The 72,089-nt window shown below is 44.6% G+C and overlaps 1 protein-coding gene across 1 annotated transcript; it reads right to left on the reverse strand.

The window, feature by feature from the left end:
* Window positions 1-11,603: 11,603 nt before the first annotated feature.
* Window positions 11,604-42,167, reverse strand: UBE2D4 (ubiquitin conjugating enzyme E2 D4). The gene is made up of 7 exons (XM_077469691.1): window positions 42,016-42,167; window positions 28,480-28,543; window positions 25,627-25,658; window positions 20,466-20,543; window positions 20,215-20,320; window positions 17,262-17,355; window positions 11,604-12,750 (listed from the first exon to the last, which is right to left on the reverse strand). Exons 1-7 carry the CDS (start codon window positions 42,037-42,039, stop codon window positions 12,705-12,707), a joined length of 444 nt encoding a protein of 147 aa, XP_077325817.1. The 5' UTR covers window positions 42,040-42,167; the 3' UTR covers window positions 11,604-12,704.
* Window positions 42,168-72,089: the final 29,922 nt, after the last annotated feature.

Raw genomic sequence — 72,089 nt, forward strand, 5'->3', positions numbered from 1 at the left:
TACCCTTTGAAACCCCTAAACACAGTAGTACAAGGGAGTGGCTAATAAGTTCACATGCATTTACAAGCATTACATCACTTCTTTGCATTCCAAAATCGAATGTTAAAAAAGTGAAAACAGTCATGGCTACTGAATGAAGTATTTTTTTTTTTTTTTTTAAGATGTTAGGTCAGTAATGCCATCAAATCGAATGCTCGGACAAAACAATTTTTCAGAAAAACAGTCATACAATATTCCAATTGCGTATGGTTAGGTTGGGACTTAATCTGCTGTATATACTTTTGCATCTGCACATACCGGAAATTTGAAAATGTCAGTTCCAGAAAAAAAAAAACCTGGTATGCTGGAACAAGAAGCCAAAGACATGAGAACATGTTTAGAAATGGTCAGAATGCCACTTAGCTAAAAAGACTTGGCTCCAAGTGGCTTTGGACCCAGAATTATGCAGACAATAAATAGGTCAATGAACCACAGCTCAAAGTACCTCTAGCAACCCTAGGGTTCCACGGAAACCCTGGTTCAGAAAATCTGGTCTAGAAGATGTAGGGTCTGACCAATGCACCTCTGAAAATTAACCATTATGCCGTCTGGTGTCTAACTAGCTGCTACATAGGCCTGAACATCATCTTGACAATTATATACAGTAAATTGCAATCTATTTGGCCTCAAAGCGGTAGAACTACATGGAAGTAGTCAGCAGCAGGAGGCCAAAATGATCACCCAGAAAGGTCTTTGCTGCCACAAGTCACTAATGTCAATCTGAACAGTGAAGGATATCGCTCACTACAGTTACAGTGTATATACTTTATTTATATACAGTGTACAGAGTACACATAGGCTTGACCTGCTTCATAACATACAAAAATCAATCCCACGTGAGTTTATAAACCATTTTTCTTTTTTATGCATGTATCAGCACCAACCTAAAAATTCACAATTTGGCAAAAAAAAAAGAAGAAAAAAAGGGAAGTGAACCATTAGCCAAATTCCTGCCCAAGCCCCTGTAACCTGGGGATGGAGAAAGGGACAATAAATAGCATATCACACACTACACACAGAGTCAATCCATTGCTAATAAAGACAACATATAGAAAAGATGGAGAGGTACATGCATGATAAGGACAGGATGTGGATATGCCATCTCTTTTGGAACAAAGATCATAAGAATAAGAAATGGCATCTCTGAACGACAATGCATTTAATTCTGCAGAGGTTTATTTGTGTTGTCGATAATGGTACCCATAGTCCATGATTTATTGTTTTAATCTGATTACTAAGGAACAATCTCCCTTTGAAATATTTGATGTCCATTAAACCCAACTCCAGGTTTAATGGACATCAGGTTCTCATTATTCAGGATATTTCTCATTTTGTCCTATTTGACAAGTATCAGTATGAGGAAAATCATCCAATCTTCTACTTTATAGGTGTCAGACCAAAAAATGAGAGCACCCTCCAATGGGGACACACACCAGGATGGTAGGTCAGGATTTTGCCTTCTGTGTCCCCATGAGAGAGATTTCCCTTATTAGCCTGTCTAGCTGGCAAGTGTCAGAAAGAAAAGAGAAAAAAAAAATTCTGCTTTATGGGGATACAGACTGCATTTAAAATCAGAAAAATTACATTACATCTGGGACACAACATGGAAACCTGATAGAGTGGCAAAAGGTAAGAATTTTTATCAGCTGGAGTTGTACTTTAAAGCATCAGAACAATCTACACAGTGGGATCATTAGGCCCTCTCGCACTAGAATGATCATGGATGTCTGTGCCTGATCTCCAGGGAATAGAACTGATGGAAACCAGTGTTGCATTCTCTCAGCAGTGAAATCACCTAGGTCATACCATGTGCATCATCAATGGTGTGTTCAGCTCCAGCATTAGTATCATTCGGTCATGACACTTCAATTGGCAGACATGCATCTTTCCTATGCCACGAGCTAGGTTAACCAACATCCAGTTCTGCAGAAGAAGCCTGTGAAAAAAGGCCATAGAAAGTTTCTACATTCACGATTGGGGGACATTTGCAAAGCAGTCCTATTCTAAGAAGTGGAGTTGTACCTAAAAGGCCAAGCTTCACCAAATGAATCGCCTACCCCAGAGCTGCTCTCAAGCTGCACCACAACAGCTCCTGGGTAGGGTTCCAGGCAGGGTTGCAACTTCCAATTGGCATAAGCTCCCCTAGATAAGAAAAAGTTTCTCACGTTGATGAAAGCAGTAAACAAGCCATTAGGGACATTGCACGAAAAGCAAAACCGTATCGAAAGCAATGCAACATCACCTTTCTCTGGGCAAAATGTATCAGTCTACAAAAGACGAATTGGTTGCTGTTTGCGACTAAAGAACGATGCTCTTTGCTATGAAACAAGACAATTTTATGCAAGACTTTCAGTCATAATTTCTTCAGTTCTCCAAGTTGAATACGTGAAATCATTTTTAGAATTGCTTGACATGCTCTAAATCAGTGGTCATCAACCCTGTCTTCAGGGCCCACTAACAGGCCAGGTTTTATGTATTACCTCGGGGAGATGCAGACTAGAATACTGCAATCACTGAGCAGCAAATGAGATCACCTGTGATGTATTTCAGTTATCTTGCAAACCTGGCCTGTTAGTGGGCCCTGAGGACAGGGTTGATGACCACTGCTCTAAATCATCATCAACTCAGTCCTCCAAAAGAGCAGCTTCAGCTGCAAGTGGCCAAGGAATATTCTATCATCATCTGTACTGTCACAGGGTAACAGTATGTGACAGATCAGAACACTGTGTTGCTAGGTCATGCAGACCACTGTAGCTACATGAGATTAAAAGACAAAAGATATATCTATAGAAAAGGCTAGTGGTCATGTATATTTGAAGCTTAAAGCAGGTACCACATCCCAGTTTAGAAATTTGAATGAAGAAGGGGGAGATAGATGAAGGGGACTGGAGGGTAACCAACCCCCGGGACTTTATTAACGGTACCAAATATATATATAGACAAGAATAAAATCAATAGAATTTTATTTAATGTACAAAAGACATTTCTCACATAGGACCAACAGTTATGTCCATATATAAAAGAATAACAAATACAAAAGCTAATACAAAAGCTCGTATAACTACACAGATTACCACATTTCTTTCTTTTTGTAAATAATTAAGCCTGCATTGTTTCTACATGTTTCGCTCTCTTGAGCTTCCTCAGGACAATTGCAGCATATGACAGTACGTGGAAAACTGAAAATATACAAAACATAAGACATAAAAAATTCAATGCATATGTAAAAACCCAGGGGGACATCTAAAGTGTCTTCCCATTGGTCTAACACAATCAGTTGAATAGATCTGGTAGTAAATATACTACCAGATCTATTCAACTGATTGTGTTAGACCAATGGGAAGACACTTTAGATGTCCCCCTGGGTTTTTACATATGCATTGAATTTTTTATGTCTTATGTTTTGTATATTTTCAGTTTTCCACATACTGTCATATGCTGCAATTGTCCTGAGGAAGCTCAAGAGAGCGAAACATGTAGAAACAATGCAGGCTTAATTATTTACAAAAAGAAAGAAATGTGGTAATCTGTGTAGTTATACGAGCTTTTGTATTAGCTTTTGTATTTGTTATTCTTTTATATATGGACATAACTGTTGGTCCCATGTGAGAAATGTCTTTTGTACATTAAATAAAATTCTATTGCTTTTATTCTTATCTATATATATTTGGTACCGTTAATAAAGTCCCGGGGGTTGGTTACCCTCCAGTCCCCTTCATCTATCTCCCCCTTCTTCAATCAAAATACATGAGATTAAAAGTCAAGTGTAACTGTCAATTGTGCACAATACAAGCACCCTGAACCAATACAGAAAAAATTAATAGGGCTCTCGATATCAAATACCTGGTAAAAATGGTATCAGTTCATACTTTACATGCATTCTGTATTTTATCTCTTAGTGTTAGCATCGTAATGTTCCAAATCCATAAGAATCATCAAATGGTGTGAAATTAGTTTTACTCATGGAACAAGCATTTAGCTGTTAAAGGTTTCCATTTCTAATGCTTCACTATTATCTCTAGGTGAAATGGTTTCATCCTGATCTCCTTGTAGAGGAAAAAAAATAAAAAATAAATAAATAAAAAATGCACTGTTACAACCAGCCAGAACCTAGGATTTTTTTGAAGAACAAAAACCAGTGCCATACTTCACCTTCAAAATGCTGCCAAAAAGGAGATAGAAAATGTATGGGATAAATTTTATGAAAACATTTCTAGTGAATTGAAACAAAAATTGATTTTTAAAAATTTGCCAAAAAATAAAAGCACAGGAATGAAACTATATGAATTATGCATTTGGGAATTGACACGAATGTCCATTGTCCAATATATTAGCCAAGCCCAACAAATAGTCTCTCCAGGTATCAAGTGCTCTTGCCAAACAGGACAGCCAAAGAGTATGGAATAGGTAGCAATATTAAAAGTTTTTGCAAAAGGTACACGATACTGTGGCCTATATCAAGGTTTCTCAACTCCAGTCCTCAAGTACCCCCAACAGGTCATGTTTTCAGGCTATTTTGCAGTTTCACTGCCTTAGTAATTGCCACAACCGTTTCATCCGCAGGAAATCCTGAAAACATGACCTGTTGGGGGTACTTGAGGATTGGAGTTGAGAAACATTGGCCTACATGACTACCCAACTCCAATTCACATTGATAAATTTCCGCATGCAATCTGAACCACATAAAAGATTAAGCTCAGATGTTTTTGTTGTACATTCTATGTGAGTGCATGAATATCAAGCGATCTTCATTTAAAACAAACATTCCCCATGTAAGATCACCATGGACTAGACAGTGCTTACTTTGTGGCCACCTAAAGAGAAGTAGTGAGTATTTATTTGTACAGTAGCAATATATCTGACCAGTAGGCCCCATCACACGAGCAATTCTGATGAGGGTAACACACAGTAAGCAGTACATTCAGAGAGACTTACACTTACCCCAACAGAATCACTCCGAAACACTGCCAAATCTCACTGGCCTGGCTAATGAGGGAGCAACATCCTGCTGGTGATGATGCAACAGTTGGCTAGTCCATATAGGGGAGTGACTCAATAGCAAAAGCCAAGTGATTTGTTAGCCATCTTATTACTGGATAAGGATTTCTCACTTTTCTTTGATTTACGGCAGAATAATTCTTATCTGACTAAAAAAGGATAGACTGACTAGGTAAGGCAAATAGTACATTTTAGGAGGCCAGAAATCGCAACTCCTGTATTCAGGTGTAATTTAAGTGATTTTGAAAGGCCGATATCAGCCAAAGTAGCTCAGATGTAAGAAGGTACTGGATGCATTACCCCTCTTTTTTTTATGTCATGATTCCCCAATAGTCACCATTAATAAGGGCCAATCCCATCCACTTTCCATACAAAAAAAAAAGCCCTAATAAATGTTGAAGTGTCAAGAGGTCAGGTCAGGACCTAAATGGTCCATGAACAAAGAAGCCTTACGCCCAAAAAAACCAAACAGTTTCAAGAACACCCATTGCGAGAATATGAAGGCAGTCAGATTTCAGCATTATTTTGCTGTATGCTTAGTTCCAGGGGAGCAATAGTAGCCAGTTTCTCCATCAGTTCTGCAAAAATGCTAGAGGGCAATCAAATGCAAACGCTAGTGAAAAATCACTTTTGGAGAAAAAAAAAAAAAAAATTCCTTAACAAATCAAAAAGAAACTAAAATAATCCTAAATACTAAGAAATACTAAGATAACTCAAAAGTTAATATTCCATATTTAACAGTTAGCACCAGGCAGCGATCCCCATCAACATGCATCTGCCTGTCCAGGGTGCCACATACAGCAGATATCTTCTAGTTGTAAACTAAGGACATCAGTGAGGTCAACTGCAGTCACAGCCAACTAGGACTGTTGGTTTTTCATGAAGGTATCCCAAGATGCTACATGCCACAGTTTAGGCATTCATCACAAAGTGACTGCAGCCCCCTCATGGAGACCACACTTCCACCATGGGGCCAAAGATGGACATCTTGTACTATTAAAAACCTCCTCCAAATTTACATACGCTTCTGGATAGAACACTCATCATGCTTGTAGAGTGGCTATTTTCCACGCACAGTGGTAGTGCAGGGACTACTTTGAAGTCGCACAGATATGAACAGTACTCATTGGAAATTATGGGGTACCAATTGTCATGCGACTTGGCAGTGCCAAGTCGCATGACAAGTCCCACTAGTGAAAACGTGGCCTTAAAGTGGAACTTCCCTTTTGGGTAGAGTTCCACGTTGAGAGAAAAAGTGTGTTACTGACAAGTAAAAAAAGGAATGACAAAATAAAAATGCAGCCACCACACGGGGATTGGTAAGCTGCAATGCTTGTTTTGGGGTTTAATGCAGCTTTAAAATACATTTTTAGATCCTGAGGAACCCCAGCTAAAACCAGTCATTGATTGTCAGTAGGAAAAATGCCCCACTTACAGTGGTGGTATATCAACTACAGTTCAAAGAACCCCCTAGCAACCTCTGAAGGAACCAGTTCTACAGACCTCTGGTAACATATGGCTGGCCTAGACACTGCATTTTTCTGTCTTTTCCGGCCACTGAGCACAAAGGGTACCATTCGTTAGAGACAAAGTAAATAACATTCTGAAGGCAAATTTTGGATGACCGAAAGAAGAACTGGCCCCCAGCAGAGGTTTCACCTGAAGCTTTGCCTCTGTATAAAGGGAACCAAAGCAAAACTTACCTGACCTCTTGCCATTTGCCCACCCCTGTACTACCGATCACTCTTTACTACATGAAGCTACACAGACTAATTTGGAGGATGAGAAACATTTAATGCAGATTCCATAAAACAGAAAACTATGCGTGTTTAAATATAAACAGAATGATGAATAAATAAGTTACGAAAAGCGATCCTCAAATTCTAGGCAAGTTTTGGTTTTGCCGACTGTAATCCAAAACACATTCTTAATAAATCCTATGCCATGGTGGTGAGTGACATCAACGTCTGGGGTACATATAGACCAAGCAAATGCAATCAGCAAATTAACAATATCATGCTTGCAAACTGCAGAGGCAGCCTTTGTAGGGTGAACAGATAATCCCAGGAATGCAGCCAAGGACATCTTTAGGAACTTGTGACATCACTGAGGCACTTCAGCATTATATAGATCAGGCCTGATGAAAGGGTTCATCCAGCCAAAAACCGATCATTCAGGTTTAGAAAATGCTGGAGAACTAAACCAACAGAAAGGATATTTAGGACTGCAGCGTTTAGATCACTATACAGTTACACAAATTCCCAAAGTAGCACACCTGCTGAGGGAGACCATTAGATTCTTAGTATATAGTTTACATAATGGAGGATGCATAAGGAGGAGGACACCCAACGATGGTTATGGGAACATCCCTGATTTCAAAGTTGGATAGCAACAAAGCCAGAATATATGGCAGAGAAATCTCCCCATGACATAAGACTGGCTCCACCAAATTCTGATATAGAACATTTGAGTGGTATGACCCTTTAAAGGAAACCTGTAATATGACGGGGGGGGGGGGGGGGGGGGGGGGGGGTCACTGCTGACTTTTGAAAATAATAGTTGTCTGGCATGCTTACATTGTGGCTTCAATAATCGGAGTCAGCGGCAGGTACATAGATCAGTATTTCTGACCTCACCTGCTACATAATTGTTCTGGATCAGACTCAAAGTATTAGTATTCAGTCAAGTACTCGTACGACACAGTACAAAAATGCGGTGCGATTCCTGTCTGAATCGCATGCAGTTTTCAGCACCGCTCCTGTGTGAACCCAGGCTGAAGTCACTATGACAGGCCTGGGTTCACACAGGAGCGGTGTGGAGAAACCGAATGCGATTCGGACAGAAATCATGCCACAATCCTGTTCAAATCATATGCGATTCTTTGCAGTGCAATTTCAGCCCATTTATTTTTTTATGGGCTCAAATTGCACCGCAAAACGGATCAGTTTCAGGTATTGGAGAATTTGTACGTCCACAAATACTCATGCAAATGCTCAGTATCAGCACTGATGCCGTTAACGGTACTACCTAATTTACAGTGATAGCAGCCCCTTATAGGTTTTCTTTAAAGAGGTTCTCCTAGATCAATTTAAAAGCGCAACTTCAGATTTGAGGCAATTCTGATAAGGCTATAACATTGTTTCCTTTAAAGTGGTTGTAAACCCTTACAAACCACTTTGACCTACAGGTAAGCCTAGATTAAGACTTACCTGTAGGTCCAAGAAATATCTCCTAAACCTACACGGTTTAGGAGACATTTGCCAAAAGACAGGCACACGCAGTCTCCGGGGCGCATGCACGGGAGTGAAGTCATCGCGGCTTCGTCGAATGATAGCGTCAGGGCAGCGAGACCCACCCAGAAGATGGATGCTCCAGATTTCAGGGGACAGCGGTGACATCGCTGGCTCCTGTGTCAGGCAAGTGACACATAATGGGCTACTATGCGATGCATAGTAGTCCATTATGCTTTACCTTTGCAGGGAATCAAAGAGGAAGTAAACCCATCAGGGTTTACTTCCTCTTTAAGAGACCCTGTCACCACCCCATGTGCATTAAAGCCAGCCATAGACTGTTCGAATCCTAGCTGGTACAGGAAGGACCTGCCAAGAGTCAAACCAGAGTTGAACGTCTGCTAAGAGTCGAACCATGGCTGATCAAAATCGGTCAACTTGGGTGGAACAAGCCTGTTGGATTTTGCATGCGATTATTGCCAGCAGCTATAGCCACTACCAATAATCGCTGTGTTCTCCCGGCTGGGATGGCTCCCCAGGCTGGGAGAAGACAATAACTCCATGGAGGGATTTCTCCATCAACATTGACTGTGTTGATGGGGGAATCAATCAATTTTCTTTCCTGCAAACCCATGAAAGAAAACCAATCTATTCATGTTTTATTAGTTATGGTTTTTAACTGATGGTGCTTTACAAAGCAGTTCTTATCTTCTCCTTGAACACAGACTTTCAGAGGCTCTGTGTGCTAGTCTGGTTTTTGCAGCTACCCCTTCCAGGGACCTGACAACAGCTGGTAAAACTTTGCTTGACCCCATAGGCAGTCTTTACCAATTAAGCGAGGTTATCCTGGTCACTTCCAGAAGAAGGGGGTGACTTCAGGTTGTGGGAGCTGTGGCATCAGGCTGGAACACAGTGCCTCCAAAACTTCCAGAAGAAAGTTAGTGTCTCTATTTGCAGGACATAACCAGTCCAACTGGAGAAAAAGAAATGCAGCCATAACTATAGAAATGTGAGCAGGTTTACAGAATATCTTGAATGTGATATGCATAGGATAGGCACACGGCTTCTTTAAAAACAAAGAAAACTTGAAATTTTCAGGTTCTACACAATGAGCACTTCACGAACCTGTACAAGATGGCCAATTCATACATTTTACAAAGTTGCTGCTTTGTATCATTTGTCCAGTAATTACATTAGGTCCAAAAACACTTTCAATGTGCCTTCTCCCTCCCAGTGTTGCCTACCTTCAGTTGGTGGAAGACTTAAAAGTGAGATCCCCAAAAACGTGTTTATCATCAGCAGGCAGAGGAGATAAGATCTAGAACCAGTGGTCCTACACTGTACATGATTATAGGGCATTTCCAGGTTCTTTAAGGAGTCTTCCAGCAAGGGTTCAACACTATTTACCCTGGAAAACTGATTTACTATTAATAAATACTACCAGGAGCCACCATCTCCTAAAGAATAGGCTGCATCCTCTCGATTATTGGCTCACTCTACAAAACAGCCGCTTCCACAGAAGGTAAGAGACATGCTCTTGTAATAGATATTGTTTTATGAATACTGTCCGCTTTTAAATTACACCGATACAGACCTTAAGGTCGGTCACTGTCTGCTGGTAATAACTCAGTGCAGCACATTCACCAACATTGTATACAGGTACTCGGCAGCATTACACAGTGCATGTCTAAAGCGGATACAAAGCAAACCTCATACAAAGTAAAAGGAGTAGGTTGAGATTCTCTGACTGTACAGTGCATCAGGTTTCTTCTACAGGGACTTGGCAAAATAATGGAAACACCATCTGAAGAAAAAAAAAAATAAAAAAAAAAAAAAAAAAAAAAAAAGGAAGTTTGCTACAACCAAGTCACAACTAAAAAAATAGCTGCAATCGGAATTCACATTAAAAACCGACTCATTACCAATTAGGCATCCATTATAAAAAGAGGTGTGGCAGTTAGCTATTTGATTTTTCACAGCAATATATAGAAAAGGCCAAATTGGCAGTGCCCAAAATACATGAGCAACCATAAAAAAATAAAAAATAAAAAAAAATAAAAAAAAAGAGAAGAAGGTGTGTCAAGAGGAACCGCCACAGAAATGACATTATATACAAAACATGTGAAAACTGCATTGGCAAAAAAGAACCAAGGGTGACAAATGAATGCTCATAGAAAAGAATAGACCGGCAACCAATGGGATAACTGCCAAGTGCTACAAAACTACATCCTCCATTGAATAAGCAGCTATGTCTACACAAGCCTTGTACACGAAGAGTCAGTTGTGACATGAATCCTTTTTAAATTTCAGGTAAATCCATTATTTTGCCCACCCCGATCGTTGTGTATATTATGATACAATTTATTTATGCATGTAGGACTGACCGCAGAAACTGCTTCTCCTGCCCAGTGTTTTGCTCTTGGGCGTGTTGCATTGCAGAGCCGCTCCACCTTTCTGTAAAGTGGAAGGGATTCTCTTGTCCCAGAATTCAGAGCGTGAGGTAGGCTGGGAGCAAGGTAAATTCACAGTGCTGAAAAACATTCCCCTGCCTGTCGCACAATGAATGCTCCAAATAGGACCTTGTATTCTTGAAGGGAGTGCCTGTCCAAGTGGCAATTGGTGGCTTGATTCATCCACACCTTTCTTATATTAAAGCCTCCAGTGGCAAGACCTTCACACTGGAGTTCTCAGCACCAACAACCATTATTAGGCCAAGGTTGGGTCACATTGTTCCTATAGAACTCTCCATAAGTAAACAGATCTCCCCCATGTTATGACCATGTCAGATGGGAGGAGCTGAGAACTCGTGTACAGACAACACACTGGCAGGGAACTCAATATTTAAAGTATGGTGGATAATTCAAATCACCAGTGCTTCGTCCCAATATATCAGCTTCGGGTAGATTTACCAGTAGTCACTTACACAAGTGGAAGCAGTCATTTTGTATGAACCAATGATCAAAGAGAACGTAGATTATTCATTTCAGTGACATCAGTTAAAGTGATCCCGCTGCTATGAAATTACAAACAAACCAATGTCACCATCAATTTGTCAACAGGCGCCCCTGCCTTAGCGATGTCACAAGCTCCCTGTGACAGCGTTTCCCCAGTCAGCTGCAGATCACCTTCAGCAATTTTGTGTCTTGCCACAGATGCAAGTGATCCCTTGACAAGATTCCATGGTGATCACCTTGTCTCCTCATTTTGCAAAGGGCTTGTTCAGATACTTACTGGATGTTTCCTAGTTACCAGAATGCTGAATCACAATAACAGGAGTGAAGTTTGCATTGCACCCGTTTCAAGAGTCAACCTTTAGCTGGAAGCAACACAAATCTGTAGCAGTAAGGGGTAACCTTTATTTTGGTGAATAGTGGTCCAGCTTGCAGAAGGTTTGCCTCCACAACTATGGCCTGTGGGCTTCTGCTCCAACAGAGAGAGGGGGGAGTGCAATGGTTGATGCTAGACCTAGGGCTTAAGGTGGAGTGAGGAGCTGTTTGGCATCCGAGAATTGTGTAGCTAAATATATCCTTTAAAGTACACAATGATACGAGTTAGTTTGATGGTAAAATGAACACAAATGGGTGTTAATGACACATTCTTATACAAGTAAACAGAAGGGAGGGGGGTCTACCCAGTTCTAGGAGATGCTAGGAAGATACAAAGTACCACCCATCATTGATGATACACACCCCCAAGGTACCATTAACTGTTATTGATGTGATAAGCACGCAGCTGTCACATGCATTAAAAATAGATTGGGTTCCAGCTTCCCCCATTCATCAAACATTCTGGGAGTACAGCCGTTGTAAAAACAGTACCGCAACCCTGTGCGTAAAGAATTGCACACTGTTCCATAGATATATCTCTGCTCGTCTTCTCCATGCAGGTAATAGATAAAGGATGAGAGTGTCTATTTCAGGACGAGTCAAAGGCCTGAAGACAAAAGCAGCTCCTGATCTCCCTCCTCGTTCCACAAAGGCTTCTCTTGTTCCAGCAACAGCAGCTGTCGGCCATGCTTTTCTGGTCTGGGCAATAGGGAGGATCCCATGATCTATGTCCTGAGTTATTTTAAGAAGGGGGTAAGGTGATATGAGCATCTTGAAAGCAGATCCCAGGGCAGGGAAGTCTCAGTGCAAGGGGAGAGGGGCTCATCCCATGGGATTTTTCGGAGTACGAATAGAACAAGCTGAAGGGCTTTATAACAGCAGCAGATTTCAGAGCAAGAATGGGCAAATCTCTTCCTCAGCCAGGCTGCAGGGAATTGGATGTGAAGGGGAAAGGGGAAGGGGGTATCCTTGGAGTCGCTTGGTTATTTTTTGGTTGGTCGGTGTTGTATAAAAACATTGCGGGCATGTTGGCACAAGAAGATAAACAAGAGAAGTGGGAGGGTCTCTTCCCTCACCAGTCTGTCAGTCTGGCTGTGCTATTTAGAGTGTGTTACATTGCATATTTCTGTGTCCATTCTCGTGCTAGTCTGTTATACCTAGAAAGAAAGAAGAGGCAAGTTTTTATGTGAGAAGGTCATAAATCAGAAATACATCAAAACATCACAGAAGGCCTAGTCTAATACAAACCACATACATTACAATCGGATTGTACAAATCTGTGTAGTCTCCTTTAGAACCCCTTCAGGCAAAACTCTGTGCTAAAATATTTAAATTCAAATATTTTCCTCTATAGCCACAAAAGAATAGAAACTGTGTGAATCAAATGCCTTTCCAAGTCCAGATATCACCCTTACCCATCAGGCTCTACCCACTACAGGCTGCCTGCAGAAAACTACAGGAGGGGAGGAGACAAGACCAGTAACTCTACACAAGAAGAGAGAGCAGCAGTGACCGGTCTTTATTACAGAAATCTCCTGCCTGGATTACTGCACAGATCTAGAAGAAATACACAAAACAAGCCAAGATTCAAGAAACACACACAGGACTATTGTATTTACACAATTTTTGCCCATCTCTGTGCATTGCGCTAATGAACAATGCAATGCCACTCTTTTAGAGAGACACCCCAACATACAAACTACAAAGCTGCATAATGAAAGCAAAGCACAAGTCCATTTTAGTGTGTGTTAAGGCTGCCCTAACGCAGAGCATCTTAACACACCGTGTTAACTAATGTATGGTGTGATAGGCCCTAAAGTGTTAAAGGCTCAAAAAAAAAAAAATAAATAAATAAAAGCCGTGCTCTTGCCTCACTGACAGAGGCAGGAGCCAATGGCTCCCACTGTTGTCTCGGCTGATGAGGAATGATGGGAGAAGCGCAGCTATTGTGCACATCAGTAGATGGAGCAGGAGCTCAGGTAAGTATTAGGGTGGCTGGGTGGCCTCTGCACAGTTTTTTTTTTTTTTTTTGTTTTTTTTTTACTTCATGCATAGACTGCATGAAGGTGAAAAACCTTGAGCCTTTAAAACCACTTTAAGAAATCCTGTAATCTGTTGTGTTACAGGATATCATGTGTAGTGTGTCTAAAATTAATGCGACAAATACCTTATTTACAGTGCTGCTGGGCGCTCACGTGACCCGCCTGAGCTCTCCGCCACTCCAAGCACTGCATAGGGAGGGGCCGAGATCCCCTGCCAAAGTCAGCTGGGAGGAGAGCAGCAGAAGGGTAATGCGAGTGCCCAGCGGCACTGTAAATAAGGCATTTGTCGCATTCATTTTACACAATGACACATGCTACACATGATATCCTGTAACACAGTGGATTACAGGATATCTTAAAGTGGTTGTAAAGGCAGGAGGTTTTTCATCTTCATGCATTCTATGCATTAAGATAAAAGGCTGTGTACAGCAGCCACCCTAATACTTACCCGCGGTCCCCCTCTGTACAGCGATATCCATGGGCAACTCAGCTGTCCGAGATTCGCTTACCTAGTTGGATAAAACAGCAGCGCCACTGACTCCCGCTGCTGTCAAATACAGCTAGCCAATCGGAGGGGAAGCAGAGTCGGGGCTCCAGTCTGAATGGACACAGGGAGCTGCGACTTTGCTTGGGTGCCCACATAGCAAGCTGCCTGCTGTGGGGGCACAGAACAGGATCACAGAAGAGAGACCCGAGAAGAGGACGATCCGTGCTGCTCTGTGAAAATCCACTGCAACAAAGCAGGCAAGTATAACATGTTTATTACTTAATCAGTCTCACTGACCTGCAGCACGGCGATCTCCCGTTCTGAGCCCTGGTATAGCCACCTCATGGCTCAGGGGCTTAGAAGTCCCCAGAGCCCAATCTCCTAAATTTACCCCAAAAGAATTCAATATAACCAACCAGCTCAGGCTCTCACATAACATAGCTTTTAGTAAATTATGCAATCTAAATGTAATATGTGGGGCCAGCTTTATTTTAAACAGTCATTATAAAGACAGTCCTATAAAAATGAAAATATCCAATATTTACATAGTACATGTTACGTTATCACATCTAAATGAGCTTGCTTGGATAATAATTATACAGATCTAAACATTGTCAATTGAGCCCATTGTGTGCTTTGCACAAAGTGACAGATTGTGGAAAATGACGATCTGGCAGTGAGCAAAGGGTAGAAAGCACACTGCTGAAAAGAATGATTTTGATGACAAAAAAAGTTGTTTGTTATTGTTCAGTGAAGGGAGCCTGATAAGAATATACATAGACAGAATACTGGTAAGCGGAGCTCTAGGTAAAAGGCTATATAGACACAGTAAAAATATATGTGGCTCTTGTTACTGGCCATAGGCCTTCAGTCACTCTTGATTCTGTTCAGCCAGATCTGAAATTTACAAACATCTTGCACACTGTACAGTCTTTCCCATTTCCTGGTTTAGCTTTCTAGCTTCTAATGCAACCCCCTCTGCTTCCAACCTACACACTGAACAATGAACCATCAACACACTTCCACATCTTTGTCCAGTAAGCAGGCAGATGACACTGAAATCTGGATGTCCAGAGGGGACCAAAAAAACTAAAGATGAAATCAGAATATTAAGGTGGCATCGACCGGTTTTGCAGTGTGGCAGGGGTGTAAAAAGCTCATATTTAGCTGAAAATGACAAATCCTTTGTTGGGTAAAATAGCGCATAAATGTACAACCAAGTTCAGGCATTTGCCTTGAATTAAACTTTAAAGAGGAAGTAAACTTCCCTCTAATGTTTGTACCTACAGGTAAGCCTATAAAGGCGGCTTACCTATAGGTACTGTAAATATCTCCTAAACTTGCACCATATAGGAGATATACATACTAACACATTAGGCCTTTACTTTGCAGGTAAGGAAAACTAAAAAAATAAAAGGAGAGAGCCTTTACCTCCTCTTGAATGCAGAAAATGGTAGGTGGGATATGAATGCTTCTCTAAACAGAACCAAGATAGGTGCAATTTTACATATTAACAAAATGTTTTACACATTTTAGGCTAGCCTTAAATTTTTATTTTTTTTACCTTCCTGCATTCTAAACAGTAAGCTACAACACCTTCTGCATGCAGCTTCTCCCCCAGCCCCCCTAAATACATTCCCGAGTCCCATCTCAATCCAACAATGTGCATGAGAGCTGAGACTCTCTCGGGTCTCTTGCCCCTTATTGGCTCAGATACAGCAGGAGTCATTCGCTCCCACCGCTTTCAATCAGAGCCAGTAAAAAGGGACGGGGGCCCAATGGAAAGTGACTTGCTATGGGAGGGGCACTCAACAGGGAGGTGGAGCCAGCAGGGGACTCGAGAAGGAGGAGGATCGGGGCTGCTTTGTGCAAATTCACACAGAGCAGGTAAGCAGAACATTTATTTATTTTAAATAAGGAAGGAACCTTTAGGCTCGGTTTACACAGGGGCGACCCGCCAGGCGACTTAGCCGCCTGACAAGTCGCGTCCTGCTCTATGCAATGGAACCGTTCTAATCGGAGCGACTCAAGTCGCTCTGACTTAGAAAAAGGTTCCTGTACGACTTTTGGGGCGACTTGCATTTACTTCTATACAGAAGGCATTTCACAAGCCGCCGCTAAAGTCAGATCCCGGTCGCCTGAGGCAGTCGCGCTGCCTCAGTGTGAACGGGCTCTTAAGGATTGGTACTAAGCTACTTGGACAATACCAACTCTTCCCTTTCAGTGTCACACATTTAGATAGAGAATAATTATATATATATATATATATATATATAATTGTACCTTTTTAAAAGAAAAGATCAAGTTGGCACTGCCTGTAAGTGCCACACAGCAAAGTTGGTTGTAATATCAGATGCCAGGACTCCAATATTAACAGGTGCAATGGTAAAACCTGACTCCAAAGGTCCACATATGTGCAGTCTTATGATTTTTGTAGGAACAATCAGATGCTTAAGAGTTCAACAGGTGTGTGTTTACATCAAAAAGGTTTTGCATTCCTATTTAAGTCTGTGGACATGCAAAACACACTTGATCCAGGACAGAATGTTAGGAGGTCAAATGCACCCAAATTCTGAATGATCGCGGAAGCATCTCAATTGATGTTAAACTAATGTCATCAACACAAGCCCAAAGCTCATTGACACAGGCCCAAAGTATCTATAGAAGTAATGGATTTTATTTTGAATAGAGTAGAAACGGCAAAAAAAAAAAAAAAAAATAGGTTGTTTTCTCTCTGTCTGAATACCATTGAAGTCATCTCTATTTTCTGTGTCAAAAATGCAACAGGAGGTCTTCTCTAAAGTGAAAAGAAATCCAACCATCATAGGGAAAAAAAGTGAATCACCTCTGAGGGTACACAAACGGGAACCTAATAGAGATTCTAACCAATCTCTACACCATGAAAAAAATAAAAGTTTTGGTTTTAGATTAAGTTGACAAGACCCCCTTCACATGTCTTACACCAACCCGATATTTACAGTATGGGAGACCATTTACACATTTCTGACAATCTGTTCAAAACCTCTCATTTCCATGTACAGTACTCAAAATCATTCATATGCAATAGTATGACTTATTGGTAGGTGTAATCATGTTTTCTGCAAATGGATATGGAGAAATCTAGTTAAATGCTACGTACTTCTCCCGGTCTGCCTTATACGTGTGGGCGATCTCTGGCACCAGAGGGTCATCGGGATTGGGGTCACAGAGAAGGGAGCAGATAGAGAGCAGAACTGAGGGAAGAAAACACAAGTCAGCACTTAAAGTAACACAAGATTTTAAGCTATGCAAGTATAACGCTGGTGGAAAAAACAAAACAAAATAGGAATTGGAACTTTGATATAATCAGTGCACATTGCTGCCCTCGTGTGCATATGCATACATGACCAATTATGCATAAAAAATAAAAAAAGTTTTGGAAATGGTTTACAATGAAACATCCTGGCAAAAATATAGTGCTTCCACTGCAAACCTTCTCACAAAAACATCTGGTTGCCTGGCTGATTCAATTTTAACCACATCGGGACCGCCACACGCCGATATACATCCTAACTTTGAAGAGAAATATCGTTATGGCAGCAGCTAGCTGCCATAACCCCGGTATCCTCTTCGACGGCCGGTGGTCCGGTTTCCAATCATAGTGGTCTCTGTGGCACAAGATCACTTTCATCAGCGGTGGGAGAGCGTCCCCCCCTCTCCTCCCTCTGTCGCTTACCGGCAGCGGCGGAGGCAATCAGATTCTCTTCCTTGCCTCACACCCGTCCCCATACCTTTGCGGGGGTGGAAGTGGCATCAAATATTTTTTTTTTAAATGCGCCCTGCCGATCTTGCATGCAGAAGCGTGCACATGACAACGGTGTTCAAACCACAAATGTGAGGTATCGCCGCGATTGGTAGAGCAAGAGCAATAATTATAGCCCTAAACCTCCTCTGTCACTCAAAACATTCAACCTGTAGAATTTTTTTTAAACTTCGCCTATGACGATTTTTAAGGGTAAAAGTTTGCCGACATTCTACGAGTGGGGGCAATTTTGAAGCGTGACATGGGTATTTACTCGGCGTAACATTATCTTTCGAATATAAAAAAAAATTGGTCTACTATTGTCTTATTTTTTTAAAATCAAAAAAGTATATTTCCCCAAAAAAAGTGGGCTTGTAAGACCGCTGTGCAAATACGGTGTGACAGAAATTATTGCAGCGACCGCCATTTTGTTCTCTAGGGTGTTCGAAAAAATGTTTAAAAAAAAATTATTTTTGGGGCGGGGGGTTGTTTTGTCCCAAGTTATTTTATAGCAAAAAAAAAAAAATAGAAGACTTTTAAACAACAAATCTCAAAAAGAGGCTCAGTCCTTAAGTGGAGATTTTTTTAAGTACCGAAGTTTGGCGCCATTCCACTAAAGTGCGCAATTTTAAAGCCTGACATGTTAGGTATCTATTTACTCGGCGTAACATCTTTTATATATTGGACCAAAAACTGGGTTATAAATTTGTGTTTTTTGCAATTGATTAAAGTGTACTTTTTCTAACAAAATTATATCCACCATAGAGTTTTAAATGCAAATCACTCTTCTTCCAGACATGAGCATTGTGGAAGTGGACTGACCTTACCCCAATACTAGACCAGCATTACATTTCAATCAATTAACAATTTTACATTTATTAAGAGCCAGGAGTCCCTTTTCTCCATATTAGTTGCATATACCTTTTCCTCATGAATGAATAAAAAAATAAAGGTTATGCAATTTTAAGAGGAAATTACAATTCAACCACCATAGGAGTAATTGTAACGACAATATCTGTTCAGAAAAGACTGCAGTGTTACAGAAGGGAGGGGGAGTGAGATAGTAGGGCAGCCTGAAAGAGTAAACCCCAAAGCAGAAATTTTATATTTGGCTTACTAGTCCTTGGCTGTGGTGGATGCATTCATTTTCATTTTTCAGGCTAAAAACATTTCCTTCAACTACAGAAAATAGCTGAAATTCAGAGTCCTTCTCACTTCCTGAGAGTTTAATGTAGAAATTCACCAAAAACCAAAGTAACGCTAATATTATTTGCACCAATATTCTAAAACGAATCTAACCCCGTAAAGAAGAAATCGCTGTACTTACCTTTTCTGAAGCCGATTCAGTCTCCCACAGAGGATGCTGTGTGCAGGACAGAACAGACAATGGCTGGGAAGTGGCATCTCCCATAGAGTTACTATGGGGCTTCTGTTGTCAGCTGCCACTTCTGCTGAAAGATCAGCTGACAGAGGGGCTGCAGAAAAAGTATGAATAGCGATATCTTCTTCTTCACAAGGATAGATAGGTTTGTTTCAGTTCCACGAGTTGAATTGCTCCATTCTCCCATCACAGTCAGTGTTGATGGGGAAAGTCACTCCTGTAGCGCTACTGCGTTCAGTCTATTAGCAGGGGTCCTTCCCTACCATCAGAACACAATGATCACAGCTAGCAGCTATAGTCGCCGGCAGTGACTGCATGCAGAAAATTTGCCAGGTTGGTTGTACTGAAATCAATGGAATGATTGATTTCAGCACAATCAGCCTGCCCATACATGAATCTCGTCCATTCGCTGCAGATTTGATCCATCCATGGTCAGCTTTAGAGATTTAATCCAATATTAATGTGTACTAGTTACAGTATGCTGCTACATGCCTTTGTCATATCCATTACACCCAAGGAGCATTCAAGTGTATTTAAACCCAAAAACAAAAATTTAATGTATTGTAGCTTACCAGTCCTTAGGAGGTGGCTGCATTCGTTTTCTTGTTTCAGGCCCCCCCCCCCCTTTATGTTCACCTGATAATTCTGTGAATAACACTTTCTATCTCTGGGTGTCTACGCTCACTTCAACATTGCATCTTTAAAAAGGAAGCCATGGTTGTCTCCCAGACTGCACCTCAAACAGGTCTTCCTCTTGTCTTCTCCATTACATTGGGGGATGGGAAGACTAGTAGTTAGACGATAGCATGCTTTGTTCTGTAATTGTTGAAAATGCCTGAGGAAGTTAAAACTAATGTAGCCACCACATCTAAAGACTGGTAAGCTCTATAAGATTACATTTTTGTTCTCCTTTCACACATGCTTACTGACCCTTGGAAACCGTCAGAGCTGGGGACCATTGGCTTCGGAGGATGTCCAAACAAATGCTGCCATTACTGTTTATGTTGGGGTGATAGATTTTGGTTGTAAATGCCACCTGTAAAGAAAGATATAGTAAAAGTCAAAGCCTCCGCTACCGAGAAACCACTATGATCAATCCAAAGTGGTACGTGACCCACAATTGCTGGGCAGCAGTTTGAGGCCATCTCTTCCCTAGAAAGCAAGCTTAACCTTCTCCTTACCTTGGGGGGTTTGAATGGATAATCTGTGGGAAAGTGAATGGTGAGGAAGAAAACTCCACCTTGGAAAGGGCTGTCATTCTGAAAAATGGAGAAGCATGTCAGCAAATGGGCGAGGAGAGCACCAGACGGAAAAAAAAAAGGAAAAAAAAAAATAAATAAATAAAAAAACAGAGGCCACAGATAGGAAACAAGAGAAAAAGGAAGAAGGAATGGCTACAAGTCTGGCACATGACCTAACCATTTCCTACTCTGGCTACTGTAATAATACAAGTCAGTCACATCTCCAGTCATGACTGTATTATTCTGCAGTGGTTCTTAACCCGTGGGTTTTATTAGCGATCTTTTTCCACACAATTCCTGAGAATCATACAGGTATGGGATCCTCTATCAATTAATAGAAAGATAATCTGATCATCAAGTCCTACAGTCACAATGTGGGCCCTGCTGAACAGATTTCATTCTAAAAATTGGAATGACAAGAGTCAGGCCTCAGTCACATTGAATGCAGATTTGAAATTGTGCATCTTCATCTGAAAGCGCAAATTTTCAAAGCCGCATTTCAGTGCAGCTTTGAAGACATCGGCTTCATTCACAGATGTCTATACAAAAATTGCCCCCTAAAATCGGCAAGTAGTGCAGGAACTACTTTTTCAAATCGACGCGGCACCACAAAGTTGGCGTTGCACAGATTTGAACAGTGCCATTGCTGCCAATAGGGTGTGAATTATGTGATTTGACCTGTCAAAGCGAATGACAAGTCACTCCAATGTGAACAAGGGCTCAACCATCTTAATTTAGATTTAAAGCGTTTGTGTACCTTTTTTGTATTTTTACCTACAGGTAAAATTAATATCTCCTAAACCTGTCAGGTTTAGGAGATGGTCCCTTTGCACGCAGCCGCTGACATCAGCAGCACATGTGCTGCAAAGGCTGAAGGTCCGGCAGATGCTGCCAGAAAGAAGTCTCCAGCACTCATGCGCCAGAGCTGTGAACAATGGAAGACACGACGAGGGGAAAGGTCAGCTTCCTCGGCGTGGACCAGGAACAGCTGCCGACACCTCGTTCTAAGGTAAGTATTTCATAAAGCGCTAGAATGCGGTGCAAACTAGCTCATTATGCCTTACAGGAAAAAATAAATAAATTTGTGCGGGTATACAACTACTTTAATAATTACAGGCATACCCAGGGGCAGACAATTTGAAATTCAGGAGCCAGTCTGTTATCCAGGGTTACCCATGGTTTGTTTAGTGTGCCGCTCACGCTTGATCACTATGCGGAATAGTTTGGGTGATGCAACAACCACTGCAGGAATGCCAGCAAGGGATGGAGCTCGTCCCAGTTCTTGTAGTCACCGGAAGAGAGGAAAGATCCCTGGTACGAGACAGACAACCTCAGCCAGGGCTCCCACCAGGCCACGCCCCTGACATGTTTCACTCCTCCCCCTGGAGCTTAGTCCAGGGGCCAGCTGAATTTTTCTCATGTGCTCTATAGACAACGTACTGGAGAAACCTCAGAAGATGATGGGTGACAGCTGGAAGGAGCATTGACCACCTGGCTCCAGAGATTTGTCCAGCCCTGAGCATTACCCATTATGCAGATCAGTGAGCCAGGTTCATAAACAATGGAAATGTCTTTTCCTTTTCAAATTTGGAACTCAAAGAAGCAAACAAGCTAAAAATAAGATCCCATACCTGTATTTTAAGATTTGAAAAAAGGTCAGATTTGGAAACCGACATTTAAAGAAAACAGAATCAAGCCAAAATCCAAGCCCATCATACAGCCCTGAGGTGGACAAGGTGAAGAACCTCTGCTCTAGAGTGCAATTAGTCTGTACTAAAACCACATTATCTTCCGCGTCCCATGCCGTATCTACTTCCTAAGCCAGAGAGCTCTCAATTTCACTGTATGGCATCACTGCTGTACACAATATATAGGATTGTGCAGCAGCTCATTGTGCATACACAGCTGGCATATACAAAGTATTTTTTCCTTACTTACACATTATATTTGGCAAACCACTGACATACCAGCGAGAGCCAGCTCATGCACCTAGTTACTGCAGATCTCATCACAGCCTTAATACAGAACCCCATCATCACTGAGCATCGCTCAGCCTTTGACACTGAATATTAACTAGAATTAGCCACTAGTAGCTTTAAATGTCCCTCATGCAGGGGCACATCACTTGTGTTTATAGCATGTTGTCTGTACGGCTCTCTACCTGCTTTTTCAGAATTAAAATATTGGCTTGGTATGTATGTAATAGGAGTCTGTTATAACAAAATTGCCATCAATGGAATGGACACTACCATGACTTGAGGGCCCTTTGCTTAAATTCAGGGCAACCATTAAAATCACAGTAAAGCCAAAAGCATTGTGAAACTGGTGCTCAAGTGTGTGATATGGAATCTTCCATCAGAAGCTTCAGAGACAGGCACATCAATTTGGGAACAATCCCATTTAAAGGAGAAGTATAGTCAAAGCTTGTTTGGCTGTACCTCTCCTATAGATCACAGGAATGCAATTAGTTTTATACTCATGTGACCAGTTTTCAGAGAGTGGGCTGAAGTCCGCTCTCTGCTGACGTTACAGATGTCAGTCCAGGCACGTCGTCATCCCAACAATGGAAGTGGGGATCCGACAGGTGCCTGGACTGACACACGGCTCAGACTCTCAGCGAGCCTGAGCCAGCCGCTCCTGCCCCCTCCACAGTGAGGGTGGAGGAGCAGAGCACTGTGACAGTCTGCAGCTCTGATCATGGAGCTGTCAGAACCGAGCAATTGGCGGTGTTTGATCGCTTGGTTCACTGTGCAGAGGCGCTAGGGGGGACCAATACTGCATCCACCCAAGAATAAAACTGCAAAAATCTTGGCATACAAAACCCCATTCCAACTCTTAGGGGGTGGGCTCTGCTTGCTCAGCAACGGATCTGTCCATTGATCCCTGATGAACAAGCGGATGGCTGGTCTGTGTCCACTCTGCTTATGCAGAGCGAACACAGACCACTCTCTCCCCTATAGGCAGTCAGATGGAAACAGAGGGCATGTCTGTCTAGATCTGATCAACGGATGAGGAATGGCCCTCCATCTGTCTGTTCTTAGCAGATTGCATGTCGCTCCATAGAGGAGAATAGAGGGTCTGATCGATTCTGCCTGAAAAGCCCACAGGTGGACCCGATCAGTCTTCTTGTGTGAAAGGGACCTTACAGTCTACATTGACAGCTACATGTGGCCATTTTTATTCTCAGAAACATTCCCCCTTCCCCAAAGCAATGGCTGCCACTGCTCAGATACTGGAAATGGTGCAAGTGCTTTGATGGAGACATCATTGAAGCCGGACCTCCAGATGTGCCCAGAATTCTCTGCAGGCTGATCGAGTGGCTTAAACTAGAAAGTTATAATTTTCAGTTGGGGGGGGGGGGGCGGCGGGGGGAATAAAATAAAAAGACTGCCATTGCTCAAAAAAAACAAACAAAAAAAAACACTCCTTGTACATTTATCCCACCCCCCCCCCCCCCACTCTGAATGATCTATACCGGCGTTTCTCAATTCCAGTCCTCAAGGCGCCCTAACAGGTCACGTTTTAACGATTTCCCTCAGATGAAACGGATGTGGTAATTACTAAGGCAGTAAAACTGATCAAATCACCTGTGCAAAATAATGGAGAGCCTGAAAACATAACCTGTTGGGGTGCCTTGAGGACTGGAGATGAAAAACACTGATCTCGTTCACACAGGGTGTACTACAGCGTATGCAAATGCTTACCTGCACAAGGATGTACAGGTGTCCCGTGCATCCACGTGCAGGCAGTCCCACTGAAGTCAATTGGGACACAACAGCTGCAGACACAGCTACTGTTCCTAATCTTACATTGAAGCGGGTGCACAACCCAGACACAAGCAGTGTGAGTTTGGAGACACCAAAACGGATGATGAATTGGGAGGGGCAGCTGTGTCCGTGCAGCCATAACTGACATTAATGGCAATGCCTGCACCGATCCATGCATTCCCGTTCAGGGTAACACATATGGGCATAAACACGCTGAAATAAACCCCATGTGAATGAGGACTGAACTTCTTAGTTTCCAAAAGTATTGTAGCAAAATATTGTAGCTGTCCTGAAAGACAACTGGGGGAAAAAAAAAAAAAAGATCACATTAGGGGGGTCTACTTGCCAAAAAAAAAAAAAAGGGGCAGTTTTGGGGTTTTCATACTGTCCTGACATTTATATTTGTAATGATGATTTAGAACACAAACGTAGGGCACACCAAGTGTAATTTTTAAACATTTTGGCCTTTTCACCTTTATATAAACCTATATTTGTGGAGGTTAATACTGCCTGAAAAAAAATTATATAAAAATTTGAGCACAGTGCTGCATAAATGAGTAATGGTCAAACTATCAGAGCAAGGAAAAGTGAAAAGTGACCTGGTAATGATAAAGTATTACAGGCTGGCTCTGACGACAGCTCAGAAATTAGCATTTTCAGAAGGGGGGCAGCAACAGCATTCTCTGTATTTTGTTCAGTACTGCAGGTTTCTTTGCATAGAAAGCCCTTAGCTTTGTACTCTAGTGGTCAGTACACTCCCTTCATTTAGAGAGCAGGCGGTGGAGGGGTCTCGCCAATGAGAGAGAAGGGCATTTCCACTTCCTAGCTTAAATTAGAACACTATTCGACCTCACCAGATATTTGCCTCCTCCACACTTGTCACGGGACTGTCAGTGTTTTCTATTTGTGTCTAGTCCCATACCCTAATGAGTTTCCAAACAAAATCCATCTCCCCTACAGTTGTTACCTCATCCCTTTAAACCCGAACACCTTTGAATTACACAGATTCTGTGGCTGATTAAGGTGATAAACTCACTTGGTTGCTTATCTGTAATTAACCTCAGAACCTGTGTAATTCAAAGGTGTTCGGGTTTAAAAGGGATGAGGTGACAACTCTACTCCCCGCACAGCCTGCCCATCTAGACAAGGGTTAACCGGGGTCCATACTTTTCTGGGAGACTAGAACATAATGCCTTACACTGCTCACTGGATTGCACTAAACTTCAGCTGCCAGGGTTTCCAGAAGTGCTGAACACCCCATTAAAGGATGTGACAAATATGAATCCACACACAAACAGAGGAGTGGTGCACACAGTGCAGTACAAGATACTTACGGGGCCCATGATAGTCGCCTGCCAGTGAAACACTGAAATACAGAGAGACACAACTTGGGGGATATTTCATGGACGAGAGGATGCCCTACTGCTAGTGAGAATTTATTTATATTAGTGAGTGATGTGTCCTTTACTTGTCCGTATTATGTAAACTGTGTTTTAATGGGAAAACATATTTCAAAAACAGACACTTGCGCCATTTACAATTGCTGAATAAGGTTTTCAATCTCCATTTTAAATTTTTTTTTATATTTCTGTATACAGGGATGGACAAAATAAAGGAAACACTTCAATGAAAAAGGAGTTAAACCTAACAGTAATTGATCACCATCACAGCTGCAAAGGTTAGTCATACAAGGTTGACTGCCAGTTAGCAGTATATGTCAGCTATAAAAAAGGTGTGAAAAGTAGCACTTGAAATTTGAGTTATCAGAGTCACATGATGTCAGCAACAACTTCAAAGAAGCCAGATAGCCGATTCCCGAATCGCATGTGCATCTGTCACTGTGAGACTATTCAGCGAGTTAAAGGGAACGGTAGAGAAATATAACATGTACAATAAAAATTACACTTTGCTGAGATATATTACCAAAGAGTTAATCACTCTGGGGATGCTGCAACTTTCCTCATTAGAACATCAAGTGCATCAGCTGAAGGAAAAAAAAAATCCATCTATTCTGTAATGCCAAAAGTATTGGGACCCCTTGCCTTTACACGCACATGAACTTTAATGACATCCCAGTCTGTAGGGTTCAATATTGAGTTGGTCCACCCTTTGCAGCTATAACAGCCTCAACTCTTCTGGGAAGGCTGTCCACAAGGTTTAGGAGTGTGTCTAGGAATGTTTGTCCATTCTTCCAGAAGAGTGAGATCAAACACTGATGTGAACCAGAAGGCCTGGCTTGCAGTCTCTACTTCAATTCATCCCAAAGATGTTCTATCAGGTTGAGGCCAGGACTCAGCAGGCCAGTCAAGTTCCTCCACCCCAAACTTGTTCATCCATATCTTTAAGGGGCCTTGCTTTGTGCACTGGTCCAAATCATTTGGTGGTGGGGGGCTAGGGGAATTATGGTGTGAGGTTGTGCTTGGCCCCTTTGTTCCAGTGAAGGAAACTCTTAAGGCGTCAGAATACCAAGACATTTTGGACAATTTCATGCTTCCAACTTTATGGGAACAGTTTGGGGATGGCCCCTTTACCAACATGACTGCGCACCAGTGCACAAAGCAAGGTCCATAAAGACATGGATGAGCGAGTTTGGGGTGGAGAAACTTGACTGGCCTGCACAGAGTCTTGACCTCAACCTGATAGAACAACTTTGGGATGAAATAGAGCAGAGACTGCGAGAGCCAGGCCTTCTTATCCACATCAGTGCCTGATTTCACAAACACTTCTGAAAGAATGGTCAACCATTCCCACAGACATACCCCTAAGCCTTGTGGACAGCCGTCCCAGAAGAGTAGAAGCTGCAAAGGGTGGGCCAACTCAATACTGAATCCTATGGACTTAGACTGGGATGCCATTAAAGTCCTCGTGTGTGTAAAAGCAGATAACCTAATACTTTTGGAGATAGAGTGTGTGTGTGTGTGTGTGTGTGTGTGTGTGTGTGTGTGTGTGTGTGTGTGTGTGTGTACACTGCAACTTTCCTCATTAGAACACTAAGTACATCAGCTAGGAAAATATAAAAAAAAAAAAAAAAAATCTGCCACACAGTGCGTTTGTGTATATCTATCCGCAGGGAGCCTAGGTCCTTCTTCACTAGGCAGAAAAAAAACTGAGCTGCAGGAGTCAGGCTGAGGGGTTATTACCAGAGGCACAGCCCCCTGGGCGGAACTGTAAAGTTCTGTTTTTCACATGTATCACACGTTCTGCCTAGTCCTCTCCTGAAGGTGGCGTAATAACCTACGGTCAAGATTACTGGAGCTGTGTCAGTCAATGAACGAAAGATGAAAAAAAAAAAAAAAAAAAACAGTCATACAGTGTGTGTGTGTGTGTGTGTGTGTGTGTATATATATATATATATATATACACACACACACACACACACACACACACAGTATGACAGATTTAATTTTTTCCCCAGTTGACGCACTTAGTGTTCCAATGAGGAATGCTGCAGCATCCCCAGAGTGATTAACTCTTTTTGATGTATGAAGTATCTCAGCAAAATTTAATTTTTGTTGCAGAGGATGCCTGAAATCTGACTCTTTGTGCAGACTTCCATACAATGTGTACAGAAGGCCTCCAGTTTGTCACATTGCATAAAAGTTTACAAAAAATTAGAGCTGCACATTGAAAATCATTTTTAATAACGATCAATTAAAGTATGACTTGTGTAGCAATTGTATATGCTTTTTTTTTACCATTTTCCTTTTATTTTTTCCAACTAAAGTGGAGTTACCCTTTAATAAGGAATGCTGGAGACAAGCTAAGCAGATTTCCACCTCCTTTATCTCTCAGACGACTGGAGACGCTTCTTTTGAAGAACAGAGCGGAATCCCACAACACACCATTCACTACTTGTCTGACAGCATTCCAAGAAGGTCTGAAGCTGCTCTGGAGGACAAATCAGAGCAAAATTCTTTACTAGGACATTCATTTTAATAGATTGTTAGAAGATTCCATTATTCTGTCCACCTCCTGTAACTGTGAAATCTATCATTTGTATTGCAGGGACAATGAGGAGTGATATGTGTAGGAGAAATGCATGGTCTAGTCTCAGGTACACAAGTGGCAATAGTATAATAGTGATGATTTAAACATCTTAAAATTACTGATGTCTGGTGTGTTTATTTGTGAAAAGACCAAATTTGCCTACTAAATGTACAATGTAATGTACAGGATGCAATACATACAGTCCTCTCCCACAGGACCAGCAGAACACTGTGCTGGGGGGTCCCTCTGCAAATCCATAAGTTCCTGCAGATGAAAGAAGACAGAGTTTAGAAAAAAAAAAAACATATTGCACAATAAACATCAAATAAAGTGTTTGTGTATATTATCTAATCTTTTTATTTTTAATGGCATGACATGCATCAGAGGCTTTAAAAAGCAAATATCGCTAGGACTGCCACAAACATCTACACACCAAAAAGCTGCCAAGGTGTAGAAACCCAGGGCTGACCAGAACGAGATGACCATGGTCTGCACAACCTTAAAGAGGGATTCCACCAAAAAAAAAAAATATTATTAAAAGCCAGCAGCTATAAATACTACAGCTGCTGACTTTTAATAAATGGACACTCACCTGTCCCGGGTTCCAGCGATGACGGCAGCCGAGGCCGATTGATCGGCCCTCGGCTGCTGCAGTCACCATTCTAGGTGAGGGAATCAGGAAGTGAAGTGAATCGGCTTCACTTCCCGGTTCCCTACTGCGCATGCGCGAGCTGCGCCGCACAATAGGAAATCTCTGCGCTGTCACTGGGACAAGTGTGTGTCCCAGCAGACAGCGTGGCGGGGCAGGAAATGGCGTAGACTCCCACGGGAGTCTATGCCCGGAAGTGGGTGAAAATACCTGTCTTTGACAGGTATCTCCACCCCCCTCCCCCCTGTAAGGTGCCAATTGTGACACCAGAGGAGGGGAGGGTTCCGATCAGCGGAAGTTCCACTTTAGGGTGGAACCCCGCTTTAAGTGGTTGCACTTTTTTCAGTCTATTCCATTGACAAATTGTTACTATGTTTATACTTGAGTTCAACTGATAATGTTTTGATTCTTGGCAGACTGCCCAGTTTTTCTCTTCCTTTCTTTTGATGGCTGTGGCTTCAGAAGAGCAGAGAATTCTTTGCATAGAAAGAATTGTGAAACACTTTAGTCAAGATCATAACGATTCTTGACGATTAATTGTGCAGCTCTACTCTACACCATGAAAAAATATAATGTTAATATATATTTATTTATATATTTTGTATTCAACTTTTTAATTGATATAAATTTAACTGAATTTATTGTCGGCCTTTATTGGAAAAACTCAAGAAAAACGTATCACTTTAAATTCTATGTATGTGCACACTGGTCCGTTGGGTATTCATTTTGGTCAGTAAAAACGCACCTCCCAGTTCAAATGTATTGAAAATGCAGCAAGAATGCATCAACGCACCCATGTTCTGTTTTTGATGCGTTTTTGAGTCACATGACCTATGAAAAACACAATATAAGCAGTAAAATAATGGCAAAACCGCAGTGAATTCACTGTAAAATTGTGGTGTGTTTTCAGTGCCATTATCTGCACCTTTTTTCACTTATTGGCCAATTTGCCAATAATACAATTTTTGGCCGAAATTTCGGTGCATCGCTAATTAAAACCTGAAAGCACAGAAGATAGAACTGTGCAGATATGGAAGGCTTGGCCATTGTACAGTAGTCATGTACCATTTAATAGCTAAAAAAGAATTGACAGTAAAGATTTGAGTTTGTAAGGTATAGTGGGTGAAAATACCTGTCTTTGACAGGTATCTCCACCCCCCTCCCCCCTGAAAGGTGTCAATTGTGACACCGGAGGGGGGGAGGGATCCGATCAGCGGAGGTTCCACTTTAGGGTGGAATCCCGCTTTAACTTCCCTAAAGTTCACCTTTAACCACTTGAAGACCAGGCCTTTTCTGGCACTTTACAAGTTTCAGGTTAGGTTCACACAGTGCAGATGCGGCTTACAGCAGGGGTCCAGTGCGTCCCTGTTCTCCCTTTTGGGGACCAATCAGGTCTGAATTTTTGCCTGAAATCGGACCCGAAAAGGAGCCAAAAGATGCAAAGGACCTCTGCAATCCGCTCCATGGCTGCCATGGAGATGTGTGAACCGCCTCCACTGAGAGTTGGACATAATCTCCTGTAATGTAAATTAGATGTGGTGAAACACACATCCAATTCGCACTAGTGCTAACCCAGACTAAATCTGTTTGGGGGTTATAAGTAATTTCCGAGCAAAAAAACAAACATTATCTACGTTTCTTTTAGCAGAGACCCTAGGCAATATAATGGCAATTGCTGTAATTTTTATGTCGTATGGTATTTACGCAGAGGTTTCTCAAAACACAATTTTTTGGGGAGAAATACATTTTAATGAAGAAAAATAAAAAACACAATACATACCCAATTATTATTATTTTTTTATATATGAAAGATGTTATACCGAGTGAAAGGAATACATAAAAGGTCATGCTTTAAATCTGCGCACGCTCGTGGAATGCTGACAAAGTATGGTACGCTAGAATTATTGCTCTCGCTCTAACTTTCACAACGATACCGCACATTTGTGGTGTGAACTCCGTTAACATATGCATGCGCGATTTACGTAGGCGTTCGTGGGCATATTCAATTTTTTTTCTTTATTTTATTTTTCACTTTTACACTGTCCCGTTCATTATTTAATCACTTTTGTAAACATCCCTCATAATAGAAATAAGGATGTCAGGTTTATGAAGAGATTTATGAAGAGATTTGGGGTAAAAATACCCCAAATCTCTTCACCTTTAAAAGCAAAAAGATCAAAAAAAACAAAAATATACTTTACTTCCATAAATGTAGATGTTTATGTCATACCTACACTGATTGCCGGTGCAGTACCGTCTGATCGTTTCTCAGTATAGACAGCGGAAACTGTAAGCCCGAGAGACAATGGCGAGCGGGGGGGGGGGGGGGTCGGGGGTTCTAAGAGCGTTCCACTGGCTCACAAGCTGCTCGCAACGCTTTCAAGAGAAAGGCAGATGCCGGTTTAAAAAAAAAACAATATTGGGGTTATGGCCGATATCGCTGAAGGATTGTCAATGGCTTACAAGTGCAATGATCACTGTACTTGTTTTCCATTGAAAACTACAAGTCTGTCAGCCATTGTGGTAGATGGCCATTCATACACAGATCTCTGGGAATGAATGATGAGGCTTTGTGGGTGAAACCCCGCACAGCCATTTCAAACTCAAAAGTGACAGCTCCTGCAAGGTGGAAGAACCCCAGCTTGCTGTTGGGGGAATAAAGCACATTGCAGGGATGGGGGAGGGTGGGTGGTTTCCATGATACAAAAAGATGGAGGTAGCCTTTTAATAAAAAAAAAAAAAATAAAAAAAAAAAAAATTTAAGAAAAAAAAATAAAACATGTCTCACTCAATAAATTTCACTTATTCACTGAGGGGACAAATTACATAAAAAGGACCTGCTCCTGGTCTATGCCAAGTGGCATAATCAGTTTCCCCCCTGCTGTCTGATCGCTATGCTAGAACAGACATCTGAGCAACAGCCCTGGTCTCTGGCAGTAGGGACTGCCAGATTACACAGAGCCATTACCATTTAGGAACGGACAGGGCTAAATGTTCATTCAAAATAGTGAAAGATCACACAGCTTAGAGAAGGGGGTGGGGGCTCTGTGCCAGCTTAACCCCCAGGGAACACCCATAATTTGGGCTTCAGAATGGGGTGGAGCTACAGACAGTATAAAGAGGTGTGTTTAGGGAACAATGGGGCCACTAATTGTAATAGGAACAAATGTTATATGGACTTTAAGCCTAGTACACACTGGCCGAATGTCAGAGACCTCGAACTAGTTGAAGGAAAAAAAAAAAAAAAAAAAAAAAAAAAGACAGACATTCGGCCCACGTGTATTTCGGTTTGCCCAACAGAAGCTGGCCAAACCAGCAGCCGACCAACCCCCCGATCAGATCAGCTAAAGGCAGAGAGCGCTGATTGGAGTGTTCTGGCAGGGTGCCGTCCCCCTGTCAGAACACAATAGCTCAGCGGCGGAGATCGCTGTACTTACTTCACACAGTGAACCAGGTTCAAATCTCCTGGGGAATTAAATACAACACTTACACAATAGGGCCACAATCGTTCTATACAACCTAGAAAAAGGTATAGAAATAGCAACAAAAAAAAAATCTATACCTTACAAACTCAAATCTTTACTGTCAATTCTTTTTTAGCTATTAAATGGTACATGACTACTGTACAATGGCCAAGCCTTCCATATCTGCACAGTTCTATCTTCTGTGCTTTCAGGTTTTAATTAGCGATGCACCGAAATTTCGGCCAAAAATTGTATTATTGGCAAATTGGCCAATAAGTGAAAAAAGGTGCAGATAATGGCACTGAAAACACACCACAATTTTACAGTGAATTCACTGCGGTTTTGCCATTATTTTACTGCTTATATTGTGTTTTTCATAGGTCATGTGACTCAAAAACGCATCAAAAACAGAACATGGGTGCGTTGATGCATTCTTGCTGCATTTTCAATACATTTGAACTGGGAGGTGCGTTTTTACTGACCAAAATGAATACCCAACGGACCAGTGTGCACATACATAGAATTTAAAGTGATACGTTTTTCTTGAGTTTTTCCAATAAAGGCCGACAATAAATTCAGTTAAATTTATATCAATTAAAAAGTTGAATACAAAATATATAAATAAATATATATTAACATTATATTTTTTCATGGTGTAGAGTAGAGCTGCACAATTAATCGTCAAGAATCGTTATGATCTTGACTAAAGTGTTTCACAATTCTTTCTATGCAAAGAATTCTCTGCTCTTCTGAAGCCACAGCCATCAAAAGAAAGGAAGAGAAAAACTGGGCAGTCTGCCAAGAATCAAAACATTATCAGTTGAACTCAAGTATAAACATAGTAACAATTTGTCAATGGAATAGACTGAAAAAAGTGCAACCACTTAAAGCGGGGTTCCACCCTAAAGTGGAACTTCCGCTGATCGGAACCCTCCCCTCCTCTGGTGTCACAATTGGCACCTTACAGGGGGGAGGGGGGTGGAGATACCTGTCAAAGACAGGTATTTTCACCCACTTCGGGCATAGACTCCCATGGGAGTCTATGTCATTTCCTGTCCTGCTGCGCTGTCTGCTGGGACACACACGGGTCCCAGTGACAGCGCGGACAATTCCTATTGCGCTGCGCGACTCGCGCATGCGCAGTAGGGAACCGGGAAGTGAAGCCGATTCGCTTCACTTCCTGATTCCCTCACCTAGAATGGTGGCGACAGCAGCCGAGCGATCGATCGGCCTCGCTGGAACCCGGGACAGGTGAGTGTCCATTTATTAAAAGTCAGCAGCTGTAGTATTTATAGCTGCTGGCTTTTACTATTTTTTTTTTTTTTAGGTGGAATCCCTCTTTAACTACTAAACCCTTTTCTGACATTTGTTGGTTTCAAGTTAAAATATTTTTTTTGCTAGAAAATGACTTAGAACCCCCAAACCTATATATAACACATATATCCCGGATTTTTTTGACAACAAACATGCAAATTAGCTATTTTGGAGCAACATCCGACCGTGTGCACGATTCATTGGACAAACTTTTTCGGTTTTCATTGGACTTTTGTTGGTTGTGCAAACGAGCAAACTTTCTGGCAACAAAAGTCCGATGGAGCAAAGTCTGATCGTGTGTACAGAAAACCATAGGACTTTTGTACAAAGTACAAACACGCATGCTCAGAACCAATGCAAAAGATCAGACAATAATACAGAAGTTGACCAAAAGGTGGCGGTAAAATGCAGAAAAACCATGTGATTTGGTGAAAGTTGGCTGAAAAAGTCCTGCCGTGTGTATGCAATACAAGTTCTCGGCCGACGCCCTTTGTACAAAAATCCACAGGAAAGTTTGTACAAAGTCCAATCGTGTGTATGAGGCTTTAGTTTGGAAATCAATAGTAATGCGTTTAAAAAATGCCTCTAAACCAATACTTAGGACTCATGCACACACAGGGCATCTGAAAAAGCCCCTCTGAAAGCCAGAACTACTGGCAGGAAAAAGCAACATAAAAATTCACTATAAGCCACATATGCATTCTACTGGCCAGAATATTCATTTATTCTGCCCAATTGAATGCATTTACGTGCATAGCATAGAAGCACATTTAGATGCCTTTGTGCTTCTTTCAATAACGTGCCTTTGGTGGGGTTTTTTCTGTCTGTAAACACTTTCCTTCTAATATTCCTGTGAATCATGGACATATAGGCTTACATAGTGGTGCTCTTAGACTGGCAAAAGAAAAAATTGCCTTGCAGAAGTGTTTGTTTTTTAAGCTCCGTATGCATGAGGCCTTACACCAAATAGGTTATTCAACATGTTCCTGAAAAACAAGCGTTTCATTTAATGAACTCGTACAAGTACAGGCACTTCCCTTCCCAGACAACAATGACTCATTTCAGCAGAAGTGTTGTCACCCTTGCACACTCCCGATGAGCACAACGTGCTTCAACATTCTGCTGGGGTCACCACTTTAAAAATGGATATTTGGCCACTCCTGGAGTGCACACGTGTCTGCAGGAAAATCTTACAAATAGCCTACAGAATGTGCACAGCAAAGGGATAGAAAGCATGAACAATGCCCGAGGACTACAGTGGCAAGATTTCAATACTTCAATTCCCATCTTCCTCTGCAATTGCAGGATAGATCTTGCTACGCCTTCTCTTTTAGATGTTGCCACATAAAAGGGATGAAACACCCAACGTAGAAGGACTGACACTCAGGGCCGGTGCTACCACTAGGCAAACTAGCCAGCCGCCTAGGGTGAACTGCTGCCTAGGGTGCCCGGCCACTGGTGTTCCTACTCTCTTCTCTCTGTAGCAAGCAACGAAGTCTCAGCAGGCAGCAGCCGCTCTGTACACAAGTCAGAGGCGCAGCGGCGGAGGACTGCGTCTGTGTCTCGACTTCCGAATGAATGGAAGCAAACATTCGTTGATGGGCACGGGTAGGCTGTATTTGATAAGTGCATCATTAAAAATATGGGGTATACAAGGGCTGGGCAAAGGGGTGGAGCCAAATGGGGGTGGGATGAGGTTTGCATAGGGCAGTGATGAAGAACCTTGGCACCCCAGATGTTTTGGAACTACATTTCCCATGAGGCTCATGCACTCTGCAGTGTAGGCGAGCATCATGGGAAATGTAGTTCCAAAACCTCTGGGGTGCCAAGGTTCGCCATCACTGGCCTAGGGTGTCAAAAATCCTTGCACCAGCCCTGCTGACACTTAAAGATGGGCATGAACCAAGCCAGGGAATTTCTTTACTTAAAGAGTTTGTTACCCCAGCATTTCACATTCCTGATAGGTGTCTGCTGTACCATGTACTTGTATGATAAAGTATTTTATTCTCTTTATATTGCTTCCTTTGTGTGAAATCCCCAGTCCCTCTGCTTTCCTATTTTTTAAAAACTGACCACACTAAGCAGGAAAACACACTGGTCAGTTTTCTAGCAATGCTGGGAACCAAGTGTGCTCTCCTCCAATGATCAGACTTGTCCTAACACGCCCCCCCCTCCCTCTTCACAGCCTGCGAAGCTCAGTGTGCTGTTGCTTCTCCTCCTACCAGTTCTTATGCAAATGAGAACAGAGGGAATGTGATCACTTATAAGGAAAAAAAAATAAAAAATATTTATGATTTCTTTATACCTATACACAAATGCTTCACCTTTCATTTACATTTTTAAGTGAATGGGTTGTTTTACAAGGAGATCATTTACAATGACTAACCTGTTCCTGGGCGAAATCACATACGTGATTTCTAGTTCCGGGCCTGGGGAACGCACACGCCCAGAGGCACGCTCCCACTGTGTTTGGACACAGCAGGAGCCAATGATCATTCCTGAGAGAGTCAGAACAGCTGCCTCTCTCGGGAATGATTGTTGGGTGCAGATCGCTGTTCTGTGAGAGGGGAAATGGGTAATCTTGTGTTTCTGCTAAGCAGGAACACAGATCTCTGTCTTCTTCCAGTCAAAGCACACCTCCACCCCCCCCCAGAAAACATTTAACCCTATGATCACCCCTGATGTTAACCCCTTCCCTGTCAGTGTCACTAGTATGCTTCTTTTCCCCAGCACTGAGCACTGTACTGGTGTCACTGGTCTCCAAAAAGTGTCACTGTCAGATTTGTCCGCCCCAATGGCACAGACCTGGGGGGTGGGGGGGATTGGTGATCACTGCCATTACTAATATATAAAAAAAAAAATAAATAAATAAATAAATAAAAAAATTATATATATATATCATAGTTTGTAGACGCTATAAGTTTTGCGCAAACCAATCAATATATGCTTATTTGAAAAAACATTTTTTACCAAAAATATTTCACAGAATACAGATTGGTCTAAATTGATGAATAAATTTGATTTTCTACAATTTTTTATTGGATGAGTTTTATAGCATAAAGTAAAAAATTGTTTTTTTTTTCTAAATTGTCAATTTTTTTGTATATAGCGCAAAAAATTTAAATCGCAGAGGTGATCAAATACCACCAAAAGAAAACTATATGTGGGTAAAGAGGACGTAAATTTTACTTGGGTACAGCGTCGCACAACGGCGCAATTGTCAGTTGAAGTAACGCAATGCCATATTGAAAAAAAAATGGCCTGGTCGGGAAGGGAAATAAATCTTCTGGGGCTGAAGAAGTTAATGTGACAAACTTATTTTATTATTTTTTTAATAATTCTATTCAAGTATGTTTTCTTAACTCAAGAAGACCTTCTATTTTCTGCTGTTATCTGACTGCTTGTTAGAAGATGCCTACATTTGTGCCCCATGGTCGCACTTTATATAGGAACGCAGCCACCCTCTTGCTCACTCCCGGGATGGACTAGGGGTTATGGGATTTGTAGTGTGCAGGACCACAACTAACATACACCGCTTGTTCCAAACAGAAAGGGGGAAATGGAGAGGTTTGGGAACTCACTAAAGGATGTTACAGGAGGTAAAAAAAACACAGTAAACATCTATTTCATTAAAAATAGGATTATAGGGCCATTAAATAGTGGGTGTGTGCGTATGGATTTTTTTTTTCCTGGGGGGGGGGGGGGGGGGAATAATGATATTATTTTACTTCACTTTAAGATTCCAAGAAACCCCCCATTACTTGCCAGATATAATCATTGTTGGCAAGTCAGTCGCACAACAACAAAAAAAAAAAAAAAAAAAAAAAAAAGGGAGCAAACGATTGCATGTATACACAATTATGAACTGATTTTTTACAAAAATGTGCAAAAGGTCAAAGCTCATGCATCCCAGTTCCTACTCTAACATTTTGTATTGTTGTGTTGGCATTTTGCTATTTACAAGTTCAGGTTTCACTGCCACTGAACAGTATTTTCTACATGTGTTTTTTTTTTTTTTTTTACAGGATACTGTGACCTATCAACTGATTTTAATATGAACATAGAAAAATAAAAAAAAGCAGTAAGCATTGTTTCAATGGAAATGCTCGGTCTAAGCTTTCCTGAGATAAGTCTTACTATTTTTACTGTCTTTGTGCTCTGCAAAGCAAAAAAAAAAAAAGGAAAGAAAAAAAAGAAATGACTTGATTATGCTACCAATTAGGATTAAGCACTTCTGCCTTTTTGACATCAATAAGCTAAAATTAAATTAAACAACAAAAACAAAAACTGCAGCAAATTCTTGTGATGTGACTTATCTGGTGAAAATCAAACACTTGTTTACTTCTAGAGAATTACAAGAGAAACATACACCACCGCTCAAAAGCAGATCCTGAGAACTCTGAGCTGATTGCTCCAGGTGAGGGGATGCGGGTGCGAGTCACAACATGCAGATAATGACATTACTCTGGACGGACGCACTCCAAAGCTAAAACGATGTTTTTACTTAAAAAATTATCAGGAACACAGCAAATGACATCACAGCAAAAGATGCTAACAGCTGACGTGTTTCGCACTAAGACTAGTGCTTACTCATAGCTGGCAGACAACAAATAAATATATTTTGGACCAGGTGATGTCTTTTTTGTTTGATTGATTCATGGCCTGGCCCTGCCCACTGTTACATTGCAACACTTTCTATATGTATTTGTTGTCTGCCGTTATGTTAGCCAGCTATAAGTAAGCACTAGTCTTAGTGCGAAACGTGTCAACATTAGCATCTTTTGCTGCGATGTCATTTGCTGTGTTCCTGATAATTTTTTGAATAAAAACATTTTTAGCTTTGGAGTGCGTACGTCCAGAGTTCTGTCATTATCCACTTGTTTACTTCTACTGCCTCTCATGTGTTCAGTTGGTTGTGTGACTCGGGCGGGATTCTAACCATTTCTGTAGCAATAAAGGAGCGCTGATGCCAATGTGCACTGATCTCAAATAAAAAGGATTATTAATGTTTGAGTCCTGCTGATTACCAACATGCCTGAAATCTCATTAGAATCTGACAATAGACCCTCATCCACAAACGGGCTCTGACAGGTGTGAAAATCCCTGTAGCTGGTGTGCAATCTCAGTGAAGAGCAGTTGTCCATGACTCGTGAGCAAATCCCCCATGGTCCATGAGAGGCTCATGGTTCTAAGTGAGTGGGACTGTGGGTTTAGTAAGCATTCCCCTATGCCCCACGGTTCCAGTTAAGTGGGTCAACGGGTTCTAATGAACAAACTTCTTTGTTCTAGTAAGTGGCTCTTCCATGCTTATAGAGAGCAGCCCATGGCATTAGTGAGCAAGTTTCCCATGCTCCATGGTTCTAGGGAACAGGTCCACGAGTCTGATGAGCAGATCTTCCATGTCCCATGGTTCTAGTAAGTGGGTCCCAGAGGCATACCTGCATTGGATCTCTCAGGGGAAGAGGCTAGTAAAGGTGTGATTTATCAGCCCCCTCCTTGTCTGACTGAATAGAGTCAGTGATCCATACAGATCTGAAAACATAGTAAACTGGCTTTACTATGCTTCAGTTTGTGAATGAATGGGAAGCTCTGTACAGAGCTATTCCTGTCCATTCATTCTGGGCAGCTGAGAATGCAGAGATGAAGATTGAGAGCTGTGTCCTCAACATCCTGCCTCTGTCTCAAAGGTGGAACATCAGAGGTCTGTTTAGATCACCAAAGCCCCCCCCCCAAGAGGAACCAAAAAGAAAAAAAAAAAAAAAAAAAAAAAAAAAAAAAACTTAAAAAATTGTAAATGAATAAAAAATATTGTTTAAAAAAATAAAATAAAAAATACTGGTTTGGAGGGAAGGGCCCCTGGAGGTTCTAGTTACATCACTGGAAGGTCCATGGTTCTAGTGAGAGGTCTGTTTAGATCACCAAAGCACCCCCCCCCCCCCAAGAGGAACCAAAAAAAAAAAAAAAAAAAAAAAAAACGTAAAAAATTGTAAATGAATAAAAAATATTGTTTAAAAAAAAAAAAAAAAAAAAATACTGGTTTGGAGGGAAGGGCCCCTGACCTGGGAGGCACCGGGGCCCTGGAGGTTCTAGTTACATCACTGGAAGGTCCATGGTTCTAGTGAGGGGCCCATGGTTCTGAGGTGCAGATCTCGTACACACTCCATGGTACTAGTGAGGGGCCCATGGTTCTGAGGTGCAGATCTCGTACACACTCCATGGTACTAGTGAGGGGCCCATGGTTCTGAGGTGCAGATCTCGTACACACTCCATGGTACTAGTGAGGGGCCCATGGTTCTGAGGTGCAGATCTCGTACACACTCCATGGTACTAGTGAGGGGCCCATGGTTCTGAGGTGCAGATCTCGTACACACTCCATGGTACTAGTGAGGGGCCCATGGTTCTGAGGTGCAGATCTCGTACACACTCCATGGTACTAGTGAGGGGCCCATGGTTCTGAGGTGCAGATCTCGTACACACTCCATGGTACTAGTGAGGGGCCCATGGTTCTGAGGTGCAGATCTCGTACACACTCCATGGTACTAGTGAGGGGCCCATGGTTCTGAGGTGCAGATCTCGTACACACTCCATGGTTCTAGTGAGGGGCCCATGGTTCTGAGGTGCAGATCTCGTACACACTCCATGGTACTAGTGAGGGGCCCATGGTTCTGAGGTGCAGATCTCGTACACACTCCATGGTACTAGTGAGGGGCCCATGGTTCTGAGGTGCAGATCTCGTACACACTCCATGGTTCTAGTGAGGGGCCCATGGTTCTGAGGTGCAGATCTCGTACACACTCCATGGTTCTAGTGAGGGGCCCATGGTTCTGAGGTGCAGATCTCGTACACACTCCATGGTTCTAGAGAGGGGCCCATGGTTCTGAGGTGCAGATCTCGTACACACTCCATGGTTCTAGAGAGGGGCCCATGGTTCTGAGGTGCAGATCTCGTACACACTCCATGGTTCTAGAGAGGGGCCCATGGTTCTGAGGTGCAGATCTCGTACACACTCCATGGTTCTAGAGAAGGGCTCATGGTTCTGAGGTGCAGATCTCGTACACACTCCATGGTTCTAGTGAGGGGCCCATGGTTCTGAGGTGCAGATCTCATACACACTCCATGGTTCTAGTGAGGGGCCCATGGTTCTGAGGTGCAGATCTCCCACATTCCATGGTTCTAGTGAGGGACCCATGGTTCTGAGGTGCAGATCTCCCACATTCCATGGTTCTAGTGAGGGACCCATGGTTCTGAGGTGCAGATCTCCCACATTCCATGGTTCTAGTGAGGGGCCCATGGTTTCAAAGGGCAGATCTCACACACACTCCATGGTCCCAGCCCTCTAGATAATGGGTCTATGGTTCTGGGAAGCAGATTTCCCATGGCCATGGATCAAGAGAGCGCTCTGATCACATATACACAACCTGTATTAGTCAACCAGCTATACATCTATCACACAGTGTGCCCACATACAGAACAATGGCTGCCTAGTTTTAGTAAACACCATCTCAGCGCCAACACTATAAAGGATTTCACACTTTAACCCCTCCCCCACTATATTGTGAGGTTCCCCCAGAGAAGCTCTACTAGGGATCTCCCATCATAGACAATGTTTATTGCCCCTATGTGTGTGTCCCTGGTACGACGCTGCACTGGAAGCTCTGGTCTCCCAGGCTGGCCTTGCCTGCAATGTATAGATGTGTTATGGAGGAAGGGCCCTGGTGACAATGCTGGTCTATGATCATCCTCCATTGGAAGAGGTGTGGACATGTCCTGAGCAGTGATCCCCGGGCTCCCTCACCCCCTCTGTCCCCTCTTCCCATGTAAGGTCTGTCCCCAGCAGCTGGCCTAACGATCACTATTTGGCAAATGGTTCCAGAGAGAAAGGGGGGAGGTGTGAGAGCAGCTGTCACCGCCAGCGCACGCGCACTATAAAAGCGCCTCAGTCACTCTCCCAGCGCATGCGCCCTCACCGCTCCTGGGCCCGTTCTGCACCAGTGCGCATGCGCGGCTCTCGTTCTCGGGGGGGCGAGGCCTCGGTGACAGCCGGAGCGCACGCGCAGACCCATCGCCTCTCGGATCAGTATCTGGCAAGCGGCTCCGCGCCGTCCTTGGCTCCACCGGGAGCCCCCGTGTGATTCGGCCCCTCACACTCCTCACCCCACCCTCCCGGCACCCTGCCAGCGCATCGTCGTTCCTGGTCACCCTCCGCCCAATGACGGCGCTCCCCTAGGCGGAAGAAGCGGCCCGGGGATCCCTCCGTGCGGGGTGAGGACCCGGGCCCCTTACGGTCGGGCGGCTCCTGCTCGTCTCACCTTCTGAATCCTTTTCAGCGCCATGTTGTCCCAGAGCCAGCGGAGCGAGCTGTGCTGGGGGCAGCAGGAGCCCGACACTGACACGTAGCCCCGCCCTCAGCGAGCACTGCGCATGTCCACGCGGTGGCTTCTGGGAGGTGTAGTCTTTGTCGACTCTTGGGGCATGGTGGTGCGGGGCATGCTGGGAAATATGGGGGCTTCTCGCCGCTGTTACGCATGCGCGGGAATACCTCCTCACGCTGGAGAGTGTACAATGTGTGAGGTCACGTGGTGCTGACCCGGAGAAATGAAGGGAGTTCTCTGCACTATGCATGAGGCGTGGATTGGAAGACTAGGACGTTCGTGTACCTGTCTCCACCTGCTACATTGAGAACATAGAGGCCAATTCCTTCCCTCACAGAGAACAATACACTTTCCTAGAGCCTGGAAATCAACACCAATCCACAAAATAATATATATATATATATATATATATATATATATATATATACACACACACACACCAACGCTGCTTCCCCCTCTACACTTCACAAAATACAGTGTCATCAATTATATTGAAAAAAACAAATACACAAAACCAGTGAAAAAAAAGTTAAAACTTTGAAAAATTATATAAAATCAGTGGGAAAGTATATGAATGAAAGTATATGAACATCAGTGAAAAAAGTTTTTAAAAAAATCATAAAAAAAAAAAAAAATGAAACCATTGAAAAATAGTGGAAACCTTATATGAAATCAGTGGAAAAAAAAGAAAAACAAAGCCAGTAAAAATATATAAAATCAATGGAAAAATATCTGAAGATCCGTGAAAAAATGTTCAAAATCAGTGAAATAAAAAAAATATGAAAAAAAAAAAATGAAATCAGTGAAAAAAAGTGGAAAGTTTATATGAAATCAGTGAAAAAAGACAGTAAAAATATACAAATTCAGTGAAGATTTATGAAATTAGTGAAAAAGATGCAAAAGCAGTGGGAAAAATATGAAGATCATTGAAAACATTCAAAATCAGTGAAATAAAAAAATCGGTGAAAAATATGTTAACATCCGTGAAAAAAGTTTAAAATTGGGTCTCCTTGGAGAAATACATGGCAGGTAGAAATCTATCCTATGCCCTGTGGGGCTGTCTTGGGAACACAGGGGGTTGTCGGATACTACCTCCCCATTGATGACCCATGCTTTTGCAGTCTGGGATCGTATTAATCGGGTGCTGGACTTGACAACCTCTGCGTCCTCATTGGCTCCACTGGGAGGGTTCCTGTGGTTTCCTCCTGGAGAACAAATGGCCTTCTTTGAGCCTTGGGTAAACAATGGTAATGCCAGTTGTGTTGAGCTCCTGAGGAACGGTAAGCCTGACGTGGAGGGTCCCATATGGATTTCTGGAGGTATAGGCAACTCCACCACTTTTTTGAGGTTAATGGCCGATTCATACGGTATATTTCCTTCCTCACGCCCTTTGACCGCCTCATTATAGAAGAAGAACCGGTGCCGCATATGGTCTCCGAAGTTTATCAACTGCTAGGTTCTGAAGCTAACCCCACATATATAGTCTGGGAAAAGGGACTTAGGGTTTGAATTTCTTCAGCTCAGCTAACCCACCTATATCCGCTTACTCATTCAAGTTCTATTGAATCCAAAACACAGGAAACAAACGATAAGCTTTTGTCCCGCTAGTACCAGGTGCCAGCTGATCTGACACAAAATCTACCCCTGAGCAATGCTGGAGGCACTGTGGTCATCACGGTACGCTTTTACATCTGTGGTGGGAATGCCCTGTAATAAGGCCCTTTCGGGTGGACATCAAGTCTCAGATAAAGGACATCTTTGCTAGATGTCCCTCTCTCCCCGATTCACTTCCTCCTGCACATTCCTCCCATGCCAGTTAGCCAGTATAACAAAAGCGCACTGCCTCAATACTGAATGCAGCAAAGCATTTGCTCCCAATTTACTGGAAGCAAGCACAAGTTCTTGGGAGGTAGGAGTGGATCCGCAGGGTGAATGAAATAAGGGAAGCTTAGGACTGGATAGCAACTTGTAAAGGTACCCCTGATCACTTCACCAGCATTTGGTCATCTTGGATAGACCCCATTTCAGACCCAGAGCAAGTGTCCTCCAGTTTAGAACTGGCATTGCTGGAATTGGCAGAACCATCTCTTAGGCAATGTATTCAGCCTCAGCAGCAATGAGGCGGGGCCCACTTTAGGTGGGGATGCGATTCTTTCCATATCCATACAACCTTTCCTACTATATGAATACAGACTTGGTGTGGGTGAAGGTACTAACTGCGAGAATCAAGGTATGTTCCTTTATCGGGGCAAGGTGCAGACACCATGGCTCTTTCTGGAGTGGCCCTGTCACGAGTAATGAGCCGTTTCACCGCCGCAGTCATCAATTCTGATCATGTCTTCTCTGCTTTTTTACAGGTAAATGTATTCTATCCATCTGTACACTCTACTCTGCTGAACTATCTGACATTGCTGTATCATCTTTGGTAAATGTCTTCTACTGCCATATCTTTAAACTTCTATATTTAATGCTAGCTCTAGAACAAACACACTGCAATAGCAACATTACTGGTGATTGATTCTCAACCCCATTTGGCTTGAGTGATCAAGAGAGGTAATTAGCTTTATGACACAGGTTAGCTTTATGACACTAGCCTGTGTCTGTAGCTGGTCTGGTATTGGCCATCTCCGCTCCCATATTCAGGTGTCTCAAATCAGACCCTATAATGACCAATTGAGTAATGTATGCCTGCTCAGTCTCCCTATAAATTTAAAGCAGCCTATGAGGAGGCGCAGACATCATGGCTCTTTCACGAGTGATGCGCAGTTTCACCACCGCAGTTTAACAAAAGCAGCATAAATACAGCTAGATTAAGATACAACAAGAACTCTGCTCCACTCTGAAAGACGACAAGCAAACCAGTATTTGACATTTATTTTATATGAAGTCAGAATCCCACTCTCTATCCACTAACATGCTCCTTCTCTTCTATGTCTTCTTGTATTCTTGTCTTCTATCCTCAAATTATCCTTACTCTACCCCTCCTCTCTACCCTGCAACATGCACATATCGCCCTCAATCCTACCCTCTCCCTACTACTGCATCCATCATCTCCTGCATTTGCTGCACCTACATGCTGACATAAACACCAGGGCCATTAGAAACATGCGCTCATGCATATCCCACTCCCATCTTGCCTTCCTCGCCTCTTAATACTGGTCCGTCATTTTGCAACTGCAAGCCACGTGTCCAATACCCCTCCTCCTCTGGCAACCACCACAATCCACTCAGTTTAATTTCTATCCCCCTGCTTCGTCAAAGCAGCCCACCAATCTCATGCACCCTTTGGAATGCCTGCTCCATCTGTAACAAGCTAACATCTGTGCATGACCTCTTCATCTCTCATGGCCTTAACATACTTGCCATAACCAAAACCTGGCTTCAAAATTTTGACTTAGCTTCTTCTGCTGCCCTCTTCCTTGGTGGCCTCCATTGGACTCACTTCCTCAGACCCAAGGGACAGAAAGGAGTTGGACCTTTGAGACATTGCCGTGCTCTTGAACGACTGTGACGTAAAACCAAATGCATGCAAGACTTCACCCTATATAAATCTGCCTTTCTAAAATACAATTCCTGCCTCCATGCTGCCAAACAAGCCTACTTTGTCTCTCTTATTAATACCTTGTCATCCAGTCCTTGTCTGCTCTTCTCAACCTTTAACTCTCTGCTTCGTCTTCCACCCCCTCTACAAACTCACTCACTGCCCAAGAAATTGCCAATCACTTCAAAGACAAGATTGATGCAATTCGTGAGGACACCTCCACTGTGCGTACATCTTCCCCACCCAACATACCTTGCCTAACAGCACATTCAACACTCTCCTCTTTTGAATTGGCTACTATTGAAGAGGTTACAAAACTTTTCTCAGATGCCCACCTAACCAATTGTCCCTTGGATCATGTTCCCTCACAACTAAAGTCACCCTCTTCTATCCTATGCTCCCTCACTCACATCTTCAATCTCTCCCTCTTTAGTGGCACCTTCCCTTTAAAACATGCGCAGGTCACTCCCATACTTAAAAAGCCCTCACTGGACTCCACCAACCTGAACAACTTAAGACCCATCTCATTGCTCCCATTCACCTCTAAACTTCTAGAACGATTAATCTACAACCATCTTAGCTCCTACCTCAGTGAAAATACTTTACTCCACGGATACTGCCTTACTAAAACTCACTAACGATTTACTAACTGCTAAAACCAACAGCCAGTACTCCCTACTCCTACTACTTGACCTCTCTGCAGCCTTTGATACTGTTGACCACCCGCTCCTTCTCAATAAACAAAATTCCCTTGGCCTCCAAGATTCTGCTCTATGCTGGTTCTCTTCTTATCTATCACAGAGCTCCTTCAGTGTTTCCTACAACTCTGTCTCCTCCTCTCCATTGCCCCTTTCTGTGGGTGTTCCCCAAGGCTCTGTTCTTGGACCCCTTCTCTTCTCTATCTACACCGGCTCCTTTGGTCACTTGATAACCGCACATGGCTTCCAATACCACTTATACGCCAATGACACCCAAATCTATCTGTCTACTCCTCACCTCACTCCTTAAGCCTCCTCTTGACATATCAGCATGGATGTCGCACCACTTCCTTAAGCTAAATCTCTCTAAAACTGAGCTCTTAATATTCCCCCCTGCCCGTTCCCCCTCCATGACATTTCCATCAAAATCAACAATGCAACCATCAGTCCCTCCCCTCATGCCAGGGTACTAGGTGTAATCATAGACTTTTTTTTTGGTTTTTGGTTTTCCACACAGTGATGAAAAAACTGAAAGGAGCAGGATAGAAAATATTTCTTAAAACAAACATATTCCTAGCCGTGAGTGTGTTTTTTTTGTTCAGGAAAGTCTATTCACTCCAAAATCAAATGTTAAACACAAATGCTTTTCAAAGTACTTGCAAATAATGTTTGGTTAAGAATGGAGAGTGAGAGAGAGAGCTTTCTGCAGCTGCTGCCATGTGGTGCTGAACTGGTTAACAGATATGCAAGAGAAGTGAGCTACTGTACAGGAAGTGTGCAATAGACTGAGTCAGGCAGCACTGCATCGTGGGAACTGTAGTCCAGAGGAGATAGACTCTACTGTAACCAAGAGCTTTTGATCTGCACTTCCCAGAGGGAGGTTGCCAAGAGGAGGGGGAAGAGCTGCATTTTCTCAGGTTGTACGGGACACAGCTTTCTCTTGCCACGAGGAAGCCAAAAAAGTGTACATATCTTTCCAGTGTGTACCACCACAGCTGCATAATTGCAACCTGAACAGGATCCAGAGTTCAGGTGTTTCAACAGCCAGAGTCACCTGGGTGCAGAGCAGAGAGTGTACTAATCACTGCATGTGACAAGATGGTGGGCTGTAATATTGTGGTTTGAGCTAGTGCTGTGGGCATTTATCATCTGCTGCTAGAGAGACTAAGCCTTTTAGGAACTCACCATACAGTCATCTAGTAGTCATAGTGCTGCTTGCAGGCTTGACTGGGACTATTCTCATGTGCACCAATGGTACAAGTCGGCCCCGACTCTAGCCAGCTGAAGAGTTAGGTCTAAAGACTGTACCTTTGAAGAGATAGAGATCTTCAGTTATTGCTAATGCTAAGCTGTTCCTCTCAGGAAACATTGCATCATATCCTAGCCATTCTCCTAGAGTGCACTCTAGACTAGTTATAGTATTACTTTTCACATTACAGTTAATGTTTATGTGCACTGTTTATTGTTCACTTTGCTGATTCATGAGTTAATCCCAGTCTAATGGCACAGAACTCTATTCTAAGTTACCTTAGCATAGTAATTATATCATCTAGCTGACTGTGTCTGAATCTATTTTCTGTGTGTTCATTTATGCTTAAACCATAATTTATTCAAACCTGTACCAATACACTGAATTGATTTATCACTAAACTGTCTTGTGTCTATTTCCTGATACTAAGGCTACTATCACACTGGGGCGGGCGGGTGCCGGTGGTAAAGCGGCGATATATTTAGCGCCGCTTTACCATTGTTTTAGCAGTGCTATTCCGCCACTAGTGGGGGCGGTTTTAACCCCTGGTAGTGGCTGAAAAGGGGTTAATACCGCCTGCAAAGCACCACTGCATCGGCGCTTTGCCGGTGGGTTTGTAGAGCTGCTTTATTGTTTTCAATGGGAAGGGGCGCTTTAAGAGCGGTGAATACACTGCTCCTATAGAGCTGCAAAGATGCGGCTTGCAGGACCTTTTTGACCCTTGGGCTTACACACTGGGGACACAGGAGAGGCTCTTTAAAGGAGCTACACAGGCACTATTTTTAGTGCTATTTTTAGCGCTGTGGTGCCTGCAAAGCGACTCAGTGTGAAAGTAGCCTAATTCTCAGCCGAGTTAAAGGTATCTATACTTGTGTTCTTAGTGCTTGTTGTAACTTTCACTTAACCAGGTGTGTCAGAGGGGCTGAAGTTGTTCTTTGAGTCAAGGCACAGAACAGAAAACCCAAATGACCAAGTAGCTCCTTCAGGGGCAGTGCTACAATCATTTTATAAGTTACCAGATGTACACAAGGATGTTATCTGATAGATAACTAATCTCTAATATTCATGAATGTAAAAACCCTCATAGTCTAAATTCAAAATGGAGAGAGAGAGGCAGATAAGCCCTTAAGCTGAAAAAAAGGTGAGGGTGGGGTGATCAACAGCACCTGTATAAAATTCATTCTCCATTCCATGTTTTCAATGACAGCTCTGAACTCTGAGGTAAGATAATGGACGTTGCTTCCGTGTTCATTCACCAGAGGAGAGATCAACAAATGGATGTTTGCTGATATCCCTTTGTTCCATCCTCTGAAACCTGCCACACTGGTCACAGGCCCATGGGACAGTGAGGGTAGTCGGGTGAGGGGGTGGTACCTGGAAAGGCTGTGGAAGTGATCAGGAGGCTTTACAGCTTCCACCAGAAAGTTGACAGTTTGCTTAATAAAGTATTATTATTACTATTCAGGATTATAGATGTTGCTCTTGCGGCAAGGAGTATGTTTAAGAATCCACTGGTAGACAAGTGATTAAATAGCAAGTAAATTAGATGGTCCTTGTGCACATCCTCAATGTCCCAGGCAAGTATCTCTAATCATATGAACAGACATCACCCCCATGCAAGACACAAGCTTGGATGCTTGTAAGAGGCCATCACTGTAAGCCCTTTGTACACACGATCGGAGAATCCGTCGGAATGTGTCCTATCGGACCGCGTTGTCGGATAATCCGACTGTGTGTGGTATGCATCGGACTGATTCCGTCGGAATATCCGTCGGACCCAATTTTCCAACTTGTTGGAAATATTTCCCGACCAACTGGGCCGATCGGACATGTGTAGAGAATTTTGATCGGACCAAGTGCCACGCATGCTCAGATCAAATTCCTACATCAAAGCTATTGGCTACTAGCCTGAATGTAGTCCCATCATAACGAAATTACATCATCACGTTCTGAAAGATCGGATTTTTCGACAACTTTGTCCGATCGTGTGTATGCAACAGTTTCGGACAAGATCCAACGGACAAAATCCGACGGATTTGGTTGTCGAAATCTCCGACCGTGTGTACAGGGGCTAAGACGGGTAATGGAACTGTGTATGGTCTGAAGTAAGAGCGATCCTGTGTCATTTGCTGCATGGAGAAGCCCTGTTCTGAGAGGAGGGGAGAGCACAGAATACCTCCTCCAGGTTCTGTAGTGGTGCAGGGATTGGGGGGGGCGGGTTAGGCTAAGAGTGGGGACCGGGGGGGGGTGGATTGGTGCTAGTAGCAGAGATTTGGGTAGGGGGGTAAATTTGTGCTGGTGATGGTAATTTGGAGGGGGTTGTGCTAGGAGGAGAGATTTGGGGGAGAGGAATTGTGCTAGGAAGGAAAATTTGAGGGGACAGAGGATGTATGTTAGGAAGGGTGATTTTTTTGGGTGAGGGAGATTTCTACTGGGGGGGGGGGGGGTAAGGTGGATTTGAGCTTGAAGGGGGGATTTGGGGACAAAGATTGGTGCTGGGAGGGGGATTTAAAACTGGGAGGAGGGGGAATTTTTGTTTGTGTAGAATTTTGGCTTGCAGACATAACTTATGCTTAGGGGTGTGTGTGCTGATTGGTGCTGTTTCTTTTTTTAGTGGGAGGGATTTATGCCGAAACATGATGTGCACACATTGGGAGGGGGGCAGTTTGTAATTTTCACCCTGGGCACAAGAACACCTTGTCCTGACATTGCCCGTACTACATGCTGGCACTTAGCAGATTTCCTCTTCCCCACACAGCACCTAGCTGAGTTTAATTCCCTTACAAACACAGCCTCAATCTGCACAGTGTATAGCTGGCTGCTGTGTTGCAGTTCTGACTTTCCCAGAAATTCCCAGATCGAAATAGCAGTGCAGCTGCAGTAGCGAGCTACACACTGAGCAGATCAAGGCACTGTCTGTAAGGCAATCTGATCTCAGCTATGCTATGTGTGGTGGTGTGAGTACCCAGGCGGTGTGCAGTGCGGGGATGGGAAGAGGAGCTCTGCTGAATGCTTTGCCAGCAGTGCCCTGTCCTCTTTTCTACTGACCACTGCCCTGCTGACCCCTGTACACTGCACTTCTGACTCCTGTCTCTTCTCCAGCTGACCCCTGTACACTGCCCTTCTGACAACTGTCCTCTGCTATGCAGACCCCCTGTCAGGGCTGGCTTAGCCCTTCCTTCTCTGGTCTGGCTGCTCAGCTGTCGGCTAATTGCCAGCTCTCATCTCTCTCCACAGTTACTCAGCTGTTCCTGATCCTGCTCGTCTGACCTGCCTACTTAAGGTTGTCCAGCTCACTTCATCTCTGCCTTCGCCTTGGTCACATCACAAGAAACCATCTCCTGCGTTCCTGCTTAAAGACTGGCTTGCTGACATCCCTTCTGGCTCCTTATCCTGCTTGCTATTCCTACACTTGGATCCCTGACTTCTGGCCTGGCTGATTACCCGATCTGGTTATTGAACTCTGGCCTGGCTGACTAATCGATCTGGTTACTGGACTATGCTTTGACTACGCTTACTCTATTTACCTTTTTATTTTTTATTAATAAACAAGTGTGATTTCATTGTACTTCTGTCTCGATCTGGTTTATGGTTTCTGACAGTAGGCGAAGGACATGAATTCAGGAGATACAGTCAATCCACTTGTCGGCAATATTTTTTCCAGATTGGATGAGCAAGATCACTGCATGGATCAGTTTGCCATAGCATTACAAATGCTCCTGAGTCGCGCAGATTACCTGCAATCCCCCACTGTGGCTGCTCCGGTACAACCTGAGTTGCAGGCCGTCCCTGCTGCTATGTCAATCTCTGTGCAGGCACCCGCCTTGAGTGTTACCTCTATAAGAGGTATGTCTGGTTCCGCTCCGCTTCCCCAGCGATTTGGGGGTGATCCAGTTCAATGCAGAGGGTTTCTCAACCAGGTTGAGAGTTACTTTGAGATGCTGCCCCAGGCGATTCCCACGGACAGAAGCAAAGTAGGTTTTGTGATATCTTTGCTTTCTGAGAGAGCCTTGGCCTGGGCTAACCCTCTATGGGAGAGGCAAAAACCTGTTGCCTTGAGTTACCCTGACTTTGTGGCCTCCTTTAAAAGGGTATTTGACGTTCCCGCATGCTCTGCTTCTGTTGCCAAGTGCCTCATGTCCATCAAACAGTGTACAAGAACTGTTGCCGACTACGCCATTGAATTCTGTACTCTGGTAGCAGAGGTTGCTTGGAACAATGAGGCCCTCGTGGCTGCTTTTTCTCATGGTCTCTCGGATTCCATCAAGGATGGAACAGCAGCCCGAGATATACCCACTGAGCTGGAGAGCTTGATCTCGTTTGCCATCCTCATTGACTCCAGACGCAGAGAAAGACTTTCTTTGAAAAAGCGCTTGCGGAAGCCTCCTGTATGCTTGCCTTCGAGCTTTGCAGTCCCACCCATGCCTCCCTCACCTCCCATGCCTCCTGGTAATAAGTCGGTCAGTGAAGATGAACCCATGCACTTGGGCTTCACGCGTCTCTCTGCAATAGGAGGAGGGAGAGATTGTGCCTTTATTTTGTGGCCAGGCAGGTCACTTTTTGAAGTCTTGTTCTTCCCGTCCAGGGAACGCCTGAACCTTGAGGCCCTGTCATGGACAGACCTTAGGTGGCGTTGTTTCATCCCCAGTTATCCAGAAGGATAAGCCCCTGGCTCGAGATACAGGCTCTAATTGATTCTGGGGCTGCAGGCCTGTTCATTGATGCTGCCTTTGTATCGCAGCACTTGATTCCTCTGTGGCTGTGTGACACTCCACTTGCCATTAAGGCTTTTGACGGGAGACCTCTACAGCCTGCCCATGTGACTCATGAGACGGTTCTGTTGTCCATGGCCGTAGGGGCTCTTCACCATGAGCTAATCCAATTCCACGTTATTTCCTCACCCAGATTTCTGCTGGTTATTGGCTATCCTTGGTTACAGAGGCACAACCCCTCTTTTGATTGGCTCCATGCTGAGGTTCTCTCCTCAATGCAGTGAGACATGCTTCCTGAAGGTATCCAAGGTCCTGTGCACCTCTTCGCTCTCCTTCTTGCCAGAGGAGTACCCCAATTGACAAAGAAGGTCAAGCCAGTAGTTTGCCTCCACACCGGTCTTATGATTGCACAATTGACCTTCAACCTGGTGCCATACCCCCTCATGGCCGGGTTTACCCTTTGTCGGTCTTGGAGGATAAGGCCATGGAGGAGTATGTTGCAGACGCATTTTCTCGAGGTTTCATCTGCAAATCCTCGTCTCCTGCTGGTGCTGGTTTCTTCTTTGTGAAGAAGAAGAGCAGTGAACGATTAAGAATGCCTACCCTATTCCGTTGATTACAGAGTTATTTGACTGCCTCAAGGGAGCAACGTTTTTCACAAAGCTTGATTTGAGAGGGGCATACAATCTCGTGCAGATTAAGGAGGGTGACGAGTGGAAAACTGCGTATAATACCAGAACAGGCCATTATGAGTACCTGGTAATGCCTTTTGTCCTTTGTAATGCCCTGGCAATTTTCCAGGAATTTATTAACGATGTAGTTATGTGTTGTGGTTTATCTCGATGATATCCTCATATTTTCCAAGTCCCTGGAGAGCCACCACACAGATGTCTGTCATGTGCTTCAGAAACTAAGAGAGAATAATCTCTATTGTAAACTGGAGAAATGCGAGTTCCATCGTGAACAGGTTATATTGCTGGGCTATGTCATTTCCACTGCTGGTTTTTCAATGGACCCAGAGAAACTTTCGGCAGTCCTACAGTGGCCTTGACCCGTGGTTGTACATCCTCTGTTGCATTTCCTGGGCTTTGCCAACTACTATCGGAAGTTTATTCATAACTTCTTGTCTCTGGTCAAGCCCCTGACTGATATAACCAGAAAGGACAGTAACCCACAGAGTTAGTCTCCGGAGTCCATTAAGGCCTTTTAGACTCGCAAGGCTGTCTTTGTTTCTGCTCCTGTGTTGGCACATCCTGATCCTACGTTGCCTTTTATCCTAGAAGTTGATGCTTGTAAGACTAGAGTTGGCGCCCTTCTGTCTCAACGTCCTAACTCTGAGATCGCTATGCATCCGTGTGGCTACTTTTTCAAGAAATTGTCACCTGCTGAGTGCAATTATGAGATTGATGACAGAGAGCTGTTGGCGATCATTTTAGCCCTGAAAGAATGGAGACATCTCCTTGAAGGTACCACTGTGTCGCTTCTCATTCTAACTGACCATAAGAATCTCACATTCTTGTCTGAGGCTAAGTGCCTTTCTCCCAGAAGGGCGTGATGGGCTCTTTTCTTGTTGAGCTTTAATTACATTGTCTCATTCTTACCCAGTACTAAGAATGTAATGGCTGATGCCTTGTCACGACAATTTTCCTCCACTTCCAAGTTGGAGTCGGTTCTGGTTCCTGTGATGTCTCCTGATCGTATCTTGGCTACGGTTCGCACCAGTCTTATTTCTTCTTTGGGTGACAAAATTCTTGCTGCTCAGGTCCATGCTACTCCTGAGAAACCTTGTGACCGCTGCTTTGCCCCAGAGATTCTCCATACTGCCGTGCTCCAGACTTACCATTCTCCCAAGGCAGCTGGCCATCCTGGGAAGAATCAACTCATTTGGGCCATTTCCCAACAATTCTGGTGGCCTGGTCTATGGACTGACGTACTTGCCTTCGTAGCTGCCTGTTCTGTGTGTGCTCAGAGTAAAACTCCAGGACACCTTCCAGTGGGCCTCCTACAACCCATACCCAATGGAGAGAGGCCGTGGACCCACCTGTCTATGGATTTCATTGTGGAGTTGCCCAACTCCCAAGGCAATACTGTTATCCTTATGGTGGTTGACCGGTTCTCAAAGATGTGTCATTGTATTCCACTTAAGAAGTTGCCTACTTCTAAGGAACTGGCTTCCATTTTTGCTCGGGAGATCTTTCGCTTACATGGGCTACCCAAGGTGATTGTCTCGGACAGGGTCAGTTAGTTTGTCTCCCGGTTCTTTTGTGCACAGTTGAATTCTGCCTCCCAATTGTCTCCATTTATGGCGAATTATGGTTTCCAACCTTCCATGTTGCTTGAACCGTTTGTTCCGCAGTGTATTCCTGCATTAGAGGAGCATCTCCGTGGTCTTCGTTCCACTTGGGTACAAGTCCAGGAGGCTTTGCGTCATGCTAATGATAGGTCCAAGCTCCATGCTGACCGCAGACGCTTGCCTGCGCCTTCCTACCAGGTTGGAGACAGGGTCTGGCTGTAATCTCGCAACCTCCGACTTCGTGTTCCCTCACTGAAGTTTGCACCTCAGTTTATTGGACCTTTCCGTATCCTTTGCAGGATTAACCCAGTGACTTACGCGTTGGACCTTCCTCCTAGTATGCACTTCTCAAATGTGTTTCATGTCTCATTATTGAAACCGTTGGTCTGCAACCGATTTACCACCTCGGTGCCATGTCCTAACCCTTTACAGGTTGAGAACCATGAGGAGTATGAGGTACAATCCATTGTTGACTTCCGTGAGCGCATACAGTACCTGTTGCATTGGAAGGGGTACGGTCTGGAGGAATGCTCCTGTGAGACTTCACGTACCTGATTGATGAGTCCGAGATAGCAGGGGAAGGCCTCCCTTACGTGTCTGGTTCGTGGCCCCTGGTAGTATGGACAGAAGGCACAGGAGCACAGATTGGTATGAGAGCCTGGCGGGTTGTTGCAGGAGAAGAGGCCCAAGGGCTTGATGCAGATGGGTCAGTGGTCTCCAGGCAGCAGGACGCTGGCAGCGGATGCAGAGCAAGAGCTAATGAGGCAAGTCCAGTCACAGACACGGTCGGCAACAGACAGGTAGTGCAGTACAAGAGATCAGGCAAGTTCAAAGTCCGGGTCACAGGTAGGGTTGGCAACAGGTAGGCAGCGCGGTACAGTGGAGCAGGCAGGTTCAAGGTCGCAGATAGGCCGAGGTCAAAGGCAGGCAGCAAACAGGACAATCCAAAGGTCAAGCCAGGTAGTCAGGAGATCAGGAGCTTCAAAGCAAGGTAATGGGTACAAGGGCACAGGGAGCTGCAGATCGGACAGCACCGAGCACACTGCGGGGATCAGCTAAATAGGTAGATTGATGCCATGCGCGCACATATGCGTGCACCCGCGCGCACACAGGCGCACGCACATGCGCACAAGCACGCGCCCGCACATTAGCGCGCACAGGCATGCGCCCGCGAGCACCAGCATACACCGGCACACCCCAGAGCGCACAGTCGCACGTCCATTCCGGGCATTTCCCTGACAGTGCTCCCTCCTCAAGGGCAGCCTCCAGATGCCCATCCGGTCCATCTATCAGCATGGGTACCCTTAAAGGCATTTAGAAGTTCTTCCGCATATAAATTGCTTTCTGGCTCCCAGGAGTTGTCTTCCGGTCCGTACCCCCTACACTTCATTAAATACTGGATTTGGTTACCCCTTTTCCTACAGTCCAGTATCGCTTCCACCTCAAATTCCTCTTCATTGTCGATGATTACGGGTTTAGGTGGACCAGTATTTCGGCCGGTAAAAGGATTGGGGGTAACGGGTTTCAAGAGGGATACGTGGAAGAGTGGGTGAATCTTCAGCAAACCGGGTAAGTTAAGCTCGTTAGTCTCAAGGGGCCCAAGAACTTAGTACCTAGTTTTCTTGAAGGGCAAGCCATCTTTAAGTTAGCCATAGAGAGCCAAACTTGGTTGCCAGGTACTAGGACGAGTTCACTCCGCTTCTTCTTGTCAAACGTCCTCTTGTTGTATTCATGAGTTTTAGTCATAGTCTCTTGTAGCAATTTGTTGTTAGTCAGGAAGAAGTCCATTGTTTCGGACACTGCAGGAATGGCACACTCAGGTACAGAACCAGGCAGGAAGGATGGGTGGTAACCGTAGTTTGCGAAGAATGGTGTCTTCTTAATAGCAGAATGCAACGAGTTGTTGTAGGCAGACTCCGCAATAGGCAGGGGAGAGACCCAGTCATCTTGTGAGAAGGCAGAGAAGCAGCGGAGGTAATGTTCCAAAGTTCCGTCTGCCCATTCGTCTGGGGGTGATAGGCAGACGAGAAAGCCAACTCAATTTCAAGGGAACCGCAGAGAGCCTTCCAAAATCTGGAGGTAAATTGAACACCTCGGTCGGATACGATGCTCAATGAAACCCCATGCAACCTCACTACCTCTTTGATGAACACCTTTGCTGTTTCCATGGCCGAAGGTGTGCCCTTCATAGGCAGGAAGTGGGCCATTTTAGACAACCTGTCGACCACCATGAAAATGGTAGAGAAGCCTTCTGCCTGAGGCAGCTCCATAATGAAGTCCATTGATATCATCTTCCAGGGTCTTTATGGGACAGGTAAGGGCCTTAGTAAGCCCCAGGTTCTTGCCCGGCTAGTCCTGCTCCGGGCAAAGGTACTGCAAGACTCCACATAGTTCTTACAATCGTTTGTCAGCTGAGGCCACCAGAATGCACACTGCACCAACTCCGCCGTTTTCAGAGTGCCGAAGTGTCCGGCCAACTTGTGATCATGGTAGAGTTCCAGAATTTGCACCCCCAAATTCCCCAGGACCAGAATTTTGTCCTTGTACCAGAACACGCCATTCTGCAACCTTACATCGTTTTCAACCAATGGGGTCCATCCCACAGAGGCTTGCTTAATTCGAGACAGGAGGTCCCCCTGGAGTAACAAGAAATTTCCAGCAGGACGTATGGTGACTGGGGGTAAAGATTCTTCAGCATCATGGAACATACGGGAAAGGGCATCCGGTTTGATGTTTTTGGAACCAGGTCTGTAGGTAATGTGGAACTGAAATCTGGAGAAAAACAGGGCCCATCTCACCTGCCGTGGTTTCAATCTCTTCGCTGTTCTCAGATACTCTAGGTTTTTGTGGTCGGTATAGACCAGGATTGGATGTGCAGCAAGTAATGTCACTCCTCCAAGGCTGCCTTGATGGCCAGTAGTTCCCGGTCTCCCACATCATAATTTTTCTCCTCTGTGGAGAGCTTACGTGAGAAGAAGGCCACTGGATAGAGGAGGGCCTTGGCACCTTGCCGCTGGGAGAGCACAGCTCCCACTGCAATCTCCAATGCATCTACCTCAAGGACAAAGGGCAGCGCAGGGTCCGGGTGCTTCAGGATGGAAGCGGAGGTAAACAGCTCTTTCAGTTTTTCGAAGGTGGCTTGGGCCTTAGGGGATCAACAGAAACGATTCCCCTGCTTGGTGAGTTCAGTGATGGGGGCAATTATCGCAGAGAAGCCCCTAATGAATTTTCGATAAAAATAGGTGAAGCCAATAAAACGCTGAACTCCCTTTTTATCGGTAGGAGCGGGCCAGTCCAGGATGGCGGACACCTTTTGGGGGTCCATTTTGATACCATCAACGATCAGGCCTAGAAACTGTATGCACTGGAGCTCAAATTCACAATTCTCCAACTTGGCGTAAAGTCTGTGCTGTGTTAGACGAGTTAACACATTTCGGACGTGCCTGCGATGGTTTGTGACTGATGAGGAAAAGATTAGGATATCATCCAGGTATACTATGACGTACAAATCCAGAAGATCATGGAAGATATCATTTACGAAGTGTTGGAACGTTGCGGGTGCATTGCATAGACCGACGGGCATGACGAGATATTCAAAGTGCCCGAATCGAGTACGGAAAGCTGTTTCCACTCGTCCCCCTCTCAAATACGGATCAAATTGTAGGCACCACGGAGGTCTAACTTGGTGAAGATGACAGCGGATCCTAGCCTTTGGAAGAGTTTGGGTACAAGAGTAAACGGGTAGCGATTCTTGATTGTTATCTTATTTAGCTCCCAATAGTCAATAAAGGGTCATGGAGAGTGGTCCTTTTTCTCAACAAAAAAGATGCCAGCCCCATCCGGAGAGGTATAGGGGTGAATAAAGCCTTTCTTGAGGTTTTCATCTATATAAACCTTTAGGGTTTCCAGCTCTTGCTCTGTTAATGGGAAAATTCTCCCGAAGGGAACTTCAGTTCCTGGCAGAAGCTCTATCGGGCAGTCATAGGGTCTATGCGGGGGTAAAGTCTCTGCCCCTTTCTTGCTGAATACATCCAGGAAATCCCAATAGGGTGCAGGAATCGCCTGTTGTAATTCGGGGTCAGTGTCCAGGCAAAGGAGCTGAGAAGGTTTTGTAGGGACTTTGTGCAAGCAGTGCTGTTGACAATATCCAGAAAGGAACTTGATTTCCCCGTGGCCCAATTAATGTTAGGATTGTGGGCCTGTAACCATGGGCGTCCGCAGAACTTTTTTCAAGGGGGGGCATAATTTTAGGGTCACCCATGCGCCGCCCCTTTTCGACAATGCCATTATCAGATTATCATGGTCAGAGACTGCAGACTTAGTACAATCCCTAGGATAGGTAATGGATAATGGCCAACAGGCCCTCTTACCAGACCCAGCGAAACAACACCAGTGATCCCTCCGGCTGGAAGATCGCTCACGCGCCACGGGGGCGACTCTGGTCAGTAGTGTAGCATGTATGTACCCTGGCAGTGACTCAGTCTTTCTCTCTCTGGTGGTGCTGGACAGCATGGCTCTCTCTGGTGGCATGGGGCAGTGTAGTTCTCTCTCTGGTGGCGCTGGGCAGCGTGGCTCTCTCTCTCTGGCTTCTGCCCAGCACAGTCCTTGTTCTTTTTCCTGCAGCACCCTCTCCCTCAGCTTTTTTCCCAGGCTACAGTCTCTCAATCTCTCGATCAAGCTGTATCCTCCTCCCTGTGGAAAATGGGGCCACCAATCTTTGGGACTACATGTCCTATGATTCTCTCCTCTCCTAGTCTCTTTTGATTGGCCCTCAGTTATGGCCAATAGGGAAGGAACAGAGCGGGCAGGAACAGTTATGGCCAATAGGGAAGGAACAGAGCGGGCAGGAAGCTGGGCGAGGAACCTGGGGAGAGTCGTCGTCTCTTCTCCCTGACAGGAGAAAGGAGGGGGTGACCGGGGTAAACCTGATAGCACCGCTGCCGAGTTCTCTGCTGGACTGAGCACGGAAAAGAACCCGCAGTCACGCTACACTGATAGGGGGGCTTGGCAGAACCTTGATGGTGTCACCCCACTGGCGGGTTGCACATAGGTGTGGGCTGCCCGCACCCCGATAGGGATGGAACTGTGTTGAATTTAAGATCTCATCCCTGATTCCAGGGGGGGGGGCACTTGACCCCCCTTGCCCCTACCTGCGGACGCCCATGCCTGTAACCAAGGCATTCCCAGAGTAATGGGAAAAAGAGGTGATGAGATGGCGTCCAGGCATAAGAGTTCTTGATGATTAGAGCCCATAGTGGCCAGTAAAGGGATGGTTTCCCGAGGGACAGGGCCAAAACAGAGGATGGAGCCATCAGCAAGGTGTACAGCAAGGTTCTGAGGTTTTGGTCAGAGGGGAATGCGATGGTTAGCAGCAAAAGTTAGATCAATAAAACAACTGCAGGCACCAGAGTCAATTATGACTGGAACTGGCATATCCTTGTCGGGAAGCTGTAGGATGACAGAGAGAGCAAGGTGAGAAGCAGATTTAGGCAAGGTAGATGCATACTTGGGAGGAATTGGAAGAGACTTACGTGTTTTGTTGGGACAAAATCTCATGTAGTGACCGGGTTCACCGCAATATATGCATAGATTATTGACTCTTCTGTGTTGCCATTCTTCCGGAGTAAGGGATGGACGGATGAGACCCAGCTGCATAGGTTCGGGGGTGTCGAGAACCGGAGCCGGAGGGGCAAGAGAGGTCGGCCGAAAAGAGCCGGTTGCACTAGGGACCTTGGGAAGGACCCAGGTGGGCCGAAATTGGCTGGAGGACTTCTCAGAATGACGTTCCCTGAGGCGTCGGTCAATTTGAATAGAGAGATTGATAAGCTCTTCCAGGGACTGGGGAATACCGACCCGTGCCAGCTCGTCCTTAAGCGAATCGGATAATCCCATGCAGAATTGGTAACGCAGGGCAGCATTGTTCCATTCGGTATTGGAAATCCAACGCCTGAACTCCACCACATAATCTTCAACTGCCCTGCGCCCCTGCTGCAAGGCGTGCAAGGCAGCCTCAGCAGTTGCTTTTAACTGGGGATCCTCATATAGCTGGGACATGGCAGCAAAGAAGGTATCCAGATTATCAAGAGAGGTTGACTTCTGCTCCATGAGGCAATGGGCCCAGGTCTGTGGTTCTCTGGACAAGAGAGACAAAGCCCACTTTAGTCACTTCCAATGAGAAGGTGCGTGGTTGCAAGGCAAAGTAGAGCTTGCAAGCATTGCGGAATGACCGGTATTTACTGCGAAAATCTCTCGGGGGTAGGTACCCTGGGCTCAGGAGGTAGCATTTGTACAGAGGGTGCTGATGCTGGTCCAGCAGCAGAATCACCTTGTTGATGTGTGGGAGAGGACAGAACCTGGATTTGACCTTCCAATCTGGTGTAGACTTCTTGAAGGCTCTTCACGGCTTGTGTGAGACTTGCCAGGTGTCTGCACAGTTCCTCCATGGGAGAGGCCTCCCTTACGTGTCTGGTTCGCGGCCCCTGGTAGTATGGACAGGAGGCATGGGAGCACAGATTGGTATGAGAGCCTGGCGGGGTGTTGCAGGAGAAGAGGCCCAAGGGCTTGATGCAGATGGGTCGGTGGTCTCCAGGCAGCAGGATGCTGGCAGCGGATGCAGAGCAAGAGCTGGTGAGGCAAGTCCAGTCACAGGCACGGTCGGCAACAGACAGGCGGTGCAGTACAAGGGATCAGGCAAGTTCAAAGTCCAGGTCACAGGCAGGGTTTGCAACAGGCGGGCAGTGTGGTACAGTGGAGCAGGCAGGTTCAAGGTCGCAGACAGGCCGAGGTCAAGGGCAGGAAGCAAACAGGACAATCCAAAGGTCAAGCCGGGTAGTCAGGAGATCAGGAGCTTCAAAGCAAGGTAACGGGTACTAGGGCACAGGGAGCTGCAGATCGGACAGCACCGACCACACTGCGGGGAACACCTAAATAGGCCAATTGGCGCAGAGTGGCATGCACGTGCAACGACTCAAGCACAATTGTACGCACAAGCGCGCTCCCACAAGCGCCAGCGCGCACCGGCGCACACCGGCGCACCCCAGAGCGTCCAGTCACACGTCCGTTCCGGGAATTTCCCTGACAGCTCCTGGGTTTTGTCCTCGGACGTACATGCCCCTGTCCTCGTCCACGATTTCCATAGATGTTTTCCCCTCAAGCCCGGTGGCCCTTCTAGGGAGAGGGGTCATTGAGGAGGGGGTACTGTCAGGGCTGGCTTAGCCCTTCCTTCTCTGCGCTGGCTGCTCAGCTGTCCGCTAATTGTCAGCTCTCATCTCTCTCCACAGTTTCCCAGCTGTTCCTGATCCTGCTCCTCTGACCTGTCTACTTAAGGCTGTCCAGCTCACTTCATCTCTGACTTCGCTTTGGTCACATCACAAGAAACCATCTCCTGCGTTCCTGTCAAAAAACTGGCTTGCTGACATCCCTTCTGGCTCCTTATCCTGCTTGCTGTTCCTCCACTTGGATCTCTGACTTCTGGCCTGGCTGATTACCCGATCTGGTTATTGAACTCTGACCTGGCTGACTACTCGATCCAGTTACTGAACTCTGGCTATGCTTTGACTATGCTTACTCTATTTAACCTTTTAATTTTTATTAATAAACAAGTGTGATTTAATTGTACTTCTGTCTCGGTCTGGTTCATGGTTTCTGACACCCCCTTTCCTCTGCTCTACTGCCCTTGTCTTTTGCCCTGATAATCACTGTTGTACATCCTGCTGATTTCTGTCATCTGCTCTGCTGACCCCTATCCTCTGCGCTATTGACTCTTGTACACTTCCCTGCTGACCTCCAAACCTCTGCCCAGCTGACCTCCCATCCTCTGCCCTGCTGACCACCTGTACACTGCCCTACTGACTCTTGTACACTCCCCTGCTGACCTCTAATCCTCTGCCCTGCTGATCCCTGCACACTGCCCTTCTGCCCCCCTGTCCTGCCCTACAAATGAATGGCCTCTGTACTCTGTTTTACAACTGCTGATATTATTCTCTGACCTGCTGACCCCCTGTACACTGCTCTACTGACTCCTATACACTGCCCTGCTGACCTCACAACATCTGCAACAGGGCTGGACTTGGACAAAAATTTGGCCCTGGACTTCATCCAGACCGGCCCACTTTAATTTTGCAAACACGTACAAAAACAGTATATAACATGTACGCAATTGCGCAAAAAAAAAGCCTCCCCCTTACATCAGGGTCCCCAGAGAGCCCCTCCTTACATCATTGTCCCCAGACAGCCCCCCACTTACATCAAGATCCCCAAAGAGCCCCCCTCCGTTACATCAGGGTCCCCATATAGCCTTCCCCTTACATCAGGGTCCCCAGAGAGCCCCTCTTACATCAGAGTCCTCAGAGAGCCTCCGCCTTACATCAGGGTCCTCAGAGAGCCCCTACTTACATCAGGGTCCACAAAGAGCCTTCCCCTTACATCCGGGTCCCCAGAGAGAGGGCAGGCAGTGAGAGCTGCCTGCCTGCTCTCCAGCTCTCCCATGCTGCCCGCCACACGGCTGCAGAGAGCCCATGGCCCGCTAGTGGGCCGGGACCCTGTGGTTGGGGACTCCTGGTCTGACTCTGGGCTATGGGCCCCAGATTCAGGGTTATAGTCCCAAAAGTCCCCCCCTAGCGATGCCACTGGCTGTCACTGAAACTGGTCCACTGAGCCATCGGCCCACCGGAAAAAGCACGGTAGTCCCGATGGCCAGTACATGCCTGCTCTGTACCCCCTGCCATCTTTTTACTGCACCCCTACATCAGACAGTGTTGATCCGGCCCTGCACTCAGGTCTCAGTCTGGCCTGTACTTCTTCAAACAGGTTACAAGAAGTAAGTAGAACAAATATAAAACTGCTAACTCATCTTGGGATCATCGGCATTTGATCTGCTGCCCGTACATACAGTATGTTTTGTTTTCAGGTAACACTAATGACATTTAGTACCAGTCTTTTGAAACACCTATTTATGTGTTGTGCATTTATTTGTAGGGATACATTGTAGGGAATAACTACTGTTTACATCAGGCTTTAGGAATGGTAGTAAATTAGTATGGCACTGGTTTCTTAGCACTTGTCTGATGGTGTATTTCCTCCTCAACATGTAGATACTGTATATGGATCCAGTTGATTTTGATATTTACCAGTGTACCTGATGAAGGATGGGGAAACCCAAAACTGTTGTATGTACGAACCATTGTACCTATTCTGAATAAAAGTAATGTTTGTGTGTGCATTCTGACTATTTCTACTAGTTTCTATTACCCAGAATTGTGTTTTGTTGTAGTAGATTTTAAATAACCTGATCACCACTATTACTATAATCAGGTTTATTCAATAAATAGTGCAAGGAGCAAAATTGTAACCGCAGTAACACAAAGGGAGCAATCCAAATTCAGTTTAATAAAGCCAGAGCAGATGGATTATCATGGCTTTTGTTAGCTGCTACAGTTTGCCCTTAGTACTTTGCCTCTTGCACTATTTTATAGGGAGACTGAATGTTTTCCAACTTTATGATGTCTCCATCGGGTTCTATCATTATGTTTCCAATTTGTTCTATCTTTATTGTGTTTCCAATGTTTTCTATCTTTATTATGTTTCCAATGTTTTCTATCTTTATTATATTATGTGTTCTTTTAACCTCTTGCTGAAAATGTAGCAAATCTATGCGGTGGCAAGAAAAGAGGACTTTAACGCCCAGTTTCCACACATATGCTTTCACAGGGGCCTGAGGTTGTGTGCTGAAAAAGTGCTCACTACACGCTCCCAGCACACTGAAAGATCTCAGTCAAGGCTATTGTTAAGCCAGCATCTTTATTTTATGCAGTAAAAACATCTTCAATAAAAACATATCTTTCCTATGTGCTTTTGCACATGAAGACCCTTATTATCATCTGCCACATGAATAAGGACCATTGTGGTTTGGTTGAGACAGGAAACAATTGGGGTCAATGCGTTTTGCGGGATTACGGCTTCTTCAGAGCTCCTATCTCTTACATAATCATGAAGGGATCAATTAATACTTTTCATAAGGTGTAATACCACGTACACATGACCGTTTTTTCCGTCAGAATAAACTCTGATGGTTTTTCCGACGGAGTTCCGCTGAAATGGACTTCCCTACACACGATCACACCAAAGTCCGATCGTTTAGAACGGGGTGACGTACAACAACAATGGGACTAGAAAAAGGAAGTTAAGGGGGGCGTGGCCTGGACTTGGCTGAGTGAAGCTGTTACTTCTTATAGCTCCCGGCCTTGGCCTTCTTACCTCGGCAAAAATACAACTGGCAATTGGTATGCAATCAGCCAAAAAGCACAGAAGGAGAGCAGTAACACGGGGGACCCCAGCCAGAAAAAACCCAGGCGTAATCGACCGCTATTTTAAGCACATACAGGGATTTTCTCCCAGAGCCATCGTCTCGGCACCACAGGGCCTCATGTGCGACGCCACGCAGAAGGCCCGACATCAAGACCTTACCTCACCCAGCCCTTCTACAGCACCTGATCACTCCTGGGAGACACCAAGGGGACTGCAGGGGGACATGATGGCATCCATCCAACCACCCAAGCTCAGCATGCTGGACCAGGACATCAGGGCTCTACTGTAGGCCCTCCGCACCAGAACAGACACAGAGGCTCTGACCTCCTGCCTCGAGGAAACTCACCGCAGAGATATTCAGGTGAGGGGAGAAGTCTCTAACCTGGCAGACCGGGTAACGGCGGGGGAAGCTTCGGTCTCCTCCTTAGAGGGACGGGTGTTGGCACTGGAGCAAGCCATTGCCTTACAGCTCCACCTAGAGGACATCGAGGACTGGAGCCGCCGAAACAACCTGCAGCTAGTAAGGTTCAGATACGGACAACCTCTGGGATATGATGCAGGGGATCTTCTGCACCCTACTGGAAGACCCAGAGATGGAAATTGAACTAGATAGAGTCCGCAGAACTCTAGGCCCAAGGTCAACAGATCCAAGCAGACCCCGTGATGTGGTGTGTAGACTCCACCGCTACACCCAGAAGGAAAATATATTGCGATGAGCCTGGGAACATGGTGACATGGACCTGGAGGGATCGCAGGTCAAAATTTTACCTGACCTGTCCAGGGCAACTCTAAGATGCAGGGCTTTCCTGCATCCCCTCCTTGACATGGCAGAGAGGCCCCACATACCGCTGGGGATATCCACTGTTGGTGACGTTCCGAAAGGGCACAAATACCTACACATTCCAGACCACCACAGACCTTCTGGCTGTCTTCCGATTTATGGACGTGGAGCTGAACCCAGTCCCAGACTGGCTCCAGATTCTCCCTCGCCCGGCCGGCAGATTGGGTCCCTCCATGTTCCGTGGCCCTTTGCCCCACCGCTAACAGAGGACCAGACGGAGACGCTGGATGGCCTCAGGAGAAGAACTACGTGAGTAGGCTCACAGCCAACCATCCCTGCCTATTGCCATTAACTAGACCCTTGGTAGATGGCCCTCAACCACTGTGCCTGTGACATTGCTCTCCTGACACTCACCCTCTTTATGGCAGGGATCGGGATGGCCCAGAATAATGGCAATGCCCCCGGCGGCCGCCCCCCGCCCTCCAGGTCCAGTGAAGGCTGGTGCTATTTTTATTGCCGGCCCGGAGCCACAGCACAGCGCGGCGAACCAGCCCGAGACCCCCATACCCCCAATGTGCCTTAGAGTACGAGCCAGGAAACTCTGCCTTATATTGATGCATCACATGGCCGGGGATCAGCCACCTCCGTTAACCTGGCATTGCAGTTTAATATGCCTGCCCCGATTCCAGAACACAACAAAACACTGTGGGGCTCTAACACAGCCTGCGTCCTCGGATCCTTGGCTTGGCACTCTGCGCTACCACTTTCACAGCCTCTAGTACCCACCCCAAACATGGAGAACACTGTGTGCTCTATGACGAGACAGCAGTTAAGGGTATGGTCAGAGAGGCTTCTCAGTCTAATCCCAACAGGTGCCAATCCTGGGGAAAAGAGAAGCAGGAACTTGTGGCTTCAATTCCTACAGTATATGGGGAAGGGGTGAACTTCTTCCTGGCGGAGGGACCTGGGTGGAGGGAGGGGGATGTATGCCCACACACCTGCTGTACAGCTTCATACGAGAGCCTGTTATGGAATACTAAAGCTGACACTAAGGTCACCCTATGGATTGGGAAAAGATGGGCTCACACTGTCAACTATTTCTGTATTTCTTTTGTTCTTACTGTTTTGCAGAAAGAAATGATTAGGCCATGTTGCCTTAAATTATATGGTAATCCAGTTTTGTTTACCGGTACAAGATACTACATCCATAATTGGGGTGGATGGAGAGGTCCGGGAACTCACTTTCCAGCACTGTCCAGGACCACGCTCATCACCCAGAGATTATCTGGTGAGCGCTTTAGCAGATTTTTGCTACAGTAGCACCTTTTACATAGCCGCACGCCCTAGTGACGGCCTCCTAACCTTCTCTTCCCCTCTTCCCGTGTTCGATTACCCTACACTACTTACTCTACTTTTTATCTCTCCCTCTCTCTCTCCACCGTCCACCTTCACGCACCTGCCCAACCTCCCCCTCTCTTTAGCTCCACATTTGGGCACCGCCCACTCTCCAATTACCCTTCCCTCACTTTCCTGACCTTCTAAACGCTCATCCCTACCTTCTCCTGAGATATAACGGTAGACTTTATCCAAGTGACCTCTCTCAATGATAAGGGAACACCCCTAAGAATAGGCGAATACTGCTGGAGGACCTTAAGAAATCACACACTGATGTGGCCTTCATACAAGAGACACACTTTCAAAATGACAGACTTCCCTTACTCCAAACTAGATCCTTCCCCCTAGTGTACTACTCCACTAACCCCACATCTAAGACCAGAGGAATGTCCATTCTGATTTATAACAAACTACCGTGGCAGTGCCAGGGAGGTGATGACCGACCCTGAAGGACGCTACCTTTTTCTTAAAGGGCTGCTAGGTGAGATTCAATTCACATTAGCAACGATATATGCTCCCAATGACCACAAAGACCGATTCATTAGAACTACCCTAGACAAGTTGACAGAGAAGGCCAACTAATTCTAGGGGGAGACTTTAACGTCCCGCGGATCCCCTCCTCAGACACCTCTACGGGCAGCTGCTTGGTTCCCCCAATGAACAGAAAATATATAGCACAAGCTCTACCTAACGCCCAGTTAATAGACATTTGGCGCCTACAACATTCTGGGGAGAGGGACTATACCTTCTACTCTCCCCCGCACAAACTACTCGAGGATAGATCCCCTCCCAGACCTTAGAGACAGAGCTGAGGATACTACGCACACAGATAGTGGACCTGCTGCATTACAAGGCTAAGATGGCGCTACAATTCTGTCGTAAGATGTCATATGAGTCGCTTCACAAATGTGGGAAAAGCTTAGCCAGATTGGTCAAAGACATAAAATCTATATCCTACATATTCCAGATAATGTGCCCGAACGGCCAGAAAGCTACAACCCCAACACAAATAGCAAAAGGGTTCGGTGACTTTTACACCGACCTCTACAATCTCCTGAGCTCCAGCTCAAGGCAAGAAGACATAGACAGTTACATCACAGACTCCCATCTTCCATCACTCCCCTTAGAGATTCAAGAATCACTAGATGAACCCATCACTTTAGAGGAAGTACAGGTGGCTGTAGGTTCCATGAAACTGGGTAAAGCCCCAGGCCCAGACGGATACACAGCCCAATATTACATGGCCTTCCTCCCTATCCTTGGGCCGCACCTAGTGACATTCTTCAATGCATTGGGTTCAGATGTCAGTTTCCCCAGGGACACCCTAAGCACCCACATATCCCTGATCCATAAAGAAGGGAAGGATCCAGGCCTCTGTGGGAGTTACAGGCCCATTTCCCTCTTAAATTTCCAAAATATTAGCAACAAGACTAGTGTAACACCTCCAGGCCCTAATACACCTTGACCAAGTCGGATTCATACCCACCAGAGAGACAAGGGATAATACCATTAAGGTACTCAATCTACTTCTCGAAGCAAACACCACCAGAACCTCCAGTATATTTGTGAGCATCGATGCCGAAAAGGCTTTTGATCGGGTGAACAGGAACTTTATGTTCTCAGTTCTCTGACACATTGGCCTGGGAGACAGGATGATGAGGTGGATAGGCAACATCTATTCAAACCCCTCAGCCCAAGTGAAGGCAGAGTACTCTCAGCTCCCTTCTTCATTGGAAATGGAACCAGACAGGGATGCCCCCTGTCCCCCCCCCCTTTTCGCCCTATCCCTAGAGCAAATTCTCTGTACAATAAGACAAATTCCAGACATATCAGGACCATCAGGTAGCACCCACAGTAAGATATCAGCATACACTGATGATCTATTGTTCTCCTTAACAAACCCCAAGATCTCTTTACTGAACCTTCTCCAAGAATTTAAAACCTACGGGACAATCTCACACTTAAAAATACATTTCTCCAAGTCAGAGGCCTTGGGCATCGCAGTCCCCCCTCACACATTACTCGATATGCAATCTAATTTTCGCTTCAAATGGACTACCATGGCATTAAAATACCTTGGTATGAACATTCCACCAGACATCTCACGTACATTTGACCTGAACTTCCCTCCCCTACTAACCAAGACATGCAGTTTACTAGAGAAATGCCACACAGGCTTTCTTTCCTGGTTTGGGAGATGCAACCTCATTAAAATGAGCATATTGCCCATATTCACCTACCTCATCCAGGCCCTCCGATACAGGTCCCGTCCTTCTATTTTAAACAGGCACAGGCTCTTTTCACCCGATTCATATGGGCCCATAAAAAACCCAGACTTAATCGCTCACAAATGACACTCCCCAAACAGCAAGGAGGACTGTTGCTACCCAATCTACGACAGTATTACCTAGCCTCTCACCTTGAACGCATACTTGACTGGAAACACAAATCATCCAAACTCTGGGTGCAAATTGACCAATCTCAAACCCGCAAACTGTTGAAAGGCACACTGTGGTGCTACAGTGATTTACCCTCAGCACTGAAATCTCACACGCTAATGGGTACCACGCTGAAACAAAGCCACCTAATTTGCTAAACAAGCTTCCCTCACGTCCAAAAACTCTCCATTGCTCCCTATACTCGGCCACCCGAACTTTGAACCAGGCTTACACTCTATAGAATACGGCACTCTCAGGAACTCTAATCGGGACCATGAAGCTAAATTTGTAATTAATGGGAAATGGCCAACTATACTAGAATTGACTGAACCAGTGGGAACCTTCCAACTCCCCTTCTGGAGAGCAGTGCAATTACACCACTTCCTCCATTCCATCCCTAAACCCCAAGACTTCGCATGCCAGCAGACGTCATTTGAGAACCTCTGCTCAGGCACAGACCCGTTTGCCACACCCTATCCCAAAAATATGCCCTACTGAATACACCAATATCAACCGCAACTGCCCTGTCTGTCCAGATGGGAAAGAGACCTAGCTTGTACATTCTCACCCTTACAAAGACAACGTATCATTACTTTTGCCCTCTAAACCTCCTTGATTCCTTTCTTCTGGTCCTGCGCTAAATTGACGGATTTCTGGAAAGAGGTCTGCCGCATTACGCAGGAGTTTACAGAATTCTCTATCCCAGAAGAAGCTGCATTCTTCCTTTTACACCACTCACAGATTCCCATTAAACATATAAAAAGTCGCTAATAGGAACTCCCAGTGGAGGCATGGCAGGCAGTCTGGAGGCAGGCTGCCAAAAGTTCCCTATGTACCCTCTACAGTATAAAGAAAATTTGTATAAGATTCTCTTTTTTTGGTACCAGACCCCAGCTGTACCCCATAAAATGTACCCCTCCACCACTGACCAATGTTGGCGCTGCCAATAAGACAGAGGCTCTCTCTTCCACATTTACTACTCCAGGATCAAAGATGTGGAATTCATGGAGAAAATGACGGCCAGAATACAGGATAGGTTGGACGAGTACAACGTAATCTGGGAGAGGTGGCGTCTCAGGGAGGATTTGCAGTGAGCCAATACAGGAGCCGAAGCGGTAATCTACTGCCCTCTTTTATCTTATTTCTTCTATCTTTCCTTTTTTTTCCCCCCTTTTCCTTGATTCGCAGACTATCTCTGCATGGTTATATGTGATATCAGTTCTAAAAGACACTGTTTATTATGTTGTGCTCTATTGGCATTGTTGCTAAAGGAGTTGGATTATATTTCTTATTGCTTATGCAAATGGTTTACCCCCCCCCCCCCTGCTGCGTATAGCCTGCGCATTGCTTTGTTCTTGCATTTGCTTTTATTGACTCCTTCACATCTATGTATTATTAAACTTTTTGAAACAACCAATAAAAACTGTTAATTGAAAAAAAAAATGAAGACTCCACCCCAAACTCGTTCATCCATGTCTTTATGGATCTTGCTCTGTGCACTGGTGCGCAGACATGTTGGAACAGGAAGGGGCTATCCCCAAACTGTTCGATCAAAGTTAGAAGCATGAAATTCTCCAAAATGTCTTGGTGTGCTGACGCCTTAAAAGTTCCCTTCACTGGAACTAAGGGGCCAAGACCAACCCCTGAAAAACAACCCCACCCCATAATCCCCCTCCACCAAATGATTTGGACCAGTGCACAAAGCAAGGTCCGTAAGAACATGGATGAGCGAGTTTGGGGTGGAAGAACTTGACTGGCCTGCACAGAGTCCTGACCTCAACCAGACATTTGGGATAAATTAGAGTGGAGACTGCAAGCCAGGTCTTCTTGTCCAACATTAGTGCCTGACCTCACAAATGTGCTTTTGGAAGAATGGTCAAACATTCCCATAGACACACTCCTAAACCTTGTGCACAGCCTTCCCAGAAGAGTTGAAGCTATTATAGCTGTAAAGGGTGGGCCAACTATGGACTAAGATTGGGATGCCAAGTTCATGTGCGTGTAAAGGCAGGCATCCCAATACTTTAGTAATATTAGTAATATAGTTTACATCCATACAATTATACAAAGATGCAACTCCTCTCTAAATATGTGTCATTTTTTTCCAGGCAATCCATTATAAATAACGTACAACATTTAATTATATAATTTTTATTTTATATTTTGCGAAACTTTCCAATCTCTCATAATGAATTTATTGTAAAAAAGCAAACACAATTTCTAGAGTACATTTACCTCTGGCTGAGAAGCTGCTCTAAATGTATATAAGTGCTGTATTTGCAATCCAAAATAGCAGTTCTCACTGGCATTATGATCTAATACATAACACTAGAATACTGACTTTGATTTGACAGATAAGAACCATTACACTAATGAGGCACTAGATGGCACAATCACAGCATGTTACCTATGGAAGCTGCACTTGTATTTCTGTCCTGCAATTGCTTCATTGTTTTTGCATAGTTGAGACCAATTCTAACATTACAAAACACAATTGGAAACATATGAATAGGGCACCCAATAAAGGCTGGTGAAATTGAAAAAAAAATATCAGATTTACGTTTTTCATACTATGCTTTTCAGTTCTACAGCTTGATGT

Source organism: Lithobates pipiens, unplaced genomic scaffold (assembly GCF_037356315.1).
Source record: "Lithobates pipiens isolate NorthernLeopardFrog02 unplaced genomic scaffold, aLitPip1_a1.2 Scaffold_8, whole genome shotgun sequence".
Lineage (NCBI taxonomy): Eukaryota > Metazoa > Chordata > Amphibia > Anura > Ranidae > Lithobates > Lithobates pipiens.

What these genes read in the sequence shown, in the direction of transcription:
- UBE2D4 (XM_077469691.1), bottom strand. Translation starts at nt 42,039, where the DNA reads ATGGCGCTGAAAAGGATTCAGAAG. An exon ending in TGGTCCTGTGGGAGAGGACT is followed by an intron (nt 25,659 to 28,479) that starts GTATGTATTGCA and finishes TCTGTATTTCAG; the next exon opens with TGTTTCACTGGCAGGCGACT. An exon ending in ATCCATTCAAACCCCCCAAG is followed by an intron (nt 20,321 to 20,465) that starts GTAAGGAGAAGG and finishes CTTTCTTTACAG; the next exon opens with GTGGCATTTACAACCAAAAT.